Here is a 60950-nt window from a genome sequence, read left to right as displayed (position 1 = left end):
TATATATATATATATATATATATATATATATATATATATATATATATGTATGTATGTGTGTGTATCATCATCATCATCATCGTTTAATGTCTGCTTTCCATGCTAGCATGGATTGGACAATTTGACTGCGGTCTGGCAAACCAGATGGTTGCACCAAACTCCAATCTGATCTGGCAGAGTGTCTACAGCTGGATGCCCTTCCTAACACCAACCATTCCGAGAGTGTAGTGAGTGCTTTTATGTGCCACCGGCTCAAGGGCTAGTCATGCAATACTGGCAATGGCCATGCTCAAATGGTGCTTTTTATGTGCCACCTGCACAGGAACCAGTCCAGCGGCACTGGCAACGACTTCGCTTGAATGTTTTTTCATGTGTCACCAGCACAAGTGCTAGTAATGCGACGCAGGTAATGATCACGCTCGAATGGTGTTTTTACCACCTCAGCCCAGGTCTTCCTGGGTCTACCTGTTCCACAGGTTCCCTCAACCACTAGGGAGTGGCACTTTTTCACGCAGCTATCCGCATCCATTCTTGCCACATGACCATACCAGCGCAGTCGTTTCTCTTGCACACCACATCTGATGCTTCTTAGGTCTAACCTTTCTCTCAAGGCACTAACACTCTGTCGAGTATGCACACTGACATTACACATCCATCAGAGCATGCTGGCTTCATTCCTTGTGAGCTTACGCATGTCCTCAGCAGTCACGGCCCATGTTTCACTGCCATGTAGCATGGCTGTTCGTACACATGCATCATACAGTTTACCTTTTACTCTGAGCGAGAGGCCCTTTGTCATGTTTGTATGTATGTACATATCATCATCATCATCATCATCATGCTTTAACATCCATTCTCTCAATGAAGAGAACTTTAAACCATCTTTTATATCAATAATACACTGATGTAAGAACGGATTGTTTATAAAGCTTGAAACATGTGTACTGCGATATCCTTTGTGTTCTATTTTAAATTTTATTTGATATATTCTCTCTCACCCCTGCTACTATCTGGCATATACAGGTGCTTACACTTATCAAGTATTCGCCCTAAATTTACAGTACCTACTATATATATATATATATATACATATATATACCCGTGACCAATTCAAATGCAAAAATTCTTTTTCCTTCCCCACCTTAAAAGGTCATTAAGTATTAAACAAACAAGTCTGACCATACCAATACGAAAGCCAAACCTCTTTAGCCTCCCGCTTCCTTCTCAAACTTTTTTCCTCTTTCTTCTCCTTTGCTTGGAAAACTCCACAATTTTTTATATATAAAAAGGCCAAGAAATCTTCCAATAATGGAAGAAAGCACTAAAAGTGTAAATAAAATGTAATTAAAAAATATATATAATCATCCAACATTCTGACTACCTTATTATTCTAAATATATATATGTAAGTATGCACATATATACATACAGATATATGTATATATATATATATATATATATACTTTATTTTAAGCAGCAGAAAATTCAACAAAATCTGTTACTCTGAGTTTCTCGTTGCCGTTCATCAGACAGTTTTTGGAACGGCAACGAGAAACTCAGAGCAATAGATTTTGTTGAATTTTCTGCTGCTTAAAATAAAGCATATTACTCTACCACTGGTATTTGAGTACTCTTTTTTCCACCTTGTTTCACATTTATGTGTTTACTCCGGTATATATATATATATATATATATAGAGAGAGAGAGAGAGAGGGAGAGAGAGAGAAAAAAAAGAAGAATGGAGCAGTGAAGTCTTTTTAATACATGAGTTTCAGTTATTTCATCTGAATTTGATCTCATCAATCTTGCTATATTATGCAATAATATATGCAACCATTGGTTCAATAGGTGCCATTGAAATGATCCATTCCAAATTAGATTCATCAGAATTATTTATAACTTAATAGGGTAAAAAATTATTATAATACCATTATTATATGAATATCATCATCATCATTTAACGCCCATTGTCAACGCTGGCATAGGTTGGATGGTTTGATCAGGGCTGGTATGCTGGGAGGCTGCTTCAGACTCCAATCTGATTTGGCATGATTTTCTACAGGTGGATGCCCTTCCTAATGCCAACCACTCCAAGAGTGTAATGGGTGTTTTTACATGCCACTGGCATGGGTGTCATTTGCATGACACTGGTATTTGCCATGATTGTGATTTTGCTTGGCTTGATGAGTCTTCTTCTCAAGCATGACATGATGCCAAAGGTTTCAGACATTGCCTCCACGAGGCCCAACATTCAAAATGAACTTGGCCACTTTGCCTCTGTGAGTTAAAATATTTTTTGTTATTGTATTTAAAGATATAACCAGTTTCACAGTTTACACTGATTTTCAAAAAGTTGAAATAGAAAGATGGGGCTAATATATTAATTTGAGCCATGAATTACTTATAAAAATAGGGAAGCTTCAAACGCTAGTCAGAAGCAAGACAGCTGCAACATAAGCCATGTCTTTCTATTTCAACGTTTTGAAAATTAGTGTAAACTGTGGGGACATATAGCTCAGAGGACAATTAGAAGTTCCTGTGGAACAATCTACTGAGGGATACAGACCAAATCTGTGGCTGTGCAAAGTCCCAGCAAGGTCAACAGGGACATGGTGGTGGAACAAAGAGGTAGAGAGTGCTATAAAGGCAAAGAGATAGAACTGGAAAAATGGTGGAAGTAGAGAATTATATCAGACAGCCAGAAGGGCAACTAGACAACAGGCTTACATAGCAAAAGGAATAACAGATGGTAAGAGATTTGCCAAGTGTGAGGATCAGAGGTGTGAAGTGTTCAGAATTGCAAAGTAGTGAATCCAACTCATGAGAGCATAGAAATAGGACATTAAATGATGATGATGATGATATTATATGTATATATGAGTGTAATGTATGTGTGTATAATATATATGCATTCATATATATTGCACTCAGTTGTGTGTGCATCATGATCATCATTACTTTGTGTGTGTGTATATGTGTGTCTTCTCTTCCCCTCCACTTTTATTTGTATACAACTATCATCTGCTGTCGAGCCAATGTGAAAGAATAGGCTCATCAAACCAGTGTGATCTCAAGCTCAAATTCATGGCTTCCACATCAGGTCATGGTTTTTGGAGAGGGCATTTCCAAGGCCTTCATCCTGCAGTGGATTGAAAATAGGCAATCCAATTCAGTCAAATCCAGATGTTTGCCCTGCTTCATGGTTTCGAACCTAGCATGAGGGTGTGTTGCTATTTGCAGCAGGTGCCCCTATTCATCTGCTGTTACCATCTTCAAAGTCATGGAGATGAAGATCAGTTATTTCGTCTTTGCTTCATTTGAATAAAACAAAAATGTGCCACAAAGCACACGCATTTAATGTGTATATATACATACTGCTGCTACACAATAAGCTACTGGGCATATTATGTGAAAATGATAGTGAGTCTGATGTGTACACAGCTATTCTTCACTTGAATGAAACTCTTGTGCTACTCTAGCATCTGTGTCTAGTGAGTAAAACTATGTGGCATATAATTAGCCTAAATATGTATCAAAACGTTTTGTTGGCATGGCTGGGGTATTCCATACTTCTGCAACAATGAAATTCCATCACTTCTGTAGGGTCAGGCACATGGATGGTGTAGTATAGGTGGGGGTAATTGTGATTCTCTAGTCCCTTACATGGATGCATTCCCTAAGGTTAAGGCACCATATAGTTGAAGCCATCATCTTCATTGATTATCAATGAGTGAATGTAAAAACTTTAGGCATCTTCTTTCCTTTCCTTCTTTTATTTATTATTTTTATTATTACTGAGTGTGGGAGTAGCACATGCCATCAAAGTGACACTGAGGTATAAATATACAAAACCAAAAATACCTCCATGACTACCCATCTAATAAGGTTACACCAGGCTCATGTTTCATGACATTATGTGTGCGACATGGTGATCTAAATGAATATTGCCATCATACAAGCTGTGCCTCACTTTTCTAATCTCCTGTGAAAACATGTCTGGTCATTGATGAATATTACCTCACTTGAAAAAGGTAAGGGTTGACAACAGGAAGGGCATCCTGTCATAGAAAATCTACCTTAACAAATTCCATCTAACCCATGCTGGCATGGAAAAGTGGATGTTAAAATGATGATGATGATGATGATGATGAAAATGTTAAAAAAATATGAATTTGTCAAGGGCAGGATAAATGTCCTCATAAACTTTAGTTTCTTAAGGCTTCTCTTTCCTATGGCCATAGCTATAGATATTGTATGAATCAATCGTTATATAATCCACTGATTTTGCATGGCATTCCTTAACTTATGGCTGTTGATGAATCTAATGGTTTCTGCTGGAAGTTTTACATTCCTAGGAATAAATACATTTCCCAATATCTAGTTCAGTCAAGAGATCATAACCATTAGTATCACAATTTAATTTTTTTCTTTTTGGAACCTAGTTTTCAAAATAACACATGATAATTTCAGTTTATTTTTATCTGGTAAATCATTTGTTATTTAAAAATACCCATTTTTTAATAGAAACTTTGTTCATATTTCTCTGATAAAGAATTAGAACTGTGTCAAGTACTATGCGTGATTTTATAAAACTTCTTTCTGGGTTATCTGTATGACAAACGTCATCGATGATCAATGCACCTTTTCAAACTACTTATTTTGGCAATATCTTTTTCTTTTAAAAATGGGCTGTACATCTAATTCTGTAGCTAATTCTTTTTTGCTGATGCTAGTGCACTTACATGTGCATTGGCATAATAATCAGTTAAGTAATCACAAATAATAATTAACGAAACAATGGTAGACAGTTCTACAATGATGTTCTACACAATTTTGCTGACATTTACGCTGTCTAAGACAGAGTCATTATCACTAGAGGACTGAAATCTCCTATCTGAGATTCAGAAGTTTAAGCTTCATGTTGCATAACAGGATCAGAAGACATGTTTGAAACTTTATAAGGAGCTTCTCAAATTTCTTAAATTTCATATATAATGACTTTGACACATTCTAATCTGTACCCTTATCATGTTTCTTGAAGACATTTTTCAGTGAGACATTTAACATGATTTTTACGAATCCTGGAAAATAGTCACTGAATAAATAATGACAAATGTAAGACTGATTTAACATTCTTTTTCTGTTTCATCGTTTTGTTTAAGATATTGAATAAAACCTTTGTTTTTTCTCCCTCTAATGTATGTGTAATGTTATTGTAGATGCTAGCAGAAACACTGCCTTTCAGATGATTTTTTTTTTGCTACTTTGAATTCAGCTAAAGAAATGTAAAATTCAGTCAGAAAAAAGTCCAGCGTGGATGAGTTAAGGATTCACTTACTCTCTCTCTCTCTCACACACACACACACATTAGATGTGTGTACTAGTGTTATTCCAGTTATACCCATTGTATGAATGTGTGAGAGAAAAATAGAATGATTGTAAATGTGCATGTGAGCAAGTTGAGAGAGAAACGTGAGTATTAATGGGAACTATGAGAAAGTTGTCTTTATGTGTGGAGCTGATGGAACATAGTACCTGGCTACATTCCAAGACAACCTCTAAACAAAGGTTAGAATCAAAAGAAAACAAATGCCGAAGAACTAGAACATTCTATCAGCAGTTTGGTACTTAAATACAACAGACAGCAGCAGATCTTTGATGTTTGCTGATGATCTATCATAGCTACCACAAAATATTATTGGTTGGAATAAATAGTATTTTCAAATTTTGGCACAAGGCCAGTAATATCGGTGAAGGGGTAAGTTGACTGTATCAACCTTAGTGCTTAACGGGTAATTATTTCATCGAGCCCAAGAGGATGGAAGGCAAAGTTAACCTCAGCAGAATTTGAACTCAGATTGTAAAGATGGAGAAAATGCCACTAAGAATTTTGCCAGCATGTCATGGCTGGAATAAATATTGAAAGATGTGTCTACTTGTCTGTGTAAACAGTTAGCACTTGCAATTATTTTGTTACTAAAATATATAGAGATAAGATATTATTTACTAAATGATATCCTGTTTACAAAGGGATATTGTAGGCTTGATTCTAAGAGAGAGGGTCTGTTACCAATACACATATACAGAGGAAGCTATAGGTTGATGATTGGAATTTATAGACATTTTAGAAATTTCTTTTCATCCTTCTCAACAAGCATTCTCTATAGTTTGCAAAAACCATGTGTGCGTGTGTGTGTGTGTATGTGTGTGTGCGTGTGTGTGTGTGCGTACATGCATGTGCAGGGCTGACTCTAGGGTTGCAGCTGTCTTGGACAAGATGAAATTTGGCACCCTTATAATTACAATTTTTAAAACTTTTCACAGACTACCGATGTAGGAGTATAGAGTTCATTACAATACACTATAACAGCTAAAGGAAACAGTATCTTTATGGTACAAAAGGAAAGAAACTCAATCATTTAATAAGAATAAGTTAAAAGTGATTGTAAACAGAGATATTTAAATTGATACAATATCTGAACACATTTAAAACTATAGTAAATTACGTCAAGTTCTTGTGGATATAAAAATGTAAATTTAACAAATTTTCTTCTAATAAATTAGAGAATATGAATAAAAGAATGTACAAGCCTTGTACAGGGATGCTATTAGTAGGGTGAGGGTGGGCAATGGGTACAGTGAAGAATTCAGAGTACAAGTAGGGGTTCACCAAGGATCGGTGCTCAGCCCCCTCTTGTTCATCATAGTCCTCCAGACAATAACAGAGGAATTCAAGACAGGCTGCTCCTGGGAGCTCTTCTATGCTGATGACCTTGCTCTTATAGCTGAATCATTACCTGAGCTAGAGAAGAAATTCTAGGTATCAAAATAAGGTCTATAATCAAAGGGCCTTAGAGTTAACTTAGCAAAAATCAAAGTCATAGTAAGTAGGAAGGCAGACAAATCACAAATCCCTTCAGGTAGATAGCCCTGCTTAATCTGTGAAAAAGGTGTAGGTAGAAACTGCATAAGATGCACCTAGTGTAAGCTTTGGACACACAAAAGGTGCAGCAACATCAAAGGAAGATTAACAGAGAAACTATCCTTTCTATGTGGGAGGTGCACAGGCATAATAGATGCTGAACATGTGCGGAAAATAGACTCCATTACCAGTGGGGCAAGCTACAGGTAAGAGATAGCTTCTGGTATCTAAGTACCCAGGTTAGTAGTGGAGGTGGATATTCTAAGAGTGTAACTGTGAGAATAAGATTAGGTTGGGCCAAGTTCAGGGAGCTGCTATTACTGATGGCAACAAAGGGCCTCTCTCTCAAAGTGAAAGGCAGATTGTTTGATGCCTGTGCGCAAACAATGCTGCATGACAGTGAAACATGGGCTATAACAGCCAAGGATTTGCATAGGTTTGAAAGATATGAAGCCAGTATGCTTTGCTGGATGTGCAATGTCAGTGTGCATGCTCAACAGCGTGTAAGCATCTTGAGAGATAAGTTAGGCATAAGAGGAACCAGATGAAGTGTGCAAGAGAGGTGACTGTGTTGATATGGTCATGTGATGCATATAGACAAGGACAGCTGTGTAAAGAAGTGCCAATCTTTATCTGTGGAGGGAACCTGTGGTAGAGGCAGACCTAGGAAGACATGAGATGAGATGAAGCATGATCTTTGAACCTCGAACCTCACAGAAGCAATGACTAGTGACCAAGACCTTTGGTGATGTGTTCTATTTAAGAGGACTCGTCAAGCCAAGCGCACCTGTGCTGGTGGCACATAAGAAAATCAACCTTGAACTTTGGGCTTTATGGAGGCAAGTAGCTGAGTTCCTTTCGAGCATTGGGCCTGGGCCTCATGGAGGTAAAGTGGCTGAGTTCCTTTCAAGCGTTGGGCCTCATGGAGGCAAGTGACTGAGTTCCTTTCGAGTGTTGGATCTCATATAGGCAAGGTGACTGACTTCCTTTGAGCGTTGAGCCTCATAATAATAATAATAATAATAATAATAATTGTGTACAGTGCTCAGGTGCACTACAACTCATCTAAAGTGTATATATAATCAGGTGTAGTTTCGGCAGATTTCGGAAAGCATGAGGGCCTTAAAGGATGCAGTGTCATGGCAGTCAACAACTGACGCAGGCAGTTTATTCCATGCTTCAGCAACTCTGAGCGTGAAAAAATGTTTCCGAAAGTCATGGGAACTGTGTTGTTTTCTGACTTTGTAGGCATGTCCACGTGTGTTAGACACATGGAGATCAAAAAGGTGTTCAGTGTTGTTGTTGATAACTTTGTGGGTGAAAACCAAGTCCGTTGCCAGACGCCGGAGCTTCAGTGAATCCATGCCCAGGGAAACAAGGCGCTCAGAATATGGTAGGTGTCTGATAGAGGGTATGCATTTGGTTGCACGTCTCTGGACAGATTCCAGGAGGTCAATGTTCTGAGCAAGATAGGGGTTCCAAACTGATGATGCGAATTCCAAGTGTGGTTGTACCATAGCTGTATACAGTTTTAAATAGATGGAGGCAATTGGCTGAGTTCCTTTCAAGTGTTGGGCCTCACAGAGGCAAAGTGGCTGAGTTACTTTTGAGTACTAGACCCCATGGGGACAAAGTGGCCAAATTCCTTTTAGTGTTGGGCTTTACGGAGGCAATGACCAAAACCTTTGGCACTATGTCATGCTTGAGAAGAAGATCCATCAAGCTGAGCAAATGGCAGATACTGGTGTCATGCAAATAGCACCCATGCCAGTGGTACATAAAAACACCCATTACACTCTCAGAGTGGTTGGCATTGGGAAGGGTATCCAGCTGTAGAAAACCATGCCAAATCAGACTGGAGCCTGGCACAGCCTTCCAGCATGCCAGCCAGTCAAACTGTCCCACCCATGTCATCACAAACAATGAACGTTAATTGATGATGATGATGATGCTTTAAAAGAAAAACAAAAATGAGAGAAAAACCTCAATCAATATCCTAACTAAAACATATTTTGTTGATGTGCAAATGATTTTTGTGGGAACCAAGACCCTTGGAGATATGTTGTGATGGAGAAGACCCAGCAAGTAAAGTGAGATCGCAGCCATGGCCGATGCCAGTGTTGCATAACTGGCCCACTTAAAAGTATCCTTGAAGTGTCGGGTGATGTGATGTACTTGAGAAGATCTGTTGAGTCAAGTGAAATCGTAGTTGTGGCCAGTGCTGTCTGACTAGCACCTGTGCTGGTGGCACGTAAGAAGCACCATTCGAGCATGGGTCAATGCCAGAGCCACCTGACTGGTTCCCATGCCAGTGGCATGTAAAAAGTGCCATCTGAACATGGTTGATGCCAGTGCCCCCTGACTGGCTCCCGTGCTGGTGGCATGTAAAAAGTACTATCTGGATGTGGTCAAAGCTAGTGGACCCTGACTGGTTGCCATGCCATTGGCATGTAAAAAGCACCCACTACACCCTCAGAGTGGTTGGCGTTAGGAAGGGCAACCAACTGTAGAAACCTTGTTGGATCAGATTGGAGCCTGGTGGAACCTACTGGCTTGCCATTCCTCAATCAAACCGTCCAACCCATGCCAGCATGGAAAGCGGATGTTAAATGATGATGATGACAACGATGATATATAAATATATGTATAAATAGATATGTGTATATATATATATATATATATATATATATATATATATATATATATATGTATATATATACACAGATCATCATCATTTAATGTCTGTTGTCCATGTTGGCATGGGTTGGACAGTGTGACTAGAGCTGGCAAGTTGACAGGGCTGCACCAGACTCCATGATTTGGCTTGGTTTCTATGGCTTGATGCCCTTCCAAATGCCAACCACTTTACAGAGTGAGCTGGATGGTTGTATGTGGCACTGCATGGGTGCTCTCTATATAAATAAACAATATCGAACACTCATACACAAGGTGTGTGTTCTGCCAGTTCTTGGGCAGGCTGCAACTATAGGCATAAGAGAATATATTCTTGCCAATTCACCTGGAAGTCATAGACAAGCAAAATTATACTCAAATATACCCAGGGTTTTATTTATTTTTACTTAACCCTTTAGCATTTAAACTGGCCATATCAGGCCCATATATCCTATCTGTTTTATGTTCAAACTGACGAGATCTGGCCTCTCACACCTACCCTACAATATCATTCTAAAAATATACAATCACATTATCAAGATCTTTAAGCTACAAGATAATCTTTTCTATTCTAGAAAATTTTTGGGTAAGGGGCCAGTCTATTAGATCAACCCCAGTATGCAACTAGTACTTAATTTATTGAACCCGAAAGGATGAAAGGCAAAGTTGACCTCGTTGGAATTTGAACTCAGAACATAAAGACATATGAAATACAGCTAAGCATTTCACCTGGTGTGCTAACAGTTCTACCAGCCCGCTGTCTTTCAAAGCTACAAGATAATGCTTGATTAATTCCAAACAGTGTGAATGAAAAGCATTACATTTGACAGAATAATTTGAATGCCAAAGGGTTAAACAAGGAAGACAGTTCTAAAGAAAATTCTAGCTGTTCTGATTGAAATGCACCTGCAATAATATTGTAGTTTATATTGTGATTCTAATTTATAGACTCTTCTCTCTACTTTGGAAAAGTAATAATTAAATATAATTCATGAGACTAAATTATTGTTATCAAAAGGATAATTTATTTGTAGACCATTTCTTCCCAGAAAATTTGTGTGATTTGAATTTTAATCTGAAATATGTGGCTAAAATCAGATGCAATGTTTGAAATTGCATGTATCTGAGAACTTTGCTGATAGGTGTCATCACTCTTACTTTTGGTACTCATTGTTGACATATATCACTTCCTCACTCTGTCATCATTTTTTCTTTCTTCCCTTTTCTCTCTCTCTCTTTCTCTTTCATTACTCCCTCATCTATCTCTCATCATTGACATACATCATTCACTCTCTCTCTCTTTTTTCTATCTCTCTCTACCATCAGTACATCTCACTTCCATTATTCCCTCTTCAATCACCTTACCTCTCTCTCACCCCTTTTTCTTCTTGATAGTATCACTCATGGTTTTCCTATTCAATCTCCTTCACAACAATTGGCATGTAGCTGCCCATAACTTTCTCTCACTTTTCCATTAATATATCCTCTAACCTCTTACCCCTGTCACTCAGCTTCTCCCATTATAATCTCTCTTCTATTCAGCCATTCAGTCACATTGTCTCTTATGTACAGATAAAATAGAGTGTATAAAATCCTTAAATCTTGCAGAAGACCAGACACTTTCTCTAGTGTTGGACCACAATAAAATGCATCCAGTATACTTTAGTGTAAGAAGAGGTGACTATATAGGGTATAGGGAACCATTAGTCTTGTCAAAGACATGTCAACCTCTTTAGAACCAGTATCATGATAAAATGTTCTCAGTATACTAAATAATGTGGTTGGTGTTAGAAAAGCATTCAACCATTAAAAGCATATCAAAATGGAGCATGCAAGTGAGATGTGATCTTGTACCAATCTAGGGGGTTAGTAACTCCAGGTAAGAAAAGAACTGATTCAAATTGTAGCAACCCACATCAAACCATTCCAGCTTGGGAAGAAGTCAAATGGTGATGATGATGATGATATTATTGAACATTCAGTTATTTCTTTGTAAAAGTATTTGTAAATTCTCATCAGTGTTCTCTTTGCCATGTTTGTTCTAGAATGGAAGTATTCTTCAACACTACCCATTTGCAACAGTCCCTTGTCATCTCCTTTGTGAAATTCTTCACCCCACCCACATGTATGTATATAGAATCATTCTCTTTCCCTTTCTCTCTCTCTTTATATACTCTTTTACTTGTTTCAGTCATTTGACTGCGGCCATGCTGGAGCACTGCCTTTAGTTGAACAAATAGACCCCGGGACTTATTCTTTGTAAGCCCAGTACTTATTCTATCGGTCTCTTTTGCCGAATCGCTAAGTGACGGGGACGTAAACACACCAGCATCGGTTGTCAAGCAATGCTAGGGGGACAAACACAGACACACACATACATATATACGACAGGCTTCTTTCAGTTTCCGTCTACCAAATCCACTCACAAGGCATTGGTCGACCCGGGGCTATAGCAGAAAACACTTGCCCAAGATGTCACGCAGTGGGACTGAACCTGGAACCATGTGGTTGGTTAGCAAGCTACTTACCGCACAGCCATATATATATATATATAGAGAGAGAGAGAGTCAGTAAAGTGCTAGACAAAATATCTAAAATACCTGCCAGTAACTATTGTTACCTTCCATGTTCTATAGTCAATTAGTGTTGTGCTTGACTATAAAATAGTACCAGTCATGTACTTAGATCAGTCTAATCAATTTCACTCTTCTCTAAACTTCATGGCCTTGTGCTTTAAACATTATTATTATTGACACTGTTGTTACGGAAGAAATCTTTAGATTCCCTTATGACACATTTCTAACAATAAGAACTATAGATTAGTCCCCAAGCAACTGTAGTAAGGCCTTGGTAAGTTTTTAGATTTTTTTATTTTGTTTTTATTAATGCTAAAATATGAAGAAAACACTGCATGTAATAAGTGCCAACTGATTCAAAAGACTTCCTAGATTGAAAGGATATTCATAAAAATATTTGCACATAAGATTATTGGGAAAATAAACAAAAAGAAATAAAAGCTAAAATAATTACATATATATTTCATTTTAAAATGTAGACTTTAAAATATTAATAAAGCAATCAGCTGGCACATCTATCATAAAAATAAAGAAATATTGATCCATATGGAATAAAATTAAATAGGGCAGTAAAGGTTACTTTTGTAAATTAATAGCTAATCATACTTGGTGCTGACCTAAAAAAACTATTGTCATTCTACATTAAGTACAGGCTATAAAACTACTGAAATAAAATCTAGTTGAAAGATTTACTAACCTGAGAATGTTTCTGAGAAAATAGCTACATTGGAAACACACCATACTGTCTGACATATGGCAGGTTAAAATTTCTGCTTTTAATATCTCTTGTACTCATAAGGTGACAAGCTAGCAGAATCATCAGCATGCTGGGCAAAATGCTTAGTGGTGTTTCATCTGCTGTTACGTTCTGAGTTCAAATTCTGCCAAGGTAGACTTTGCCTTTCATCCTTTAGGGGTCGATAAATTAAGTATCAGTTGCGCACTTGGATCGATGTAATCGACTTAATCCCTTTGTCTTTCCTTGTTTGTTCCCTCTATATTTAGCCTCTTGTGGGCAATAAAGAAATAAGAATCGTTAGCAGGCCGGGCAAAATGCATAGCGGCATATGGTCGACTTGGATGTTGTGAGTTCAAATTCCGCCGAGGTCGAATTTGTCTTTCATCCTGCCAGGATCGCTAAAATAAATACCAGATGTGCACTGGGGTCGATGTAATCGACTTCATCCGTTTGTCTGTCCTTGTTTGGCCTCTCTTATGGGTAGTAAAGAAATAGGTATTTCATCTGTCTTTACATTCTGAGTTCAAATTCCACTGAGGTCGATTTTGCCCTTGAAATAAGTTCCAGTTGAGCACTGGGGTCGATGTGAACAACTTACCCCTTCCTCTAAACTTGTTGACCTTGTGCCAAAATTTGAAACCAATATTTCTAGTATCCTAAGCATTAATTTAGTATCAGCAGGCTGCTAAAATCTGTAATCAGATAAGCAATGATTTGCCATTGACAAGCAACTCGTTTACCAAGGAACAATAACACTTAGAGAGTATATGATAAACCCTCATCTTTCTATAGCAACTTAGACAGAAATCTTTGAGAGAGCAAATAGGAGACACACTGAAAATGCTTGATAGTTTTCCTTGGCAGAAGTAAGAACATTCATCTAACAATTTAGTTTCAAATATATTTAAAACTATAAGTCATCATTAATTGCTCTTCACTGATGATTTCTAGTTATTCAAGTCTTTAGACAACAGTGAAAGCATGTATCAGTATCAAATTTTTCAATTTTTCTCAAATTGACTTTAACAATATGGAATATGGTAATATGGGATTGTTGTCTGTGAAACCAGAAAAAAACTTTAAAGGACTGGAAAATAATGTTTGCACAAATTACAGAAAATTTCTAACAGGAGTTGTCATGAGAACATTTGTTCCATGAGTTCCAGTGAGAAAGTGTTGAGATGCTACAAGTAGGTTTGAACAAATTGAAATAATTCATGAATCAACAGAAAATCTTAAAAATCAACAAACCTTCCCAAACAGCACACATAGGTGCAGCCGTGGCTATAAGAACAGGCATGGCTCATAGGTGCAAGTGTGTCTATGTTGTTAAGAACTTTGCTTCTCAGCCATGTGGTCAGTCTCATTGTGTGGTACCTTGGGTATCTTCTACTTTAGCCTCAGGCTGATCAAAACCTTGTGAGAGGATTTGGTAGATGGAAACTGAAAGAAGCGCTTTGTGTATGTATATGTGTGTGTGTGTGTGTGTGTGTGTGTGTGTCTTTGTAAGCCTAGTACTTATTCTATCAGTCTCTTTTGCTAAACTGCTAAGTTACAGAGACGTAAACACACCAGCAACGGTTGTCGAGCAATGGTGGGGTGACAAACAGACACGCAAACATACACACACACACACGTATACAACAGGCTTCTTTCAGTTTCCATCAACCAAATCCACTCACAAGGCTTTGATTGGCCCAAGGCTGTAGTAGAAGATACTTGCCCAAGATGCCATGCAGTGGGACTGGACCCAGAACCATGTGGTTGGTAAGCAAGCTACTTACCACTCAGCCACTTCTGTGCCTATATATGTACACCTCTGAAGATATGCATATCTGTTTTTTTTTAATAAAATGAATGTACACGTATATAGAAAGCTGAAATTTTAGGATGTTGGTACAAATGCCCTTCTGTAATTGTGGCTAAAATTTGACATACATCTGATCTTTTTTCGTGAGTAATTGAGAATTTACTGAAATTGGCTGTCTGAAGTTATTATGTAAATGTTGGAATTTATATTTTTAAAGTGTTAATTATATGTTTTTGTTATTTTGCAGGTCATAATATAATCATGGGTAAAAAGAAAGATATTACAGCATCTGAAAAGCAGAAAATAACTAAGCTTTAAAGTGATGGCATGACCTCTTTGAATATTTCGAAGCAGCTTAGCCGAGATCATCAAACAATCAAGAAAACTATTGAAGATATAACAAAGAACAGGAAACCAAGGTCTGGAAATGGGTTCAAGAACATATCCACGAGAGATAAACATCAGCTGAAACACATTGTCACTAAAAACCCACTACTCAGTAGTGATAAGGGTTTTAATATGGCTGGGATTGTTGGAGTAAAGAGAGACAAAATGTGTAGATACTGTTCTATATTTAAGAGATGAGGAATTATGTACATTATTTATAATTGACGGATATTTGTTCTCATCTTGTTTGTTGTTAACACAAAGTTTCGGCTGATATACCTTCCAGCCTTCATCAGGTGTCTTGGGGAAATTTCAAACCTGGGTTCTCATTCCTAAGGTATTTTTTGATATTATTATTATTATTATTAAGGTCACTGCCTGGAATCGAACTCGGAATCTTGGGGTTAAGAGCGCAGGCTACTAACCCCAAGATTCCAAGTTCGATTCCAGGCAGTGACCTGAATAATAACAATAATAATAACAACATTGAAAAATACCTTAGAACCCAGGTTCAAAATTTCCCCAAGACACCTGATGAAGGCTGGAGGGTATATCAGCTGAAATGTGTTAACAACAAACAAGATGAGAACAAATATCTGTCAAATATAAATAATGTAAATAATGAAAATGTGTAGAGTCCTTCACAACATTGGTTCTGTGAAAAAATCTCCTCGCCAGCCTCCTATATCTCCAACTAATATTGATAAACATCTAAAGTGGGCAAGAAAGTACTTAAAAACAGGTTTCAGAAATGTCATATTCACTGATGAATCGCATGTCACATTAGATGGTCCAGATGGATGGGCTAAAGGATGGGTTCTGTCAAGACGGCAAAAAGGAGGTGGTGGTGTAATGATATGGGCTGGTATTGTTAATAGAACCATCACTGGACTATTTAGAATTGATGAAGGTGTAAAACTCAACTGTACTAATTATTGTGAATTGTTGGATCAAATTTTTCTTTGAATGGTAAAAGCGTCAGCCTCACAGTTTCAAAATAAAGTGTATATTTATGCATGACAATGCTCCATCACATGCTTCTCACCTAAATCATGGGTTTCTTGAGTGCAAACTATTTGCTGAAGACAAAATAATGGAGTGGCTACTGTCAAGCCCTGACTTGAACCCAATAGAAAACCTTTGGTCAATCGTCAAACAGAAACTCTATGAAGGAGGCAAACAGTACAACAGTAAGGTAGATCTGTGGGATGCTATACAAAGTATTACAGCTGCAGTTTTGCCAGATCAAACTAACAAATTCGATGGACAACAAATTTGTTGTCCATCGAATTTGTTAGTTTTCTAGTTTGATTGAAAAGAAAGATTGTTATATTAACATGTAAATTGTTTCAACTATATATTAAAACATTGTTCTTTGAATTAGTATAAAGTTCATAATGGGTTCATATATTTTAATTGTTCTGATAAGCAGAGCACATAACAATTCTAACATTTGCATCATAACTTCAGACAGCCAATTTCAGTAAATTCTCAATTACCCATGAAAAACAGATCAGATGTATGATACTACTTCAAAATAATCTTGACGAGCTTTATGACTATACCCACTATAATTTTGTCAACTCCCTCATGCCCTTTCCTAATAGATACTATTCTCTAGAATATATCTTAGATTGGATAAACAAGACTACTAAATTATAACTGAACCAAAATCAGTGACATGCTATGACCCAAACAAATATTTTTCTGATGTCTTAGAAACTTCTATGCTGGAGTGAAAACAGCATGGACCTTGTCTGTCTTGTTACCCTCTTAGAAGATTAAAGTAAAATTATACAAATGTGTCCGACTGATTAAAAAAATTCTATTTATTTATTTATTTATGCAGCTGAGGATAGCCCTGCATTTAAGCTGATGTAATGATTGCATTGTTCAGTTAAATGGAGCTGCTTGAAACGGTCATACTGCATCACCTCTGGATATCCTGTTGCTTATTTTGATTATACATACATATATATATATATATCATCATCATCATCGTTTAGCATCCGCTTTCCATGCTAGCATGGGTTGGACGGTTCAACTGGGGTCTGGGAAGCCAGAAGGCTGCACCAGGCCCAGTCTGATCTGTTAATGTTTCTACGGTTGGATGCCCTTCCTAACGCCAACCACTCCGTGAGTGTAGTGGGTGCTTTTTACGTGCCAGACAAGGCTGGCAAACGGCCACGATCGGATGGTGCTTTTTACATGCCATATATAATTTACAAACATTCACTCACGCATTATAAATGTATGTGCATGTGCTTTTTTTATTAATTTTTATAATGTCAATTTTTTCAGATTGAGTTTCGGGCAGGGGACATATTCATAGAAAGACAAAAATATACTTTTTCAAAGGAAAAGTGGAATATATGAATATCTTTCAAAGAAGTGGGCAAAAATTATATAAAATTTTAGATGCAATGATTTAGTGATATTATGTTTTAAAGTCCTGAAATTTAGAAATTATTAATATATAAATCAAAATGAATAGGTAATATACATATATCTCTTTCTAATATAGGCATAAGCCTGAAATTTTGGAGGATGAGATTAGTCTATTCCAATGCTCAGCTGGTTTTTGTTTTATCAATTCTGAAAGAACAAAAAGTGAAGTCTACCTCGGTGGCATTTGAACTCAGAATGTAAAGAGCTGGGAGAATATAATGTAGAAGATTTGAGATTGACCTACGAAATGCAATAACCAATAAACACTAAACATTCATGTCACAGAATCATTAATATTCTTCAGAAAGATACGCTGTACACACAATCACCCATTAATCTATTGCATAAGTATAAATCAAGCCCTTGTATTAATTGCTTGTTCTTATAGTATAACCGTGTTAGAAAAAATAATACAATTGGTGACGCGGCAATGAATTCATAGAGCAACTGGTCTGAACAGAGTTATGTCCCTTTGGCTTCTCAGCTACGTCTCCCAATATATATTTCTTACTACCCACAAGGGGCTACACACAGAGGGGACAAACAAGGACAAAGGGATTAATCGATTATATCGACCCCAGTGCGTAACTGGTACTTAATTTATCGACCCCGAAAGGACGAAAGGCAAAGTCGACCTCGGCGGAATTTGAACTCAGAACGTAGCGGCAGACACTGACTCATGCCAATTTATAATTCACGCGCCAATAAAATAAGTACCAATGAAATTATTAGGTGAATCTATTCATGTACCTAAGTATTGAAATGTTTATTGTGTTGAACACTATACGAAAAAAGAATGTGCGCGCGCACACACACTCACTGCAACATGTACAAAAGTATGATTGAAAATATATTTCATTTGAAAAATTAAAATTCTAAGTTTGTTTAAAAATATTAGCTGAGATTAAGTTTCCATGAAATTTTGTTAATAATAATTTTTTTCTATACCATCCCATTCCCACATAACCTGAAAATATATTAGATAATATTCTGTTGTCTGGGGAGAGTCATTTTCTTTTTGTGCCTTATAATGTAACACACTCACCAGTAAAATTTCCACTTATTTCTTATTTTTATTTTCCTAAAATTTTTGTTGCATCTTGCAACCTTTTCAAGAGTCAAGACTCTTGAAAAGAGTCAAGACTCTTGAAAAGAGTCAAGACTCTTGAAAAGAGTCAATAGTCAAGACTATTGAAAAGGTTGCAAGATACAACGAAAATTTTAGGAAAATAAAAATAAGAAATAAGTGGAAATTTTACCGGTGAGTGTGTTATATCATAAGGCACAAAAAGAAAACGACTCTCCCCAGACACAACAGAATATGCTTCAACACACAAACTCATATGAAGAATCTTGCAAACCAAATCCAAAAACGAAATATTAGATAATATATTTCATTCAAAAAATATTTTGTTTTTATCTTTGTAAAAATTGACGTTAAGTTTCAATGTCATACTATTTTCTGCAGGTATGTCTCCTGATGGATTTGATGTCGACTAATATGTTTTTGATTAATTTGTCTTTCAGCCAATATATTTTAACCAAGTGAATGTGAATGTGCTTTACAGTGAATGTGCTTTACATGAATATGCTGCCTTGAAACAGTAATGAACTCACAACCAAACAATCTTTCCCCTTAATATACACATCCTCTTTCTGTAGGTTCCAAAACGTTAGGGTTGCAACCATAAATGTAGGCAAAATGAAAAGTAAGTCTATTGAATACTGGAGTGGAGATAAGTGGATCTGTGCCTCATGCCAGAGTTAAGGTGAAGAGGATCCTTAGCTAAACTCCTTAAGATAAGAGACATCAATACATATTCTTGTATCAGCAAAGGCAGAGTAACCATACTGTTAGTTGAGAAATGGATACATAAGGTAATTAAGGTAATCGAGGTGTGCTTTAGAATAAGATGATTCTAGTTATAGACAGCTCAACAGAGATAGTTATCTTTGCGTACATCTCATAGGCAGGATTGATAGAAGAATAAAAACGACTATTCAATGAAACCCTTCTACAGAATATCTCAGTGACGATTGACAGCAATTTCATCATCATGACTAACAACTTCAATTTTGGTCAACATGTTGATGTTTTCCATGTCATACATGAAGGCTATGGAAATGGTTCAAAAAATGAGGAGGGTGTAAGACTCCTGGAGTTCTGTAATGCAACTAACTTAACAATTTACAACATGCACTTTAGGAAGCCAGCCAACCACCTCATCACCTATAGGAAATGAGGTCAAATAAATTATATTCTCAACAGGAAATGGATCAGAAGAACTTTTGTAAATATCAAAACTGTTCCTGGTGATGAATACACTACAAATGCAGATTAGTGGCTTGTGACTTCAGAGTCAATGCTAGGCAAATCTGGAAATAAAAGACAATACCAAGAAGGAAGATATGAAAATTAAAAAATCCAGCAATAAGGAAGAGATTTAGAGAAGTTCTAATTGGCATATATGACTGTAGGGAGAAAGATTTAAAACCATGATGTAGATGAAAACGGAATTTTTATGAAATAATCTGCTTAGTGTTGTTAATTAAACATATGGCTAGGGCAAAGTCACAGCCAAGTTATAAGTAATATGGTGGTAGAATGATCTAAGAGATAGGGCAATAAAAACTAAGAGATAGGCTTGAAAACCTGGAAGGAAAGTGGTAGTACAGAGATACTTGTGAAAGAAGTGACCACAAAGCTATCAAACTGAGAGACGCATTATGAAAGTGACTGAAAGAGTTATTAGGGAGAGTATCTGCTTAGATGAAATATAGTTCAGATTTCTCCTAGGCTGAAGTATCACTAATGATCTCCTCAAAGATAACAAGAAGAGAAGTCCCTAGCCAAGTGTAAGCATCTCTATCTAGCATGTGTTGATTTGGAGAAGGAGTTTGACAGAGTGATCACTAAGAAAACTAGGAGTTGATGAATTCAGTAAAATGAATGTTAACAATGAATTTAGGAATTTAGAATGCAAGTGTCCACCAAGGCTCAGTCCTTTGCTTCATCTTATTCATTATGGTCCTGCAAGTCCACATCAATGGAGTTTAAAACTGGTTTACTGAGGGGACTCCTGCATGCAGAAGCTGTGGCAGTTTTATAGAAAAAATTCAAGACATGAAAACAAAAGGATTCAGTATAGACTTACTGAAGACTAAAGATTTTGTGAGAAAGAAGTTAGGATTCTGATACTTATATGGAAAAGGCCATGTTCAATATGCAGACAAGAAACAGGCAAAAATACCATACAGTGTACTCAATGCGATATACAAGTGCATGAGAAGTGTAATGGAATCAAGAGCAGGCTGACTGTGAATAAAGACTTTAACTGTGAAAGGTGTATGGAAATAGGGAACCCTCGAGCTATCAGTAAAATGAATGCTTTACGACGTTCAGAAGGCACTGTCTTGGAGAAGGTCCATCCAACCCATACAAGCATGGTAAAATTAGCATAAAATGATGACAATATATAAAAATTCACTCTTTGACCAAGTCCTTTGGTGATATGCTGTACTTCAGAAGACTCATCAAGCCAAGTGAAATTGTAATCGTGGCTGATGCTGGTGTAGCATAACTAGCACCTACGCCGGTGGCACGTAAAAAGCACCCTTTTAGTGTTGGGCTTCACAGAGGCAAAGTAGCTGAAGCTGGTGGCATTTGAAAAGCTCCTTTCGAGCGTTGGGCCTCACGGAGGCAATGACCAAGACCTCTGGCATTATGTCGTGCTTGAGAAGACCCATCAAGCTGAGTAAAATTGCAGTTGTGGCAGATACTGGTGTCACGCAAATAGCACCCATGTCAGTGGCACATAAAAGTAGCTATTACACTCTCGGAATGGTTGGCGTTAGGAAGGGCATCCAGTCGTAGAAACCATGCCAAATCAGACTGGTGTCTGGTGCAGCCTTTCAGCTTGCCAGCCCTGGTCAAACCACCCAGCCCATACTAGCATGGTCAACGGGTGTTAAATGATGATGATGATTATATTTATATATATATACATATATCGTCAGTGTATCATATATCCAAAAAAGAAGCACACTCTAAACCATAGAGCAGTAATGTATTTATATGCCGTTAAGTATATGTTTGCTCATAGAGTGACCAATGGTTTTGCATCAATAAAGGGCTTAGTTCCATGAGTGGATCGTCAGACTCTAAAGCCAAAGACATAAATGTTCAACTCTGAGAGGAAGGAGTCCATTACAGTCAGTTAATAAATAAATAAAGAATAAACAACCCTGGTTAGCGGGGACGGGTTATCTCCCTTAGACCAGGCCTCATGTCTTTAGTAGAAAGGATTATCATTGCAATTTAACGCTCTATGCCAAAATAAGGCTCTTTTTTTCATTGGTCAATCCATTTGTTAGTTTAGTCAGCTGACGAAATTAACTTCCGGTTTGAAGCATAACCAGAAGCTGTTTATTTTTGTTTACAAAATTTAATTGCTATTGGTAAGTTTGTCAATATATCTTCCTGAAATTATTTAAAAATCATAAATCTTACGCTTTTGGTTGATTGTATATAGGCTTCACTTACATAATCGAAATTATAGTCGGATGTTATTGGAGGGAAGTAGAAGCGATAAATTGTGCTTCATGGTTGCAGAGTATCCCGAGCAAAATGTTTTCATATTGGTTAGGTGAAGCCTGATTGAGCAGACCTGTTTCCAAGTGTTCCATCCTGCCTGTAATTCAGACATATCATATTCATTAGTATATCACAGTGCTTTTCAAACTTTTTGCTGGAGCGGAACCCCAAGGAAACATTCCACTGGTTCGAGGAACCCCTGTGCAATAATTTAATAGTCTTATGCACACATATCTGCACAGGAGAATTAAAAATTACTGCCGATTTTAGCAGTTTTGTAACTTCTTGCGGAACCCTGGTTGAAAACCACTGGTATATCATATCATGCGTCTACTTCGTTTTAAGACCGATGAGTTTTATTTGTGCAAGATTTCGTTGCTATTTCTTGCAGGAAGAATAATTGCTTACACATTCCTTCATTTCTGACACATGGCTAGACAGTATTTATTAGTTAGTCTCTGTGTTTAAATACTAAACACTGAATAAGTCGGGTGTTTTTCTACTTGCTTTCGAAAAAATAAATTCTTGTTACAGTTTTATAGACCAATAAATGGATGACTAGAATTTGTCTATATATTAATCGACTGCAACTTCTCTACAAATATGTGATCTTGTATCACGAATAAACAAAAATTCAGTAAAGAAAATGATTAATAGTGTGATATGTTCTGTTGTGTCTGGGGAGAGTCATTTTCTTTTTGTGCCTTATAATGTAATACACACACCGGTAAAATTTCCACTTATTATTTTTATTTTCCTAAGATTTTCGTTGCGTCTTGCAAACCTTGACTCTTAAAAAGTTTGCAAGATGCAACGAAAATTTTAGGAAAATAAAAATAAGAAATAAGTGGAAATTTTACCGGTGATATTATAAGGCACAAAAAGAAAATGACTCTCCCCAGACACAACAGAATATACTTCAACACACGAACTCATATAAAGAATCTTGCAAACCAAATCCAAAAACGAAGTGTGACATGTTATTTCGCCCAAATCAACCCTGATCGAGGATATCCCAGTTGTGGCCATCTCGTCTGTTTTTTAGTGTGTTTAAAATTACTTCATTTAATACGTCCTTGGTTAAGAAGTTAGGGTTGTTTTCTTTAACTCCCGGCCACCAAAACAAAGAAAAACAAGAGTAATAGGTGTAAAGAAATGTGTATTAAAATAATATGAAAACAAAAATTTGCGCCGGTAGGTAGGGAGAGGACTTTCGGAAAATTCACAACATCCGATTTTTTCCCTCAATTACTTTTAGGAAAAGAGATATCTTTTGGTGAAATTTTATGAAAATACCTTTCAAACGGCATAGATTACAATTTTAATGAAATTAGTGGGGAAAATTTTTCCGAAGAGGTGGGGAGAGGACTTTCGGAAAATTCACACGATCCGATTTTTCCCCTCATAACTTGTAAGAAAATGGATATCTTTAAAAGAAATTTTATATAGATACTTTTCAAACGGCATAGATTACAATTATAAAGAAATTTGTGGGGAAAATTTTTTCCGAGGAGGTGGGGAGATGGCTTTCAGAAAAATGTGATAAGATCATCTTATTTCTATTATATTTGAAATATATATTTCAGTATTGCCCACAAGGAGCTAAACACAGAGGGGACAAACAAAGACAGACAAAGAGATTAAGTCTACTACATCGACCCCAGTGCGTAACTGGTACTTTATTTATCGACCCCGAAAGAATGAAAGGCAAAGTCGACCACGGCGGAATATGAACTCGGAACGTATCGACAGACGAAATACAGCTACGCATTTCGCTCGACGTGCTAACGTTTCTGCCAGCTCGCCGCCTTTGTATATTTGAAATATAGTATATATACTGACGAGGCACAAATGTATAGAAAATATATATATAAATATACCTTTTTATAATGAATAATTTATATCCTAATGTGAACAACATTACTCATAGGGCAGCTTTCCATCTTTACGACCACGGCAGCGGAATGCTTTAATTGACTGAAAGTACATGGCCTCCTCAATCATCATCTTAACTGTCCTGTATGTGATCGGCCAATGGGAGAAATGATAGACAACAAATTGACAGATGGCATTATATGGTCATGTGGAAGGCCATGTAGAAAAAGAATTTCCATTTGTAAAGGTACCTTTCTCGAAAGTAGCAATCTAAGGTGTCACCAAGTAATTGATTTGCTATATTTTTGGTTCCACGGAAAACTGTACATGAATGTGGCATTGCAAAGGAAGCCTTGGTGGATCGGCACAATTTTGGCCCTGACATGTGTGGGTAATGCTATGTTACCCAAAACATACAGCTGTTGAGTGGTGGGGAACAGAATTGTGGATATTGGTGAAAGCACGTTTGTCAAATGAAAGTATTATAGCTTGATAAATATATGTACAAATATATAGATGCAGGTATAACTATGTGGTAAGAAGCTTGCTTCCCAACCACATGGTCCCGGGTTCAGTTCCACTTTGTGACCTCTCGGGCAAGTGTCTTCTGTTGTAGTCTCAGGCTGACCAAAGCCTTGTGAGTGGAGTTGGTAGACAGAAACTGAAAGAAGCCTGTCATATGTTTATGTCACTTCACTTTGAAGTGACATCACTTTGACCGACCAGTCCGTCAGGCGTCCATTTGACACCGCTAGTCACAGCACGCTGTCCACTCCTCTCTGGATCGCACCTTTCTCATCCACGTGATCCCAATCGTCCTCTTGAAATCATCACTCCACCGTCGTGGAGGTCTTCGAGTGGTCTTTTCCGCTCACGCGGGTACCACTCGACAACTGCGTGCGTCCACCGATTATCGGTGAACCGGGCGACGTGTCCAGCCCATCTATACTTGCTGTGAGTATACTCTGCGATGACATCTCTCATGCCGGACTTCTTCCTGATGATGTTGCTATTTATGTGCTCTCTCAACGAGATACCAAGCATTGACCTTTCCATGGCTCTTTGAGCCATTATCAGTCTTTGCTCTTCTCTCTTTGTGGTAGCCCATGTTTCACTACCATTGCAGGCAGAACTGCACTGTTAATGAGGTTGGCGCGGGTGGTCCTGTCCAACCTTCCCTTGAGCACATCCCTTATGCCATTGAACGCCTTCCATCCGGCCCTTACTCTCTGTGAGATCTCCTTTTTGATATCCCGGCACATATTTACTTCCTGTCCCAGGTAGTTTATGTTTATGTATATACATATATTTGTGTGTCTGTGTTTGCCCGCCATTGACAACCAGTGTTGGTGTGTCTACATCCCTGTAACTTAGTGGTTTGGCAAAATAAATCAATAAAATAAGTACCACGCTTAACAAAATAAGTAATGGGGTCAATTCATTATCATCATCATCATCTTCATTATTTAGCATCTGCTTTCCATGCTGTCATGGGTTAGACTGTTTGACTGAAACTAACAAGCTGGAGTGCTGTACCAGGTTCAAGTCTGATTTGGTGTGGTTTCTATGGCTGGATGTTCTTAATGCCAACTACTCCAAGAATATAGTGAGTGCCTCTCACATGTCACTGGTGCAAGTGTCATTGCCTTTGTGAGATCTAACATTTGAAGATCATGCTTCACCATTTCATCCCATGTCTTCCTGGGTCTGATTCATTTGATTTAAAATTCTTCAAGGTGGTGCAACAGCATCACTGATGTCTAATGACTGAAACAAGTAAAAGATAAGCATGCCAGACAAAATGCTTAGTGGCATTTCCTTTTGAATAAGTTGGCAAGCTGGCAGAAACATTAGCACACCGGACGAAATGCTTATCAGTATTTTGTTTGTCTTTACGTTCTGAGTTCAAACTCCACCGAGGTCAAGTTTGATAGTTCTTTCCATTTTTGTTTTATCCATGTGTGAACTAATAAGGAATAATGTAGTTGAAACAAAATAAACCAGAGTTGATACTTTAAATATGTTATAGTATTTAGTATTGATCTTGTGTTTTCTGTGCAAATTCTATTGGTGTTAACCCTATCTTATTTTTAATCTCAGTTCAGCCTTGATTGAACAAACCCATAATCAAAGAAATCCTGTCTATGATCATCCTACCTTTGGTTTTTATTTTTTAGAATTATATTATCCAATGTGTCCTTCCTTTTTAAAAATGGTAGGATGTAGTATGATAGTAATTTGACTGCTAATTTACTAACTAAGCTACTAAATAGAAGCTCTCTTTCTCTCATCTCTCATGTCAATAGGTCAGGTGCTAAATATATACTGGAATTGATTCAATTAATCACTATCAATCCTCTCAAAAGCTGGCCAATTACCTAGCTTAAAGAAACTATTATTAGTATTGAATTTAAAAGCTTGTGTAGTGTTTGCAATTAAACGAAAATTCTAAAATGCTTTACAAAACTTCTGATTTACTTGTTTGTTACTAAACATATTAGTATGAAAATTATATTTTTGTCACACAAGAAAACCATCCGAACGTGGCTGTAGCCAGTACCGCATCGACTGGCCTCCGTGCTGTGGGCACATAACAAACGCCATCCGATCGTGGCCGTTCGCCAGCCTCATCTGGCACCTGTCCGAAGACCCGGCAAGACTAGTCAGGCCATAGCCTGTGGCCCTTTCCTGGGACGTAGTCAGTCCACCTGTGCATACCTTCCTTCTTATGACACTTGTGAAGACCTGTTGAGGCAAGTGCTAATCAAATCAAATGACACTTGTGAAGGCCTGTTGAGGCAAGTGATGATGATAATAATAATAATAATAATCATAATCAAATCAAATCAAAACAAATCAAAATAGATGAACATCAATGGAATTTGTATCTTTGTGGTACCAATGCCGGTGGCACACAAGAAAACCATCCGAACGTGGCGGTAGCCAGTACCACATCGACTGGCCTCCGTGCTGTGGGCACATAACAAACGCCATCCGATCGTGGCCGTTCGCCAGCCTCATCTGGCACCTGTCCGAAGACCCGGCAAGACTAGTCAGGCCATAGCCTGTGGCCCTTTCCTGGGACGTAGTCAGTCCACCTGTGCATACCTTCCTTCTTATGACACTTGTGAAGACCTGTTGAGGCAAGTGCTAATCAATCAAATGACACTTGTGAAGGCCTGTTGAGGCAAGTGATGATGATAATAATAATAATAATCATAATCAAATCAATCAAAACAAATCAAAATAGATGAACATCAATGGATTTGTATCTTGTGGTACCAATGCCGGTGGCACACAAGAAAACCATCCGAACGTGGCGGTAGCCAGTACCACATCGACTGGCCTCTGTGCTGTGGGCACGTAACAAACACCATCCGATCGTGGCCGTTCGCCAGCCTCATCTGGCACCTGTGTTGGTGGCACATAAAAACACCATCCAAAGACCCGGCAAGACTAGTCAGGCCATAACCCGTGGCCCCTACCTGGGACGTAGTCAGTCCACCTGTGCATACCTTCCTTCTTATGACACTTGTGAAGACTGTTGAGGCAAGTATGTGACACTTGTGAAGACCTGTTGAGGCTGTGTGACAGTTGTGAAGACCTGTTGAGGCAAGTGAAAATCAACCAAATCAAAATAGATGAACATCAATGGAATTTGTATCTTTGTGGTACCAGTGCCGGTGGCACACAAGAAAACCATCCGAACGTGGCCGTAGCCAGTACCGCATCGACTGGCCTCCGTGCTGTGGGCACGTAACAAACACCATCCGATCGTAGCCGTTCGCCAGCCTCATCTGGCACTTGTGTCGGTGGCACATAAAAACACCATCCGAGCGTGGCCGTCTGCCAGCCTCGTCTGGCACCTGTGTCGGTGGCACATAAAAAACACCATCCGAGCGTGGCCGTTCGCCAGCCTCGTCTGGCACCTGTGTCGGTGGTACATAAAATCACCCACTACACTCTCGGAGTGGTTGGTGTTAGGAAGGGCATCCAGCTGTAGAAACACTGCCAGATCTGACTGGCCTGGTGCAGCCTTCGGGCTCCCCAGACTCCAGTTGAACCGTCCAACCCATGCTAGCATGGAAAGCGGACGTTAAATGAGGATGATGATGATGATGATGATTACATTCTGGGATTGAAATTAAAAATAAATCTGAAAGTATTTTCAGAGTGTACCACAATGGCATCAATTGGAGAAATGAAATTATATTATGAGGCTATGGCTTCATAAAAGTTCATAATCGTTTGATCTTGTGATTTTCCTGTTGAAATACAGTATTTTTCTTATAAATCTTATACTTTATGAATCCTTTTTTCCAGACATACCAACATTTACTTGCAACATCTTTCTTCTTTCCTAAGTAATAATTAAAAATGTTTCAGCCATGATGAACCCTTTTTATATATATGTAGGACTACATTATTAAACATGATCCTCCTTCTTGAGATGCTAGGTTTTGATTTGAGGGAAATCGGTTGTTATTTTTAACAGATCAAGTGACTGCACTGAAATTCCCTTGTTAGCACATATTATGTTTTCTTTTGTATGTTTGCTATTTTTGAACAATAACTCAAAAAATATTTTTGCATTAATTCTCTTAACAGTTATTGTTGGCCTGGTCAGAATTTTTCCACTACTCTCATAATGACAAGGCATGCTAAAAATTGTACAGCTGGTACTGTATATACTTACCATGAACGTAAGAAAGATACTGCAACATCAGGCTATGGTAGCAAAAGTATTCGTGTCGGGAAAGATTCAGTCAAGGTAAATATATATCTTTTTATCATACAAGTCTTGAGGAAATGCTTGTGATTTATTTTTCCTTTCCATAAACAAGTAGAAGTTTTTTGTTGGTGTCAGGTCCATGCTGCACACACTGTTTATCTGCGTTTGATTATGTAAAATGCATAGCTGACAACTTTGTAGGTATAAAATTCTACAAAGAAGCTATCTAAATAACATTCAATGAGTAGTTGTTACTGTTTAGCACCAGGTCAGCTTGATCATGCAGATCTTTGATCAAAGACAAAATAAACTACTTGTGTCAGTTGTTAGTTGTCAGGACACTGCATCCTTCCTGAAACTTGCCAACATGTCTCCTGACATACATAATGCACTCTTTCCTCTTTATGGCCCTTTAATGTTAAGTTCTCTATCTTTTTGTATATTTTATTCTATGTACAGTGCCTGTACTTCTCCCCTCAAAATTAGAAAGTATTATTATTATTGTTATTATTATAGTTTCAAATTTTGACACAAGGCCAGCAGTTTTGGAAGAAGGGGATAAGTCAATTACATCAACTCCACTGTTCAACTGGTACTCAATTTATTGATCCCAAAAGGATGAAAGGCAAAGTCAACCCCAGTGGAATTCAAACTCAGAACATAAGGACAGACAAAATGCCACTAAGCATTTTACCTGGCATGCTAAATTTTCTGTCAGATCACTGCCTTCAACAACAACAACTATTATTATTATATATTTTTTTTTTCAAATTTTGGGACAAGGCCAGCAATTTCAGGAGGGAGGGGGCAAGTCGATTACATTACCCCCAGTGCTCAATTTATTTTGTCAACCCTGAAAGGATGACGACCTCATTGGAATTCGAACTCAAAATGCAAAGACAGACGAAATGCTGCTAAGCATTTTGTCCAGCATGCTTATGATTATGCCAGCTCACCACCTTATTCAGTAATAATAATAACTAGCTGAACCCATGAAAAATTTGCGGAAAATATAAAAAATGTATTACAGAGCTGTACTTGCATAGCAAGTGACCTGATCTGAGATCGTGTGCTGAAACAAAAACAATTGCAGCATGGAAGGTGTTTATAAGCCATTTAAAAAACACATGAAAACCATTAGATACACTTTAACATTTAAATTTATTTTGCCAAAATATTTTCGTTGCTTTGAGACCGCGACCTGATCACTGACAAAATTCTGGTTTTTGTGTGTTTTTTAAATGGCTTAAAAACATCCTCCATAAAAAAATGTAAGCATCTGTAAATTGTGTGCTGTGTCTGACTGCTGCGTCTTGGAGCTGCTGCCAACAAATTTTGAGTGAGGAATTGTGAATGAAAAGCATTGCAGCGAATTTGTGCCTCACTTGCTCACGGAAGATCAAAAGCAATCACAATTAAGTGCATGTCATAGACTGAAAGAACATGGAAATTGTTCTGGACCTTTTCTCAAAGGTCATCACTGGTGATTAAAGCTGGTGCTATAGAATTTGCAGATGTAAAAGAGGTGAATAAAAAACCAACAGAAGCATTAAAAGGCATCACTTCGCAAGAGTTCCAGCACTACTTCAAACAGTGGAAAATGCACCTGGACTGATGGGTTAAATGGTTTGACCAGGGTTGGTAAGCTGAGGAGTTGCATCTGACTCCAGTCTGAATTAGCATGGTTTCTATGCCAGGAAGCCCTTCCTAATGCCAACTATTCTGAAAATGTAACCACTTTGAGAGTGTAATGGAGAATATTTTGAAGGTAATAAAAGTGTAAACTAAGTGAATAAAATAATACTGCAAAATTCCAGTTTCTTTTGGGTACCCCTCCATATTTCTTACATATAAAAATAAGTTGTACTTATTTTTATTACTTCTAATGTAACCTCTGTTCTCCTTCAGTTATTGGAACTACTGTAGGTCCTTAACGTTGCAAGTTATGTGGTGATAATCATTAATGTTTGTGCCATGAAAAAACACAGTGTACTCTGTGAAGTGGTTGGCATTAGGAAGTACATCTAACTGAAGAAGTCATGCCAAAGTAGTCATTGATGCACAAGCTAGTCTTCCAACTTGTCAGATCCTGTCAAATTGTCTAACTCATGGAAGCCAAATATTAAAGGATGAGGATGTTTGCATATAGAAGAGTAACATGTTTTAGGTAGAAATGGAAATGCACCAGATTGAAGTGTCATCACCAGCATTTTATATCTACTTTTCCATTCTGGTAGGAGTTGGGCAGTTTTTCAGAGTTAGTGTTATGCTGCCAGTTGCCTTTCCTGTTGCAGTTCCTTTTAGTTACCTCCTATGGCATGTAGGGATGCAAATGTATCTATTCTAAAACTGGGATACACATGATAAAAAAGCACCTGACTAAATGACACAGTATATAGCAATCCCACAAGGAAGATTGTGTGCAGTCACTTAAGCTGATTGGAAATAGCAAACAAGTCTCTATGAAATCAATCTTAATTGTCTTAAAAAAAAATGAGAATATAGTTATTGATCATAGGTTTGCTCAATCATAGATGACTTGCAGTTAAATGCAGTATTTAGTTTTTCCTGCCTAATTTCTGGTTTCAACTTCTGCTTGGTTTAACTGTATTTTATAAGATTATGCACCTTTAACAAACCAAATAAATTCACTTGACTTCACTCTACCCTTTATAAGAATTGCTATAGTATTTAGTCAGTAGAAAACATTATAACCTGTACATTTCATATATAAAATGGTGTAGGGTAGGGTTCAGTAAAGAAGTACCTATCCATGATGGTGGATTGGCAGAACTGTAAGAGCAAACTGGATGCCTTACAATATTTGTTCCTGTTCTTTGCAGTATTTGTTCCTGCTCAAATCCCACCATGGTCTACTTAACACCACCACCTAGCGTCTTGGGAAACATTCGGACTGGATTTCTGATTTGAGGATACCTTCTTCCCTCTATTTGACTGATCTTGGAAACCCTGTAACAAGTCAAGGGTACTGCCTTTCCTCTTGACTAAAAGATTACAAAAACCCCTACAAATGGTGTTGGTCATAACAATGCTATTCTCCCAGTTCTTTTTTTTATTTATTTATTAGTAAAAGCCAATTTCAAAATTAATATTGAGTCATTCTATATTTATTTCATAGGATTTTGATTGCTGTTCCTTGACTCTTCAACCTTGCCGGAATCCTGTCATAACGTAAGTAATGGTCTTAGGTTTCAAAGTTATGTAAGATTATAAACCGTTGAAACGAAAGTTGACTGCAATTCTCGTATGTAAAATAACTTTTGTAATTGCCTGTTAATACCTGTTGTGCATTTAGATCCTACTTTCCTTTTTTTTATTGACAAAATAAAATATCAGTGAAATACTGAGGAGGGATTTTCACTCCAGTTTGTAACTTTAGTCTAATGGAATATATACACACACACATATATATATATATATATATATATATTTATATTTATATATATATATATATATATATATATATATATATTATATATATATATATATACATACATACAGGGTGTCCCAGAAGTCGTGCACCACTGTGGTTTCTTAAAAGAATACACTCTTACTGATTTCAAAATTACATTACGTTATTGAAATTAATCATAACAAATGTTCAAATTGAGCACCCTCTACAATAAAACATGCCAAAAAAATAATAAAATAAAATGCTTTAGTTATTTTTAATGAAAACCAGAATGGTGTGTGACTTCTGGGACACCCTGTGTATATATATGTGTGTGTGTGTGTGTGTGCAGGCATAGCTATGTGGTAAGAAGCTTGCTTCTCAGCCACAAGGTTCCAGGTTCAGTCCCACTGTGTGGTACCTTGCACAAGGGTTTTCTACTATAGTCTGAGGCTGACCAAAGCCTTGTGAGTAGATTTGGTAGATGGAAACTGAAAGAAGCCTGTTGTATATATGTGTGTGTGTGTGTCTTTGTATCTGTGTTTGTCCCTCTATCACCACTTGACAACTGCTGTTGGTGTGTTTACATCCCCATAACTTAACAGTTTGGCAAAGAGATCAATGGAATAAGAACTAGGCTTAAGGGGTCAATTTGTTTGACTAAAAAAGCCCTTCAAGGTAGTGCTTCAGCATGGCTGCAGTCAAATGACTAAAACAAGAAAAAAAAATAAAAGACTATATATATATATATAATGTACCTGGTGAACTAATTCTGAAATTTGGTATCAATTCCCAATGAAAACTATCTCAACTCATTTGTATTTTATTTTATATCTTGCACAGTTTTAGCCCAATAACTTTTACAGTAAAACTGGAGGGTTTGGTTTGAATAGCTGTAAGTTGACAAGGGATTCCAGAGAGTTGATATTTTGAGAGGAAGGTTGGTGTATGGTGATTTGGGTGGAGGCTGGAAGGAAAGATAGATGTATCGGGTGGACTAGAGTAGAGATGGTATGCACTTCACTTATATTGCCAATATTCCTGAGGAAAAACCCCTGTAACTTTCCATATCTTTTGCATTAGAATTTGGTATATTATATATATATATATATATATATATATATATGATGGCCGTCCACTCATAACCAAGGAAGACCATTGCTGACCTTTAGGAATATTGTGCACTCTAGGACTAATTTATATTTTGCATTTGTAGCAATGGTGGTGGCTAATGATCCCTGCTCTTGACAAGCATACACGACTGCAAACTTTGCAAACCAAGCTTTCCCCATTCACTATGCTAGTAGTACACTTTCAAACAGCATGCTTAAATTCTTCATGAAGAATATGTGCTGTTTCAAAGGTGTCAATCCCATCCTTAACCTGCTTCCTCCATCTGTGGTGATGATCGACATTACTCTCCCAGTCGGTCTCCTGCATATCATAGGCCTTTAATGAGGACTCTATACAGTTGTTAAAACACAGCCTTGGTTTCTGCCAGGGCCTCTTTCCACTAACAAGTTCCTCATATAGCATCTGTTTAGAGATATTTTGTATCAATCTAAGATTGTGGGATACTGCTTTAAAAGTTATATTATTTCTTTGAGTCAAGCAAGCTGAAAATATATTACAACTCCTAGTTTATAGTTGAAAAGATATCCAGCTCATGATTCAGTAAATCAAGCAATTGTTAAAAATATCAGAAAAATACGAGAAATAGTTAATGTTTCAAACATCCAGTCAACATCATGGTGTTTGGAGTGATTGCCAGTGATGGCGATGTTATGCCTCCATTCATCTTCCCACATGGCCTCAGACTCAACATCAAGGACTACATCAAGTGCCGGGAGGAGGTAGTGTTGCTCTGGGTCAAGAGGGTGGTTACAGGAATACCCTATGTCTGGCAACAGGACTTTGTACCATGCCACACAAGCAGGAGAACCCAGTCATTGCTGTCATACAATTTCTGCAACCACATCACCCCTAATATCTGGTCACCTAATTCTCCTCACTGCAACCCCTTGGATTATTATTTAGATTTTCCTTGTTAAGCATTTCCTTAATTACTCATCGTGCGGTAATGGACAAGTGCTCTCCCTTACTTAAACTAGAGGTTGAGTTGTATTTGTTGAATAGAATATTAATGTAGTATTATTTCAGTGATATTGGAACTTTTTTTAAAGGTCCTCTTTTACTTGTTTCAGTCATGTGACTGTGGCCATGCTGGAGCACCGCCTTTAGTCGAGCAAATCGACCCCAGGACTTATTCTTTTTAGGCCTAGTACTTATTCTATCAGTCTCTTTTGCCAAACTGCTAAGTTACGGGGACATAAACACACCAGTATCGGTTGTCAAGTGATGTTGGGGGGACAAACACAGACACACAAACATATACACACACATACATACATATATATATACATATATACGATGGGCTTCTTTCAATTTCTGTCTACCAAATCCACTCACAAGGCTTTGGTCGGCCCGAGGCTATACTAGAAGACACTTGCCCAAGGTGCCACGCTGTGGGACTGAACCCAGAACCATGTGGTTGGTAAGCAAGCTACTTACCACACAGCCACTCCTACGCCTATGAATCATTTTTTCATTCAGGTGTTTTTGAGCAAGGTATGCTACGATATAATTCTTTCTTAATGGATTTGCAACATCATGAATATATTTAGAAAAGCTAAGCTCCTGGTGAGAACATTTCATTCTTCTAAAGAACAAATCTAGGTGAGAATTTCCATGGGACCATATTTGGTATTTTGCGTGGAGGCAACCACTATTTTTTTCTCACTTATTTAAGTGCAGATGATCTTATATTGGTCGATTTGTTTAGCACCTGAGTGCATGATGATTTCACATAGACTCTTGATGGGGAATTTCTATGTTAGGATGAGATGGTACCTAAAATTCTTTGTATTTTATGTAGACGTTTATGATGTCAATTGGACAACATTTAAAGCTTGTTTATTGATACAATGCAAGACTTGCTTTGTATCAATAAACAAGCTTTAAATGTGGTCCAATCGATGTGCTGGTTAATCTATGTTTTTCTCCATTTTTTAATCATTTGCATTTGTTTATCCTATTGTCACCTGCACTCGACGTATATGGTGTCCCTGCATACTATTGCCTGGGGATAACACAAGTAACAGATGCTGATAGTATATACAGATATTTTATCCCTTGGTTGGTTACTACAACCACTAACTCTCTCTCTCTCTCTCTCTCTCCTCTCTCTCTCTATATATATATATATATATATATATATATATATATATATATATATATTATATACTAGCAGAATTGCCCGGCGATGCTCGGGGCTGAATTGCTTGAAAGTACTGTTAATGATTGCACTGAATTATGATGATTATTCAGGCAAATATTGATATAAGTTTACGGTGGGAGATAAGGACTTAACGATCAAATGTGTGCCATTGCATTGTTTTGGGGGAACCAAATTTCTAATGAGCATTATAGGGGCACCAACTTTAAGTTTGAGAATGTGTGGTGGTAGTCGGGGGGGGGGGGGGCTCAAAGGAATTGAGTACCTCTATTGGATAGTTGATGACGTCCTCTGGGTCAGGAGTTGTATCGATAGACTTATATACATAGACATCCCCAGGAATGATTTTTAGCATTTCATCATTAATATGGTGAACAGTTTTATTCCTCGGGGCCAGAATAGCCCTTTGGCCAATCCAATCCATATTCTGATAATTAGCTTGTAGATCTGGGAACACTGCATCTCTGAGATCAGAAGGCGTTTTAACAATGGTACAAATGGAATCGATGACAATATTACCATTTTCATCCCCTGGTATTTTGCCTTCGCCAAGTTGAGAGTTAAAAAGGTCGAGTTGCGTCCCCTAGACAGTCTGTGGTTTGTGTTTCTGATTCTCGACCCCATGTCAAATTTATCGATTTTTTTCAGAACTGGGGGAACTTTTCAAAATTTTCGCTGCGTTAGTTTTGAATTATGACATTGGGCTATGTGTATGTCAAGTTTCATCAGAATCGTTTGAAAGCCGTGGTCAGGGTGAGGGTACAACCTAACAGACACACAGACACGCACACAGACAAACTGCCGTTTATATAGAAAGAGATATATACATATACAATAAGCTTCTTTCAGTTTCTGTCTACCAAATCCACTCACAAAACTTTGGTTGGCTCAAGGTGCCATGAGGTGGGACTGATCACTTAGCAGAGCATGGTATACTCAAGGTGATCCTCCATGTTCTTCTTTATAGTTTTCCATTTCTCTAGCATTTCCTTCATCTCCAAGAGTTTTTCCATCTGGTCCCTGCTGACTTGCAGTTTTCACCTTTTACATGCAGCTTTTAATTTTCTGCTTCAGACTATTGTAGTCTTCATCAACCTCTTCAAGTTGACTCCAAACTTCCTTCTTGATAGCATCCTGAAACTGCACCGCATCAAAGGTCTTGACACGTTGATTACAATCTTTACCAGTAGCAAGTATTGAATGGCACTATCTCCAAGACATCCTGCATCATTGCGCCATCTGTTGATTGTAATCCATTTCATTTTTATACTGAGCATTTGGGGCTATCCAAATGCTCAGATTGCTTCCTGAATAGGTTGTTCCTAATGTAAAGTTTTCCTACCTCAGCCATGGTAACCAAGTCATTTCTCTCTCCTGATTGAAACTTCTCAACATATTTCTTTCCCTGCCATCCTTTTCCAGCTTTTGCTTTGAAATCTCTTTTTACTATGGTGTAAGTGGATTTGTTAGCTTCTTTTTTTTGTTGTCATAAATTTCTTCCACTTGAAGCCTTTTCAAGCATTTGTGGATGATCTTCAGGGTAATATTTTCTGAAAGGTGAATGTTAAGTATTATCTTGACCATCAATTCAGAAATTAGGTCTCTTTAATTTTTTCATTTTTGTTGTGAAAGATGGCTCAAGCCAATGGGGCTCCAAATGCTATCTAGTGGGTTGATCATTGTTCACCCTGACAGACTGAATTTTTTATTCAGACAAAAAGACTTTAATGTGATACAGAAAAGTAAAACATTTATATCATTTTGAAATGAAAATTTAATTTTTCCAAGGCCAATACACTATTATGCAGATCTCTTATTGTTATTTCTTATGACAGTTATTTTTCTATAAGTAGTGAATGTAAGCTGATGATATATTCTTAGCAAGCTCAACCCACAAATTGGTTTCATTTACCATCTAGTGTTGCTTCACTTAACTAGTGCCTCAATAAATGCGTGAATGTTGTAATTTTTATTTGATCATGTTTGGAAATCAATAGGAACAGTTACCTACTGCTGATTACAAAATGTGTTCATTAGACATGTGAATAATTGATTTTTCTGTCAAAGGAAGGTGATAAATAGATTTAGATTGTATGATGCCTGTGTGTGAACAACCATGCTACATGGCTGTGACTGCTGAGGATATGCGCTTGAAAGAAATGAAGCTAGTATGCTTTGCTGGATGTACATTGTCAGTGTGCATGTATGACAAAGTGTGAACATCTTGAGAGAAAAGTTGGGCATAAGAAGCATCAGCTGTAGTGTGCAAGAGAGACAACTGCACTGGTATGGTCATCTGGTGTGTATGGATGAGGACAGCTGTGTAAAAAAGAACTGATCTCTAACTGTGGAGGGAGCCTGTGGAATAGGTAGACCCAGGAAGATATGAGGTGATGAAGCATGATCTTGAAATGGGTCTCACAGAGGCAATGAGAAGTGATCAAGACCTTTGGTGATATGCCCTACTTGAGAAGACTCATCAAGCCAAGTGAAATCGTAGTTGTGGCTCATGTCAGTGGCACATAAAAGCACTCATTACACTCTTGGGGTGGTTGGTATTTGGAAAGGCATCCAGCTGTAGAACCATGCCAAATCAGACTGGAACTTGATGCAGCCCTCAGTTTACCAGTTCCAGTCAAACTGTCTAACCCATGCCAGCATGGAAGCAGATGCTAAATGATGATGATGATGTGTATAACCAATAAGGTCAACTATCATGAAAAATAGAAAATATACTACCAATCATCAATGCTTGTAAATAATATGTCTAATATTTTAATATTCTAAACTTAGTAGCTATTTTCAAGAAACTTAGTTACAATATAGGAATAACTAATAGGAAATATTCAATAAGTTAGTATTTGTCAATTTTTGTAGAAGTTTATATTAAAAACTGCTAAAATGTATATAAATCTTGATAAATTGTTTTATTGTTATTGTTTATTTTCATTGCTAAATTCTATAAGTCCATTTTTTTCCTTTTAGACCTGATGGCCATCTTTATGATAAAGAAGCTATTCTGGAATATATTATTCACAAGAAGAAAGAAATTGCTTTAAAACTGAAGAAATATGAAAAGCAAAAGTCTAAAAATGAAGTATGTATTCATATATTTAATTTTAAGCTTAGATCAAAAGGATTTGTTACTAAAGTGGACCCCCCCCCCACCAAACCTGACAACCTCATTGATTAAGGCTAGATTACCATCTCATGAGTTGTATGTCTGCTGTTTAGATAGTGTTATTTCTTTTTGTTTTGAGTAATGTACTTATTTCTATGTTCTTCAGTTCACTAAACTTTGAATAATAAGATTTAGACACGTGAATATTTCTTGTCTTGAACAAGACTGACATCCTAATTACTGAAATTGTTACTCTCTTGTGATCATATATGGCTTGTTTTACATTTTCATTTTCAGTTTTCCAAATCTAAATCTAGTGGAGACATTTCTTTCTACAAGCCTTTTCAAACACATTCTATGATGCTAATGTCAAGTTAAGAACATCTGGTTTTATCTGACATTGTAGCTGGCAGTGGGGGGATATCTAACTGCATTCTCATGATATGCAATATCATGATGAATATAATAATTATCATCATTGTTGTCATAAAGTAAAAAAAGTGATGTGTTAGAATTTTTTAGATAAATTGATAGAACATTTGTTTACTTATTTACCATTATCTTAGAATTAAAAATGTAATCAGTAGATAAATTAATAAAATGTTTGTTTACTCTATTAAATAAGTGTTATGTTTGCTAATACAAAGATCAAATCTTGCTTTACATGGGATACAGTATTCACTGTATTCAGTTGTAGTCATAAATGGGATATGAAATAACAAGAATAACTTGTGTCGCTTTGAGGACAAAAGCATAATCTGTCTGTCTGTCGTTTTAATATCCACTTTTCCATCCTTGCATTGGTTGGATTGAATTTTGTTGAGGAAGAGATTTTCTATGACCAGATGCTCTTCCTGTTGCCAACCTTCAGCTGTTTCCAAGTAGGGCAATAAAATAATTCCCTATAAGATGAATGGAGGACACTGCTTGCATGATTGTGACTCTCGTTTACAACTATCACATGATGTCAAGGCAAGGAGACAGTAACATATACATCTGTCTGTCTGTCTACCAGTACACACACACACACAACAGGCTTTTTTCAATTTCTATCTACTAAATCTTGTCACAAGGCCTTGGGCTATAGCAAAAGACACTTGCCCAAGATGCCAAATATTTCCATATTTGAAAAAAGTATATTTATTACGGAGATGTACTTGCATAGCAAGTGACCTGATCTGAGATTGTGTGCTGAAACAATTGCAGCATGGAAGGTGTTTATAAGCCATTTAAAAACACTGTGAATCTAACAGTTTTACTGTGTTTTTAAATGGCTTATAAACACCTTCCACGCTGCAAGTATATTTATTGTTTACTAGTTTCCCCATCATTAAAAGGAAATAAAATCAAAATTCAGTTTTCATTTTTTATATTTCTAAATTAGTCAACTGAAGCAAATTAGTAAATGTGCTTTCATCAGGGAACAAATATCACTAGTAGTAAGGCTTGAACATAATAAATATAAAGTTAGTAGCACGGGACTTTAACTGTTCAACTGTACAGTTCAAAATCAAATAGTATATCATATCTCTAAAAAAAGAGTTGTTTTGGCAGGATGAGTGTACATTTTCATAGATATTACAAGATATTGTTTCTATTACATATGACTTCATTGAAACTCGTCAAAAGTAACAAAATAGAATCAGAATTTTCGAAGATTTAAGGCTAGATTTCTTAAATGAATTTTATGTCTTTATGATGTTGATGATGATGTTTTATATTCAGCCCTAGATCAGCTTTAGCTTACTTTATCATGCACTAGCAGTATCGCCCGGCGTTGCTCGGGTTTGTAAGGGAAATAACTATAAAGCATTTTTAGAGAGTTATAGCCAAAAAATAGCAAAAAAATGGGAAAAAAATTATGGTAAATTTTTTTTGATAGTTAAAAAGGTCGAGTTTCGTCCCCTAGACAGTTTGCGGTTTGTGTTTCTAATTCTCGACCCCATGTCGAATTTATCGATCTTTTTCAGAACTGGGGGAACTTTTCAAAATTTTCGCTGCGTTAGTTTTGAATTATGACATTGGGCTATGTGTGTGTCAAGTTTCATCAGAATCGGTTGAAAGCCGTGGTCAGGGTGAGGGTACAACCAAACAGACACACAGAAACACACACAGACAAACTGCCGTTTATATAGAGAGAGATATAGCTAGCTGGTTGAATGACTTGGAATGGTCCACAGATTTATTTATTTTAAATATACAGTGGTATTGCCCAGTAGCAGTCCATACTGTTACTTCTGACGTGCAGTAATTTATCATATAAGATGCAATGTGAAAATGCAAGCAGGTTGCTTTTTCTCTATTCTCCAGTCTGCTTTTATATGTTAGTTGTGGTGGCCACAAGAGAGGCAAGTAAAGTGAACTCAGTATATCATAGTTGTTCTTTGGCACTAATCATTGGAGCATACCAATAGTATTTGTAGTTTAAGGCGGTGAGCTGGCAGAAACGTTAGCACGCCGGGCGAAATGCTTAGAGGTATTTTGTCTGCCGTTACATTCTGAGTTCGAATTCCGCCAAAGTCAACTTTGCCTTTCATCCTTTCAGGGGTCGATAAATTAAGTACCAGTTATACACTAGGGTCGATATAATCGACTTAATCCCTTTGTCTGTCCTTGTTTGTCCCCTTGTGGGCAATAAAGAAATAAGTATTTGTAGTTAATGAAGTTATTGATGCAGCTATTTTTGTGTAGGCACAGGCATGGCAGTGTTGTTAAGAAGTTTGTTTCTCAAAGACGGCGAACTGGCAGAAGCGTTAGCACGCCAGGCAAAATACTTAGTAGTATTTCATCTGTCTTTATGTTCCGAGTTCAAATTCCACCGAAGTCAACTTTGTCTTTCATCCTTTCGGGGTCAATAAATTAAGTACCAGTTACGTATTGGAGTCGGACTAATCGACTGGCCCCCTCCCCCTAAATTTCAGGCCTTGTGCCTAGAGTTAAAGAAAACAAGAAGTTTGTTTCCTAACCACATGGTATTGGGTTTGGTTCACTATGTAGCACCTTGGACAAGTGTATAACCCCCATACTTGTGAGTGAATTTGGTAAAGGGAAACTGAAAGAAGCCTGTCATATTAACTGTGTGTGTGTGTGTATATATATATATATATATACACACACACACACACACACACACATACATACATACACGCACACACATCCCACTCTCCTGTCCCTTCACTCACTCTATCCAATCCCCTGTACCACTTATGTACACTTTCCTGTAATTTGAGGGCATGTTCTAACACATCTTCTTCACCATCTTCTCTCTCTCCCCTCTTCTCCTCTCTCCTTTTCCCACTGGAGTAGTCATGTATCTCCTCTACTGCTAGACAACTGTTTTTGCCCTTCTTATTTCTTTACTGAACACAAGGGGCTACACACAGAGGGGACACAGTGCGTAACTGGTACTTATTTAATCGGACCCCAAAAGGATGAAAGGCAGAGTCGACCTTGGTGGAATTTGAACTCAGAATGTAGTGGCAGACAAAATACCACTAAGCATTTCGCCCGGCATGCTAACGTTTCTGCCAACTCGCCGCCTGTTTCTGTCTTTCTATAATGTGCTAACCTCTCATCATCTGGCACAAAGCCACCTCCCTCTATACTACTCCCCACTTAGCTGAGGGGTCTTGTTCTGCAAGCTACTTCCTAGTATGTTAATACCCTGCTTATCAATTTCAACATTCCTCTATTGATTTCTTATGCTAACTCTCTCCTTTCTCACTTTATATGATATTTAACATGACAAGAGTAATCAACCAACTTACCAACCAACCAGCATTTATATTGGCTATTAATATACATATGTAGTGTGTGTGTATGTGAGTGTATTAGTGAGAGAAAGAGAGAGAGAGACCATTGCTTATGTTGTATCCCTTTATACCTAACTTAGCAGTTTGACAAATAGAATTGAAGTACTGTAGTCAATGTGACTGACTAAACCCTTGAAAGTAGTGCCCCAGCATGGTCACAGACCACTGCCTGAAACCAGTAGAAGAATAAGAATCCTCAGAACTCTATGTCCATGAATTTATCATATATCTATTGGATATTTGTAATTTATATTTTAGGCGGAACAATTAGAAATTGGTCAAGCAGAAGCTGAGAGCCAGAAGAAGGCATTCATGGAAAATGAAGCAAATCCTGTGAAGATGATAAATAACTCAACTGAAGAAGGTCTGTTGAAAATTAGAGATTTTCACCTTTGTTATATCCAATAATTGTGCCATTGTTGTGTTTCCTTTCACTTTGTTATGATTTTATTTGTGTATAGATGCAGGTGTGACTGTATGGCAAGAAGTTTACTTTCCAACCCCATGGATCTGGGTTCAGTCTCAATACATGTTATCTTGGGCAAGTGTCTCCTACTATAGCTCCAGGTTGACCAAAGCCTTGTGAGTGGATTTTGTTGATGGAAACTGAAAGAATCTCATTGCATATGGATGTGTGTGTGTGTGCCTCCTTGTCTTGACTTCACATGATGGTTGTAGATGAGTGTCAGTGTCATACAAGCAATATCATTCATTTCTAATATTCTGCAAAAACATGGCTGGCCTTGAGTAAATATTTTGCATAGAAACAAGTAAGGCTTGGCAACTGGAAGGATTTTTGGACATAGAAAATCTACCTTAAATAAACTCCATCGAACCCATGCAAGCATGGAAAAGTGGAAGTTAAGTGGCAATGATGATGATGTATCTACACACTTGCACACTATTCTAGCTGGAAGTGAGAAAATTAATTTGTCCCTCTGAGTGAAATGTGTATATGATGAAACCAACGCCAATGAACGAGCCACTGAAGAAGCCTCTATATGGTTGTTCAATCTGCTATAAATAGCTGCTAAATTCACTCAAATTTCAAGGAAATGCCATGTGGTGTTTCTTTTGGTTCTCTGTACTTTGAGTTCAACTTTCACTGTCATCAACTTTGCTGTTACTTGTTTGGGATAGATAAAATAAAGAATCAGTCCAAAATGTTAGATTGGCAGAATAGAACATTGGAAGGAATGCCTTGCTTAATACCACTGCCTTGAGTATCTCACTCTGTTGTTAGGGTTAGGATCAGATCTCCAGTTTGAGGATATGTCTTCCCTTCAGTCCACCCTGCCTTGAGAAATGATAGGTCATGAGCACAATATAAAAAAACTTCACCGTAACTTATTGAAATTGAAAGAGAGGAGAAAGTGAAAAGGCGACATTTGCTTTGAAGTGAAAGCAGAAAATAAAAGTTGTATGTATGTGTATATGAAATGGATGTGTGTGTGTGTGTGTGTGAGAGAGAGAGAGAGAGAGAGAGTGAAGGTGTGTGCTGTCATGTATGTATTTTTTTGCTTGTATGTGTAAGTGGCACCCACACCCGCTCTCTCTCACACACACACATACACACACATTATCTTTCATATACACGTCCATAAATACATATGCATACATCTTTTTTTTGTATATATGTATGCATGTGCATGCGAGAGAGAAAGTGAGTGACTGTATTTCCTCATAACATATAGAGAAGTGGATGACTTTTAAGGTACACACTGATATGGAAAATATGACATCTTAAATGAAAATAAAATTTATTTGTTAGCTGAAGGATTACTGAATCATTTGATACCTCATATGTCAAAATTGGCAACTCAGTTTTTGAATGTTTTTGTTAATTTCCATAAAGATATTTTATTTCTTTATGCTTTGAAAAGAGCAGAAATTGAAAGAGAAGAGAAAGTGAAACTGCAACATTTGCTTTGAAGTGAGAGCAGAAAGTGAAAGATGTACAGACATGTGTGTGTGTTAGAGAAAAAGAAGGAGAGTGAGTGAATGAGTGAAGGTGTGTGCTGTCATGTATAAGTAGCACTTACTCGGTCTCTCTCTCTGTATCTCTCTCACATGCACATATCTTTCATATACACATACATAAATATGCATACATCTTTTTTGTATATATGTGTGCATGTGCATGTGAGAGTGAATGACTGTATTTCATCATAACATAGAGAAATGGATGTCTTTTAAGGCACACACTCATATAGAAAATGGGACATTGTCATTGTTGTTGTAGTATAAAATGTTTATGATTGTTGACTTATAGAAAAAAATTAGAATGTAAGATGTTTGTAATGCAAATATGTAAATGAAAATAAGGTTCATTTGGTAGTTGTAAGATTACTGAATCTTTTGATACCCCATACATCAAAATCAGCAACTCAGTTTTCAAATGCATAAGGAAGATATGCACACACATGCATACAAACTCTCTTTTATAGATATGGAAGACATCCCTGTCTGTCTTTCATATTCCCTGTGTATCTATCTCTTTCTGTCTCCTCCCCTTCCATGATATCAGCCACCCTTATTATGCCACGTTTCCCTGAACCTAACACTTTTGCACCCCTCTCATTTTATCATGTAATAGCCCTACCCCCATAGTCTGTCCATTTTTATTGAAATCCAATTAGCCTATGATTGAACTGGATGTTAGTTCAACCTATATACAAAGTTTGGTGAAGATTGGTTCCCTGGTTTGGGCACCAAGATGATAATAGACAGATGGACAGACAGACAGACAGAAATTGCCATTTTTATATAGATTTTGAAGAATGGGTCCAGTTGATTTAGACATAGTCTTAGGTATGAATATATTTCTCAGCCTGGTTTTGTATGTTTTTACTTAAATAGAATTTAATCTTTAGAACCAATAGAGCAGTACTTCAATACAGGCCTGTTAAACCCATACCGTTCTTTGGGAAAAGAGACACTCAAATAATAATGATGATAATTTATTCATTGTTTTATTTATTTATTTATTTATGAATTACTTTATTTTATTTGTCAGCAAGCACTAGTGGTAGCACAAGTATTAGTAACATGAAACAAGGAAAGGACAAAGCTTTGCCTAGTTTTTGGTTGCCGTGTCTGACTCCAAGTGCTAGTGCATCTGTCATGACAAAGCCTGTAAGTATTATGTTTTCTTTTTATTCAATCACTTTTCATCTAAGCAAATAAAATTTTCATCATTTTTCTTAGGCCCTGAAATGTAAGTTGGCATTAAAATAATTACTGCATTTGAGATATGTGGTGTATTGCTGTACTTGACAGAGGTCTGAGAAATGTGGCGCATTTCTGTACTCAAGCAAACCCATCCACCACAAACAGAATAATTTTTGGATTTTACTATTTCCAATTGTTTACTCACACATAATTCGCTTGCAGTGAGCATTTATGTTTGAAAACATATTTTTGAAAGACATATGATAATTTTTCAGCAATATGTTGTACAGATAATCATTATTTTTCACTGAAAATATATACTGTATCAGATCTATGAATTATTTACTATTTTGATATCAGTAAACTTATCTGCTATTTGTCATTGTAGGATGAAAAGGTTCGTTGCCCAATGAGTGGAAAACCTATAAAGCTAAAAGATCTCATTGATATTACTTTCACACCAATAAATGATAGGGATACAAAGACTTCCCTTATAACAAAACAGGTAAATTTTTCTTTCACATTTCTAATTTATATACTTTCTGCTAACATTAATAATATAGGTTTTTATCACAAACTGGTTAGACAGGACAAATTTTTAAATGACTAATTTAGTACTTTTAACATTATATATATATATTCCGGTGGCACGTAAAACGCATCATCTGAAAGTGGTTGATACCAGTGTCTCCTGACTGACTCCTCTGCCAGTGGCACATAAAAAGCTCCATCCTTGTTCACAATATTCTCTGATTTCTTTGGATGTTTTTGTAGCATGCAAAAAGAGAAAGAGGCTGCCAGCTCTAAGCAAAACTATCCATAATTTCTTAGAAGAAAGGAACATAATGAGTAATCTCCCGCAACTATATCTTGACAGTATAGCATTTCTGTATGTGTGTGTGTGTGTGTGTGAGAGAGAGAGAGGGAGAGAAAAATCAACACCAGTACAGCATTGAACAACTAGTACTTTACTATCAGCCCTGGAAACATAAAAAAACAAAGCTGGCTTTGGTAAGAGTTGAAGTGAGAATGCAAAGGGCCAAAAATAATTACCACAGAACATTGTCCTATACTGTAACAATTCTGTTGATTTACTGTCTTCAGTCATATAAAACTATGATACAATTATTAACCAGGAGTGCAATTACAGTTAGCAAAATTAACACCATCATAATTATCACATTACTTTATTACAATGATGTATCATCATCGTCGTCGTCGTTGTCGTCGTCGTCATCATCATCATCATCATCATCGTTTAACATCTGTTTTCCATGTTGACATGGGTTGGATGGTTTGATTGAGGTCTGGAGAACCAGTCTGATTTGGTATGGTTTCTATGGCTGGATTCCCATCCTAATGTCAACCACTTAACAGTGTGCTAGGTACTTTTATGTGGCACTGCACGGGCACTTTTATGTAGTGCCTCATGGGTGCTTGTATGTGACACTACCATGAGCACTTTTTATGTGACACCAGCCCAGGACTCTTGCAGTTCAATCCTCACCACTGGTGGGGACCAGTCTGAGCACTTCTGCTGCAGAGTACAGGTCTTCTTGAGTACAGCAAGGTTCCAAGCAACTTGGTCCTTTGTCATCTTGCCTGAAAGGTTCAGCTTCCTGAGATCATTCTTCAGCACTTCATCCCCTGCCTTCCTGGGTCTCCCACTTCCACATGTTTCATCTACTTTGAGATTTTGGCACTTCTTTATGGTGCTGTCGGCATCCATCTGCACCGCATGCCCAAACCAGTGCAGTCTTCTCTCTTGCACACAGAAACTAATTCCTTCTATGCCTAACCTCTCTCTCAAAGCACTAGCATTCTGTCAAACATGTACGCTTTCATTATACATCCAGAAGAGCATACTAGCCTCATTTCTTTCTAACTTTCACATGTCCTCTGCATTCAAGACCCACATCTCACCACCATGTAGTAGAAGCCCTTCGTAGCCAACAGAGGTAACAAATCTCTGAATTTCCTCCATCCTATTCTTATTCTAGCTATCACAATCTCCATGCATCCTCCCCCACTACTTATTTGGTTCCCTCGGTAGCAGATAGTTATGCTATATAGGTAGCAGAAATGCCACTAGGGCATTTGAGAGAATCAATATCCTTAGTCTCTCTAGTTTTTATGGATCCTGTACATCTTCCACATATGAACACTACATTCCCTGATAATCTTCCTATTAATCCACTGCGCTCTCATTAGATGAAACAAAAGAATCCACTCTGAAAGTAAAACAAACACAAACCAAATCAAATGGAATCTCAGAGCTGTGAAATAGATAGAAAAGTAAATCACCTCATACAAATACTCTAGAGACGCAAGTGATTCTGATGTTGATACAAATATGATCCATCAGTAGTTGGCCACATCTGGACATAGGACTTAATTATAGTTGCTCAGGAATAATGTCTTCCTGCAAGAAACTACCAAGGAAACATTCTTAAAAATAGAGCTGATCCTACCAGTTGTGTTTGTGGTGCGACCATAAAAACAATTGACCACCTCATCTCTGAATATATTAATTACCATGAAGGGCTTAGTCTGTATTTGCACTGGATTATATGCTGTAAGTCTGAACTTCCATATGAGAAGAACTGGTAAAGTAGTAGAAGATAAAGGTATCACCATTCTTTTGTACTTTAGAATTCAAACTGATCAAGCTAATCTGGCCAATAATTCAAGATACTAAGATAAAAAAATCTAAAAAAAAAAAAATCACATTGATAAAACATGCTTGCTCATAGATATATCAATTCCAGCAGACTGCAACACTTCTGTAAAAAATATTTGAAATTTTAATTAAATACAAGGACCTTGAAATAAAGGTTTCAAAAATGTGACATCTAAGAACAACAACAGTCCCTGTGATCATCAGATCTTTGGGGATTATACCTAATAGCACTCTTAAACTCTACCGCCAAATACCAGGAAATCTAAAAGTATCAGAACTACAAAAAATTGTTCTCATGAGTACTGCCTACATCCTAAGAAAAATATTGTCCACTTCAAAGTACTTGATTGTCTTAAAATGTTTTCAAAACTAAGATATTACAAACTTAACAGAATCTTAATTCTCAGATTCTGGTCTCCTTCCCACACAATATATCATTGCTGATCCTAAATGATACCCATAGCAAAACTTCCAACTTGCTGTTACTTTAGATATCTGGATGAAAATTGGAACATCATCATCATTATCATCATCATTTAATGTCTGCTTTCCATGCTGGTATGGGTTCTTATGGTTTGAGAGTAACTGGCTAGCTGGAGCACTACCCAGGTTCCATTTGTCTGTTTTGGCATGGTTTCTATGGCTGGATGCCCTTCCTAATGCCAATCACTTCACAGAGTGTCCTGGGTGCTTTTTATGTGGTACTGATAGAGATACTTTTATGTGACACTGGAATGGGTGTTTCTACATGGCACTGACATGGGTGCTTTTATGGGGCACTGGCACATATGCTTTTAATATGACACCAGCATGAGTGCTTTTTATGTAATACCAGCATCTGTAAACTCTCAAGAGAAGGACCCCTCAGCTGAGAGAGGGACTTAGGAAACACACCTCCATGTTAGGACAGCCAAATTTTACTTAGCTAGATGTGTCTTAAGCACAGCAAACCACCAGAAGATTCAGTCCCTTGTCATCTCTGCTGTGAGGCGCAACATCTGAAGATCCTTTCTCACTACTTCATCCTGTGTCTCCCTGGGTTTACTCCTTCCACAGGGTCCTTCCTCAATTGGCTCTTCTTTATGCAGCTGTCCTCATCCATATGCATCATCTGACCATACCAAGGAAGTCTTCTCTCACTGATGCCTCTTGTACCCAATATTTTCCTTAGATCATTTGCATTCTGTCATACAGACACACTGACATTACCCATGGGCTTCATTTCTTTCAAGCCTTCACATGTCCTCTGTAGTCATACCCCATGTTTCACTGTGGTGTAGCATTACTGTATGTACAAAGGCATCATACAATCTGCTTTTCACTCATAGGGAGAGACTCTTAGTTACCAACAAAGGTGGTAGCTCTCTGAACTTTGCTCAACCTGTTCTAATTCTAGTAACTACACTTTCAGTACTTCGTCCTTCACTGCTAACTTGGTCACCTAGGTAATAGAAGCTATCCCACTAGACATTTGAAGAAATCTATTCTCTGTACATTCTTAGTGTTTATTGTACCTGCACATCTGCCACACACAAGCACTACATTTATCTTAACCTTCCTATGATACTGCTACAACTCTTATAAGTCCATAGCTTGCACTGAGTTCACTGTGTTTCTACTAACTAGAATTTCCACTAACACTTTTCCTACATATCAAGCAGGGCTATCTCCCTGAAGTGTTTTGAGATTTGTCCATTTTACTACTTACTAGGACTTATGTCTTGACCAAATTAACTCTAAAGCCCTTATATTCCAGACCTTGCTTTCACACCTGAAATTTCATCTCTATTTCATAGTGATTCAGCTATAAGAACAAGGTCATCAGCATAGAGGAGCTTCCAAGGGCAGCCAGTCTTAAATTCCTCTGTTATGGCCTGGAAGTCTATGATAGACAAGTGGGGACTGAGAACCGATCCTTGGTGAACTTCTATTTGCACACTAAATTCATTGCTATACTCATTGTCAACCTTCACCTTACTGACAACATCCTTGTACATGGCTAGTACCCGTATCACCAACCACCCTAGCTTCCATATTGCCTACCAGATAAAGGAGTGGAAGGTTCTGCCAAAGGCTTTCTCCAGATCTGCAATAGACAAGTACAGAGGTTTATTCTTTGCTAAATGTTTCTCCTGCAGTTGTCTTACCAGGAATGTAGCATTAGAGAGAAGCACTACTGAACTGTATCTCATTCAGGCTAACTCTCTTCCTAATTAGTTGAGCTATGACTTTCTCTTTAACTTTCATGGCCTGGTCCAACAATTTGATAAACTCTAATTATTTCTGTGTAAGGTGTCACCTTTACCTTAGTAACAGTTGACTATAACGCTGTTCCACCTGTTGTTGGTCACGACTCCCTTGTGGACAACCTGACTAGGCCATATCCAGCTTGTATAAAACAAAGCAACAACCAACCTATGCTAGCATGGAAAGCGGACGTTAAACGATGATGATAATGATGAATATATAAATAAATAATAATAAACAATGAAAGAGAGAGAAAAAGAAAATAACAATAACAATAATAGTAATAATTTGTATGTTCCTAACATTACGTTTAAAACTATTATTAAGTAAAATTTACAGTTTGCTCTTTTATAAATCATATTTAATTCCTCCTCCTCTTCCCCCCACCCCATCATCATCATCATCATCAATAATGTTTCAGTTGTCTGTTTCTCATGCTGGCATGAGTTGGATGGATTGTCAAAGTACAAGTTAGCTTTTATTTGGAGTTATTTCCCTCCATGATGGGTTGGACTGTCTCACTCATATATTCCAATTTTAGTTATGCTTCTATTAGCAGATACTCTTCATAATATCAGCCGCTTAAAAAAAAAAATGTACATTTTTATCTTGGTATCAGTACTAGAGATGTTGTTATGTATTCCACAAGCCTAAAGGCTCCAAAGGTATATCAAGAGAAATCCGATGTAACATGTAAGAGAGAATGCTAATTCATTTTATCAATTATTTCCATTTATTGTTTTCCTTCCAACAGTTAACCCTTTTAAATTTTTGTTTGCCTTTAAGGCTAGATATGTATGTGCTGTTTCAAATGATGTTCTGGGTAACTCTGTACCCTGCGTTGCTTTGAAGACATCGTAAGTGTGCTTTTTTTTACATTCTTGTTATAAAACCATAACTTTTTAAACTTCTTTATGACATTATTTTAAATAGTATTGAAGCCAGATTCTTTTATAACTTTTAAAATTTTCTTTGAAGTTTAATTGTTTTGTCAGGCAGAAGATGGAACTAGTGCCATGGTCTTTGCAGGCCTTCCAAAATGATGAGATCGATACAGTTGATATTCATCAAGATGTTCATCTTGAACTTCAAGTTGACAACTGTAAGAAAAACAAAAACTGGGAGGGGAACTCCAGGGCCATTATGCTTGTGTGTGGAAGGATTGAAAGGATTAATTTGGGGTCTGAATAAATCAACTTGAAATAAGAATTTTAAAAGTTTTATAAAAATTTGGTTCTATGTAGCTTGGAAATTATCATTTCAGATTTTATTATTTCTATAATTCAGTATTGTAATAATCTAAATTTCAGTTGTGTTGTTCTGTGGATCACCACCTACTGTCCTGTAATATTCTTTACAGTGGTAATATTTTTGATTATAAATAACTTACTAGCTAAGTTCTATGGTAGGACCTTGGTTAAGACTCTTGAAAACATAGTGAACTTATGCAAAAGAATTTTCCAAAAAGGGATACTTTACCATGTTAGAATTATTTCTTAAGTCTCTCCAGTTTTTTCTGATATTTAATTGATTTGATAATTGAAATTAAAAAATAAATTACTTTATACAATTTGTTAAATTTGTTTTATTATAAAATGACTTTGTAATTACAGGGGCAAAGTGGTAACTATGGAGTGTGTGGAAAAAATTATTAAAAAGGACATGATTGATCCAATCAATGGAAAGAAATTGACTGACAAAGATATTATTCGTCTTCAAAGGGTTTGTACATTTTTTATAAATAAATTTAAAATATATTTCTTTAGGTTAAATAAGAATACCTGTTCTACTAGTACTGTGTATGATCAAGATTGAATCAGATGATGCTCTTTTGCAAACACTCAACCTGAACCAGTAGAGAAAAAAGCTTATGATAAAACTTATATAGTGATCACTGGGTAAGGCTGTATGATTTAAGAAGTTTGTTTTTTGATTTCCTTGAAGATATTTAATCCACTAGAGTAACTCATTTCTTGAAGCTAGAAGAATAGTATTAGTAAATGTCTTCTCCATGCATTTTGGCTCCTTTTAAATGTAATTCTACATGGATTTATACTGCTACTAAGCTGCCCACAATATCTGTTGGTAGAAATTTTTGACATTTCAAGAAGAAAAGAAAAAATTACAAAATTGAAAGTTTGAATTCTTATTAAGGAATTTTTAAAGTTTGAAAAAATGTTATTGCAGAAAAGCAATTATATCTAGTAGTTGTTGCAGAATTATTGAAGTTTGAAAACTTTATATATGTATGAAAATTTGATGTTTTACAACAAACTCACTGCTCACCCTTAAATAAGCTATAATCTCAAAAATACCTATATATAATAATAATAATAATAATTGTGTACAGTGCTCAGGTGCACTACAACTCATCTAAAGTGTATATATAATCAGGTGTAGTTTCGACGGATTTCGGGAAGCATGAGGGCCTTAAAGGATGCAGTGTCATGGCAGTCAACAACTGATGCAGGCAGTTTATTCCATGCTTCAGCAACCCTGAGCGTGAAAAAATGTTTCCGAAAGTCATGGGAGCTGTGCTGTTTTCTGACTTTGTAGGCATGTCCACGTGTGTTAGACACATGTATGTATATATATGTATATATTATACATACACATTCACACACACACACACATTTATATATTTCTACAAATCCCTTCTAAGGGCTACCTTGATGACAAAATACAATATTCTCATCATGGTAGTGGATTTAAATGGACCTGTTGGAAAATGCTCTAATGGTTTCCAGGGTGTACATGGTGGCTATGGCTTTAGCTCCAGAAGTGAAGAAGGGACAAGTCTGCTGGAGTTTTGTGATGCTCAAGACTTACTGATCTGCAGCACTAACTTCAGAAAAACCTGCCATGTCAGACCAAGGGTGACATGGTGATCGAACAGTGATGTTGACAGGGCCATGGAAGAGAAGAGACAGGCCTGGAAAGAATGAAAAAGAGGGGATAGCCAAGAATCATATCAAAAAGTTAAAAGGGAAGCCAGACATCAGGTTTATCTAACTAGGGTAGAAGCAGAAAAGAGAAGTTTTGCCAAGTCCTACAGTGTGAAGATCTAGGACTTGAAGTGTTCCAGATTGTAGACAGCATGTTAGTGAAAATCAAAATATTGTTGGCGAGAAGTGTGTATGGATGGATAAAGGTATGCTTGCACTTAGTGATGTGGAAAAGTTACTATGTGAGACTGTTGGATGTAGAGGATGAATGGGATAAAGGGAGTCTCCCCCATGTGAACCCAACAGAGGGACCAGCTATCCTAGTGGACAGCAGTATGGTAGATAAGGCAATTAAAAACATGAAAACTATGAAAGCCCCTAGTTCATCCAGAATCACAGCTGAGATGCTTAAAATATCCGGTAAGGTAGGATACAGGCTAGTCACCCCCCCCCATAGTTAATCAGATCATCCAAGAGGGTGTAATACCCAGTGACTAGCACAACAGCATAATTGTTAGTTGCTACAAGGGTAAGGGTGATGCTTTAGACAGAAGCAATTATAGAGGCATCAAACTCCTGGATCAGGTGATGAAAATTACAGAGAGACTTATAGCCCAATTAATTGGGAGCAGAATCAGGCTAGATGAAATGCAAATTGGCTTTGTCTGAGGGAGAAGCACAACTGATACTATTTCCATTGTCAGACAACTGCAAGAGAAGTACTTAGCTAAGAATAAACCATTATACTTAGCATTTATTGATCTAGTGAAAGCCTTCGATAGAGTGCCCCAGTGTGTGATATGGAGGCTAAGGATAGAAGAGTGGCTGGTGAAAGCTATACAGGCCATGTACAAAAAAGTTGTACAGATCATGTACAAAGACACTGTCAGTAAGGTGAGATTTAACTATGAGTACAGTGAGGAATTTGGTGTACAGGTAGGAGTTCATCAAAGCTCAATCCTTAGTCCTCTCCTTTTCATCATTGCCCTCCAGGCCATAACAGGAATTCATGACAGGCAGCCCCTGGGAACTACTATATGCTGATGATCTTGCTCTCACAGCAGATTCCATACCAGATCTAGAAGAGAAATTCCAGGTGTGGAAGCAAAACCTGGAATTTAAGGGCTTTAAGGTTAACTTAGCAAAGAATAAGGTCTTAGTTAGCAAGAAAACTGACAGGATCCTACCCACTTCAAGTAGGTGGCCCTGTTCAATTTGTAGGAAAGGTAAGGCAGGAACTCCATATGGTGTACCAGTATAAGGTATGGACATGAGAGCTGTTGTGGATGAATACGAAGGCTATCTGAGAAGCAGTGTTTGTATGTGGAAGATATACAGGATCCATAAAAATGATAAAGACTCAGGAAATTGATTCTCTCAAATGCCCTGGTGGCTCACTAGAGGTAGTAGATAATTTCTGTTACCTAGGGGACCAATTAAACAAGGATGACATTCCAAAGGCTGGAGCAGTTTGAATAGTGAACGATGCCCCACCCACCATATTTGCCAGATATTACCCCATCTGATTATCATTTATTCTACAGTCCTCAAAATCATTTGGATGGAAAGTATATGAATTCTGTAGACAATGTCAGAACAGTACCGGTGGAGTATTTTTTGTCATGGACAAGTGAATTATAGAAGAGGGACCTTGCAAGTCTACCAGATAGATGGAAGAGCATTGTAGAAAACGAAGGAGAATATATTTTAGATTAAAAAAGAACTTTGTTTGTCTTAACTTTGAAAAATAAAAAAAGTATAAAAAAACACATTTATGGAATGACCCAATGATTTGATATATATATATATATGTGTGTGGTAAGAAGCTTGCTTCTCGACCACATGCTCCCAAGTTCAATCCCACTGTGTGGCACTTTGAGCAAGTGTCTTTTACTATAGCCTGGGACTGACCAAAGCCTTGTGAGTGGATTTGGTAGACAGAAGCTGAAAGAATCCCCATCATATATGTATGTATATGTTTCTCTGTGTGTGTCTTTGTGTCAGTGTTTGTCCCCCCACCCACACTGATGACCATTGTTGGTGTGTTTATGCCCCTGTAACTTAGCAGTTTAGCAAAAGAGACCGATAGAATAAGTACTAGGTTTATGAAGAATAAGTCCTGGGGTCAGTTTCTTCAACTAAAACTATTTAAGGTAGTGCTCCAGCATGGCTGCACTCAGATGACTGAAACATGTAAAAGAATAAAAGAATATATATCAGGTTGGTGCAAAAGTAATGTCCAATTTAAAGATTATGGAATTTAATTATCCCACCAGCTACTATTAAGCAATTGACAGATTCCATGACGAATAGAGACTAATAGAGCTTTTGAAGTTATTTGTTGAAATGGCACTCATGTGGCTAAATAATTCACTATGTTAATAAATGTTATAATATTATTATGATTTTCTGTTAAATATACACTCAATCTATGCTTAATATGTATCATTACTCTCCATTTTCTGAAAAAAAATGTCTAAATGGGCTATTTTCATTCAAAAGCTATTAGCGTGGTTCACCCCCAAACTGAAGAATCTGAAATAAAAAAGAAAAGACATTACAGAGAATAATGAAACCATAACAATAGTGTTCCCCTAATGTGTAAACTAGGTGGGAAAAGTTTTATCAAAATCAATTCACAGAAAACCGAGAAATCCTAAATTTCACTCCTAAGCTATTAGTGTGGTTCTGGATGTATATGTTTGTATTAACTTTATTGATAATTTAGATGTTATAAAGTTGACATCAAATTATTACTTTTTTTTGTTATATAATTATCTTTACTTCATATTTTAGTGAAAAGAAATGGAAAATTATGGCATTCTTAACTTTTCTAAGAACATTGATAACTGAAATGAAGAAATGGAATTTGTGCCATGCTATCTTATAGCTATGTTTTTTTCTCTTTTCTTTAACATTCTCTTTACTATATTGTATTTATTCATTTTCTTTTTGTAGGGTGCAAGTGGATTTTCTGCTTCTGGAATCCAGTTAGATGCTAAAGAGATAAGACCTTCTATGCAGGCTTAGACAGCTAACTACTTACCACACATGCACACATATACACATAATGAATGCACATTCATATTGTACATAATAACATTCTGTAAACAACCTTTTTTCCATCCTGGTAATAAAAATTATATCTACTATTTAAATATGATTTATTTGTTATTACCAGTATCATATGTTATTTATGTTGTTTTTTTATTTGGTTTGCAAGATTCTTTATGTGAATTCATGTATTGAAGCATGATTTATTGTGTCTGGGGAGAGTTATTCTGTTTTAATGCCTTATTAATTAACACACTCACCAGTTCAATTTCCATTCATTTACTTATTTTTTCTAAAATTTCCTTTGCTTCTTGCAACCTCTTCAATAGTCATTGATATAAGTAAATGAGTGGAAATTGAACAAGTGAGTGTGTTGATTGATAAGGCATAAAACAGAATGACTCTCCCCAGAAACAATAAAAAATATTATTTATGTTTATAGATAAACTATTTTGTGTATATGTAATCTTAATCACTTCAATTGTGATTAGATTAAAACAGCCTTTAGCAATTCCATGTTAGTATTATAAGTTGTTATGGGGTTAATGTCTAACTGTATCTGGACCTCTTACACTGATCTACATTTTAGATATCTTGCTATTTTTGTCTAGCTTTTATGATATAATCTGTGTAGGTAGGAAGTTTACTTCCAAACCACATAGTTTCAGAGTCTGTCCAATGGTTTATGAGTGAAATTTGGTAGTCTGTTTTTATATATATATAAAAATGGGCAGAAAATAGACTCCATCAACTGCAGAGGGGCTAGAGATTGTATATAGCTTCTGTTATCTAAGTCATTGCTTCTCAAACTAACTGATGTGGTGTACCAGCAGTTTTTTTTTTCCAGTGCGCCAGGGACCGGTAATATTTCTTAGTAATATTAATTTATGCTGGAAACAATATATATAATGAATATGCACACGTAGTCAGTCCACCTGTGCATACCTTCCTCCTTGTGATACTTGTGAAGGCCTGTTGAGGCAAGTGAAAATCAAAATCAAAATCAAAATCAAATCAAAACAAATCAAAATAGATGAACATCAATGGAATTTGTATCTTTGTGGTACCAGTGCCGGTGGCACACAAGAGAAAACCATCCGAAAGTGGCCGTAGCCAGTACCGCATCGACTGGCCTCCGTTCTCTGGGCACATGACAAACACCATCCGATCGTGGCCGTTCGCCAGCCTCATCTAGCACCTGTGTCGGTGGCACATCAAACACCATCCGAAGACCGGCAAGACTAGTCAGGCCATAACCCATGGCCCCTACCTGGGACGTAGTCAGTCCACCTGTGCATACCTTCCTTCTTGTGACACTTGTGAAGACCTGTTGAGGCAAGTGAAAATCAAATCAATCAAAACAAATCAAAATAGATGAACATCAATGGAATCTGTATCTTTGTGGTACCAGTGCCGGTGGCACACACTTTGTGGTACCAGTGCCGGTGGCACACATGAGAACCATCCGAACGTGGCCGTAGCCAGTTCCGCATCGACCGGCCTCCGTGCTGTGGGCACTAACAACACCTGCCGGTGGCACACATGAGAACCATCCGAACGTGGCCGTAGCCAGTTCCGCATCGACCGCCTCCGTGCTGTGGGCATGTAACACAACCATCCGATCATGGCCGTTCGCCAGCCTCATCTGGCACCTTGTGTCGGTGGCACATAAAAAACACCTTCCGAGACCCGGCAGACTAGTCAGTCCACCTGTGCATACCTTCCTTCCTTCTTGTGACACTTGTGAAGACCGGTTGAGGCAAGTGAAAATCAAAATCAAATCAATCAAAATAGACAAAATAGATGAACATCAATGGAATTTGTATCTTGGTGTACCAGTGCCTGTGGCACACAAGAAATCCATCAGTGCCGTAGTCAGTGCGGTGGGCACATGACAAACAACCATCCGATCGTGGCCGTTCGCCAGCCTCATCTAGCACCTGTGTCGGTGGCACATAAAAACACCATCCGAAGACCCGGCAAGACTAGTCAGGCCATAACCCATGGCCCCTACCTGGGACGTAGTCAGTCCACCTGTGCATACCTTCCTTCTTGTGACACTTGTGAAGACCTGTTGAGGCAAGTGAACAAAACAAATCAAAACAAATCAAAATAGATGAACATCAATGGAATCTGTATCTTTGTGGTACCAGTGCCCGTGGCACATAAGAAAACCATCCGAACGTGGCCGTAGCCAGTACCGCATCGACTGGCCTCCGTGCTGTGGGCACGTAACAAGCACCATCCGATCGTGCCGTTTGCCAGCCTCATCTGGCACCTGTGTCGGTGGCACATAAAAACACCATCCGAGCGTGGCCGTCTGCCAGCCTCGTCGGCACCTGTGTCGGTGGCACATAAAAACACCATCCGAGCGTGGCCTTCTGCCAGCCTCGTCTGGCACCTGTCGTGGCACATAAAAAACACCATCCCAGCGTGGCCGTCTGCCAGCCTCGTCTGGCACCTGTGTCGGTGGCACATAAAAACACCATCCGAGCGTGGCCATTTGTCAGCCTCGTCTGGCACCTGTGTCGGTGGCACATAAAATCACCCACTACACTCTCGGAGTGGTTTGCGTTAGAAGGGCATCCAGCTGTAGAAACACTGCCAGATCTGACTGGACTGGTGCAGCTTTCGGGCTCCCCAGACCCCAGTTGAACCGTCCAACCCATGCTAGCATGGAAAGCGGACGTTAAATGATGATGATGATGATGATGAATATAATAAAAGTTGACAATTGTTTTTATCTTATATTTATTTTGTAAACAAATAACATAGTATTACATAAGCATTTTATAATGTTTCTTTCTTTTCTGGAAACTCGCTGTGGACCCCCACTTTAAGTAGCACTGATCTAGGTGACCAAGTTAGTAGTGGAAGTGGATGCTCAGAGAGCGTAACTGTGAGAATAAGATTAGGATGGGCAAAGTTCAGAGAGCTCCTACCCCTGCTGGCAACAAAGGGCTCTCTCTCAGAGTGAAAGGCAGGTTGTTTGATTCCTGAGTGCAAACAGCTATGCTGCATGACAGTGTAATGTGGGCTGTGACAGCCAAGGATATACATAGGCTTGAAAGAAATGAAGCCAGTATGCTTTGCTGGATGTGCATTGTCAGTGTGCATGCTCAACAGAGTATAAACATCTTGAGTGAAAAGTTAGGCATAAGAGGCATCAGATGTAGTGTGCAACAGATGACTGCGCTGGTATGGTTATGTGATGCATATGGATGAGGATAGCTGTGTAAAGAAGTGCCAATCTCTAACTGTGGAGGGAACTAGTGGTAGAAGTAGATCCAGGAGGACATGAAACGAGATTGTGAAGCATGATCTTTGAACTTTGAGCCTCACAGAGGCAATGACTAGTGACCAAGACTTTTGCTGATGTACTGTGCATGAGAGGACCCATCAAGCCAAGTACACTTGTGCTGGTGGCATGTAATGAATACCTTTTGACTGTTGGGCCTCACAAAGGCAAAGTGGCTGAGTTCCTTTTGAGCGTTGGGCCTCATGGAGGCAATAACTGAGACCTTTGGCATTATGTTGTGCTTGAGAAGAAGACCCATCAAGCTGAGCAAAATTGCAGGCATGGCAGATACTGGTGTCATGCAAATTGGCACCCGTGTCATGCAAATCAAACCCATTCCAGTGGCATATAAAAGCACCCATTACACTCTTATAGTGGTTGGCATTAAGAAGGACATCCAGCCATAGAAAACTATGCCAAGTCAGACTGAAGTCTGGTGCAGCCTTCCAGTGTGCCAGCCTGGTCAAACTGTCCAACCAATGCTGGCATGGTCATTGGACATTAAATGATGATTATATATATATATGCACAATTCGATGACTGGTGTCCGTGCTAGCGGGGTGCAAAGAGCACCATACGAATATGATCATTGACAGAGCGGCTAACTGGCTTCCATGCCAGTGGCACTTAAAAGGCACCATTCAAGCGTGATCGTTACCAGCATCGCCTTACTGGCATTTGAGCCCTGTGCTAGTAGGGTATTAAGAGCACCATCCGAGCCTGATCGTTGCCAGAGTGGCTATCTGGCCTCTGTGCCAGTGGAACGTAAAAGACACCATCTGAGCGTGATCGTTACCAGCATCGCCTTACTGGCACTTGTGCCGGTGGCATGTGTAAAAGATTTGAGCGAGGTCGTTGCCAGTACTGCCTGACTGGCCCCGTGCTGGTGGCACGTAAAAGCACCCACTACAGTCTTGGAATGGTTGGCATTAGGAAGGGTATCCAGCTGTAGAAACTCTGCCAGATCAAGATTGAAGCCTGGTGCAGCCATCTGGTTTGCTAGCCCTCAGTCATTCGTTCAACCCATGCTAGCATGGAAAGCGGACGTTAAACGATGATGATGATGATTTATGTGTGTATGTCTGTCCCTCTCTTTCATTCTGTTTATTTCTCTTAGAAGGACTAAAAATAAGAGTTCCTTATCAATAGGCAAATAACTT

The 60950-nt window shown here is 37.7% G+C and overlaps 1 protein-coding gene and 1 long non-coding RNA gene across 4 annotated transcripts; one reads left to right on the top strand and one right to left on the bottom strand.

Annotated features, from left to right (window-relative positions):
• Positions 1-16398: 16398 nt before the first annotated feature.
• On the bottom strand, positions 16399-35233 carry LOC118763629. Its single transcript, XR_004999392.1, has 3 exons — positions 35161-35233; positions 16474-16479; positions 16399-16408 (listed from the first exon to the last, which is right to left on the bottom strand). It is a non-coding gene; the product is annotated as an uncharacterized LOC118763629 (long non-coding RNA).
• On the top strand, positions 21871-56596 carry LOC115211977 (nitric oxide synthase-interacting protein). Of its 3 annotated transcripts, none has more exons than XM_029780753.2 (10): positions 21871-22012; positions 28632-28794; positions 31895-31947; positions 38448-38559; positions 42654-42756; positions 45412-45530; positions 45955-46071; positions 51280-51350; positions 52107-52215; positions 56397-56596. In XM_029780753.2, exons 2-10 carry the CDS (start codon positions 28672-28674, stop codon positions 56466-56468), a joined length of 879 nt encoding a protein of 292 aa, XP_029636613.1. In that variant the 5' UTR covers positions 21871-22012; positions 28632-28671; the 3' UTR covers positions 56469-56596. The 3 variants fall into 3 exon arrangements, with proteins under 3 accessions (XP_029636613.1, XP_029636612.1, XP_036359225.1); XM_029780752.2 differs by having other exon boundaries at positions 42654-42759; XM_036503332.1 differs by lacking the exons at positions 51280-51350; positions 52107-52215; positions 56397-56596 and adding an exon at positions 47943-48563 and having other exon boundaries at positions 42654-42759; positions 45955-46191.
• Positions 56597-60950: the final 4354 nt, after the last annotated feature.

Source organism: Octopus sinensis, linkage group LG5 (genome assembly GCF_006345805.1).
Source record: "Octopus sinensis linkage group LG5, ASM634580v1, whole genome shotgun sequence".
Lineage (NCBI taxonomy): Eukaryota > Metazoa > Mollusca > Cephalopoda > Octopoda > Octopodidae > Octopus > Octopus sinensis.
Note: the sequence above shows the minus strand (reverse complement) of the source record. Positions and strands in the feature narration are given on the sequence as shown.

Bases quoted from the DNA above. Each gene is read 5' to 3' on its own strand.
- LOC115211977 (XM_029780752.2), top strand. From the start codon at position 28,672: ATGACAAGGCATGCTAAAAATTGTACAGCTGGTACTGTATATACTTAC. The intron at 31,948-38,447 runs GTAAGTAATGGT...TTTTCCTTTTAG, and splicing joins TGCCGGAATCCTGTCATAAC to ACCTGATGGCCATCTTTATG. The intron at 52,216-56,396 runs GTTTGTACATTT...TTCTTTTTGTAG, and splicing joins ATATTATTCGTCTTCAAAGG to GGTGCAAGTGGATTTTCTGC.